A 65,497-nucleotide genomic window follows, 5' to 3' on the forward strand; every position below is an offset into this window, starting at 1 on the left:
TGGGGATATAGAAGAGAGAGTAGAGAAAAATTGAGAAAGAAAGAAAAATAGTGGATTAAAAAGCAATAGAAGAGGAATTTTTAGCAACTATCAAAGAAAAATGAGGAAATAAGAAAAAAAAAATCTGCTCAAAATTTGGAGAATAGGGGACCTTTTGTTCTAAAATACTTCAACTATTATAAAATAAGTAAAAGATTCACACTGCTTAACCTACTCAACACACAACTCAACACTTCAAACGAAAAAATAAAAATAAAAACCCACATTCTCAAAAGAACACATAAAATCTTTAATAACAATGGCAAAATAAAAGCTTTTAATGATATTTACCACTGGGGGCATACACCCAATTTAAAACTTTAATAAAAGTGATTTAATTCTTATATATATATATATATATATATATATATATATATATATATATATATATATATATATATATATATATATATATAACTTTGTTAAGGATAGTAATATAACATATAGACCGTCCATTTGGTAGAAGGCAAAGTTTTTTGGCAATGTTTTGTTTAATATGTTACTATTGTGCTTTTACTTGAAGTTTATGCTTCAAATCCCCAAAAAATGGATTTCACATGTTGATAACTCCATTCACTCCACCAAAGGGTTCTTTTTCCTTTATTCTCTTTTACATTTAAATTTTATTATCTTTTCTTTAAATCCCACCATATCATATTATTGTCAATTGAGGAGTGTGTCATCTCATTGTTATTATCACCCAACAACATTGTTTCTGTGGTTATGTCTTTTTCAGATCAAGTTTTTAGTGTTGTGTAACATGATCGTATTAGCATTAGTCCAATCCTTGGTGTATTGCCATCTTTAATATCTGTAGGACATAATTATACGGCCTCTTTTGTTTTTGGTGTTTTATCATCTTCTAAGGTTATGGAGTGTAATCATGACATTGATTGGAGAGTTATGGATTCTTGGAGATGTTTGAGAATTAGGTTTTTGGGAAGATGATATTCATGAGATTGATTAGATTTTTACTAATGACTAATTCAATTACTTTAAGGATTGTTTTAAAGATAAATTAAAGATTTTGAAAGATAGGTGTCAATCCTTTAAGGATTATTTCATTTTGCATTTTGCTCTTTCTCAACTTTTTTTTATTTTTTAACCTGAGCTACTTTCTCATGTTCCTAGTGTTTCTTCTTCATCTACAATATTTTTTTCTCTAGCATTTTAATTATTTATGACTCTTATGATTCTTATTTTTAGTAGTATTGAGTTAAGTGTTTTTTATCCTCTTCATACTAATTTAAATGTTAACCTAATGTTATGAACCAGCGCAAAAAGACAGAGATCTAGTTGCCCTAGACTATGCTACGCCACCTCTTGAGGTTCCTCACCACCCAACCACCCCCGAGCTATGACCATATGCGTGAACTTGAGATCCTTGTTTTTGTTTTGTCGGTAGAGTCTTTGATCAATTTTGGTGTTAAATTAAATAATAATAATATAAACAATAAATATATATCAGCCCTATATTATATGCTTTACATTATAGTATAAAGAAAAATTATAATTTAGGCATTTTTATGAGCATTATGTTGTTGGAAGTTTCTAAAGTCAAGTATTAATTAAGGTAGAATGGATATAATAAATTTAGAGTGACACTTTTTTTGCAAAGAATTAATGTAGATTGTCTCTTAGAAAATATAAAGAGCTTGATAAGCTAGGTCTCTAAAAGTCATCAACAAGTGACATAAGATTCTCAAACTTATTATAAAGCTTTTGGAATTTTTTGAATTTCATGAACCTTGTCAAGAGAAAATAAATTTTTCTCTGCACCTTGTGGACACTAAACATCAAGTACATCAACTACTATAGCATAGAATCCTCATCCAAAAAATCCATAAATGTTGAAATAATAGGTTCTTTAAAAATATAAAAAGAAAGTGAAGAAGGAATAAAAGCACCAAAAAGGTGTTAACATCAGCCATAGAACTCCCCATAACAACATTGAAATTATATATATAAAACTTTAAAGCCCACTAAGCAGTACAACAAACCAAATTCTTCCACTTCAATAATGAAATAACTACAATATGATCACCTTTTAATAATGTCCAAAAACCATGTAAATATGCATAAAGTTTCTCGAAACCCAAACTACTACTAAAAACTCCTCTGTTATGGAGTAGTTCATCTCCGCTAAATTTAATATACAGCTAATATATGCAATGAGATGGTATTGACCATGCACACTTAAGCGCTTTTGCATTGACATACCTCCAAGACCAATATTAAAAACATCCATATGTAAATTAAAGGTTGAGTGTAGTTAAAATATGTTAAAATTGAAAAAGTCGTTAATAACTCTTTGAGATCCATAAATGCCTACTCACAGTCCATGGACTAAATGAAAAACAACATTGACAACTTCAACAATATTTGCAATGGTGCAATACGATTAGAAAGATGATTAATGAAATAAGAGATATTGCACCTTGTTTAAGAAGTGTTGTACATAATTTATACACTTCGAAGTAAGAAACATTAAAATAGCCACAAGTGTGTCAGAATCAACTTTCAAACCTTCACAAGAAATATAGTATCTAAGATAAGTTGTATCCTTGGACTTAAATACGCACTTCAACCATTTTAGTTTTAAACTAGCCAACACCTTACGAACATTATAAACATATTCCTTTCACATTCCTTCCAAGTGGATCAAAACATTATCGATAAAGTCAATGGTCACCTTTAACATATTGCAAAGAACTTCATCCATCATCTGTTAGAAAGTTGCTAAAATATTGTTCAAACCAAACAGTATGACCAAGACCTTGTACAAACTAAATGGTATATGCAAAATAGTCTTGGGATATCTTTTTTGGCTTTTGGCACTTATCAATACTCAAAAATAAAATCTAACTTGATGAACCAATGACTTCTCTGCAGACAATCCAAAAGATCAACAATGTGAGGAAGAGGGATTGTCACTTCTTTTAATGGACAGTAATCGACACAAAAACAAATACTCCCATTAAGCCTTATCATAAGATGAGGTTCACACCCTAAGGACTTTTGAATAACACTCTTTTCCAACATTTTCTTGACGTTTACATGTAAAATTTTGATCTCTTTTGATGACCAAAGACGAATAGGAACCTTGATTGGATGAACATCCTCAATTGAAATAGAATGATGTGTTGCAATCTTGGCTCTAAACAATATGTCAAATTCAAAGAGATTAACAAACTCCTTCATGACCAAATCAACAGTTACAACACAAAGACCGTCAAAGTGATCTAAAGAGAATAGAACAAAATAAATACATAGAAAGAAATAATGGGGAGACAAAAGTGATGGAAGAAGAGGTAGAAGTAGTGGGATGAAGAAAAACAGAAATGAAAGGAATGAGAGAAATATAAATATGAGATAAAGGGGAAAAACTTTAAAGTCACATTTGGTATGAACCAATGTATAACAAGGATGAGGTTAAAAGTTTGACTTAACACCATCTGCAATGATTGCAACTCAAGCTTGAGATAGTCCACATGTACAACTAAGTCTACCTCATCCCGTGCACATACATATATATAACTATTGCTATAAAGAATGAAAATTGGCTTTGCAACTCAATGCAAATATAAACGGCAACGTGTGACAATAGGTTAAGCAATAGAAGGTAAACTCAAGCCTATATCAACTAATGCAAAGAAAATAATAAAAGACCTTTTATTATAAAAATGAGCTTGAAAAGTAAATATTATATGAACTAGTGTCGAATGAACCCTTTGATGATACTCCCAAAAGAAAAATAAAAGGGTCACTAACTTATTTATGCAAGACCTCTCCACCACTGGTGCAACTCCTCATTTCTTAAAAGCATCTTGATGTCTAAACCTTCCATTACAGCAGCACCAATAAAACGCTATTGACGCCAAGGTCTCCATCTAAGAAATGGAAGTCACTAATCCAGAAAATGCCGACAATGCAAATAAGTGTGACTAACTTCATCACATAATTAGCAGTGAACATCACAGCCACATGACATCCTCACCCTTGTCCTTGAACTCGGGCAGAAGCAGCATCAACCTCTATTGGAACATGACCATCTCCTTGTCAAGGGGCTAAAGTATGCTTGCGATTGAGACAAAATCAAAATCATAGATTTCTCTTTGTTTTAGACTAAGTGTGATTAATTAATGGGGGATTAGCAATAATCCTAGGGTTGTGACCCTTGGAGCAATTTTCCATCGTGGGGGTGGAAACCCTTTTATCAATTATGGAAATGAAATACAAGAAAGAGCTTGTTGGAAAGTAAAGAGAAAGTGGTGGTGTGATGGAGAGTAATGAAAGCACTATTGAAGAGGCCAATGCCAAGGAGGACAAACTTCTAAATGGTTATGGTGACAATTAGCACCTAAATGTGAGAAGGCTTAAGTCTCTAAGCAATAGTAGTTTCTCCATGTTTGCTCATCTTGGTGTTTATAGAGTTTTCTTCCACACTCTTACAAAAAGTGGAGCTGAAGGATGTGTAGCAAAAAGTGGAAGAGGTGATGTCTTATAATATTGTGCCAAATGAAGAGCATTATCAAAGGTTGGAGCAAATGCATGCATAAATTTTATAATATCTTGACGAAGTGTTGGCCACAACATTCTTAACCTGATTCGCTTCAATATATTTGGCTCCATACAAAGCAAGAGGCTTTGGAAACGAATGCTAAATTGCATCACTGTCTTAGATAGCCTTTGAAGAAGACAATACAATTGTTGAAAAGCATCATCACAATTGTTAGCATGTCTAAATGCATATTTGAAGGAGTCTGTAAGAATACTCCAATCTACAAAAGTGATTCCACTCAAACCATTGTACCACTATAACATCGTCCCTTGGAGACATGTGGGAAACTCATGCAAATTCCAAGCATCATCCTAAGGATGATATATGGTAATCACTATAAAGTAATCAAACCAATAGTATACATCATCCCTAAAATTTATATGGAAGAACTCTAATTGGACATGAGGATTAGTAGCAAGAGTAGGAGGAATTGTGCCATGCACCATAAATGCCACTATCAATTGAATTTAATTGTTCAATTGCAAAGGTGGTGTGCAATGGTCAATTGCAAGGGTGGTGATAGCTTATATATAGAAGCAAGTGGTCTTAATTGAAATCAATCCAATAAGTGGCAAAATCCCACTATTAATATTAGTATATGGTGGTGGGTAGAACTTAATGATTAAGTTGGTAAGGAATAAAGAGGATGATAGTGTCCTTAAATAAAATACTCTCTTGGTGCAGGAAACACCAAGAAAATTATCAATGGTCTTGGAGGAAAAAAGGTAAAGTGCACCAAGCTAAAGGAAAACAACATCTCTTATTCTAGCTCACCATAGTTCTAAGTGATTTTGTAGGCTGGGTGATATTGATTGATGGGCTTTCTATGGATAACAACATCATTATCAAATAGTGGCCACTATTGATTGATCATATAGACGACAAGCAAAGAAGGTTTCGGCTTTGTTTTGTAAGCTTTTGAGCTTCACACACACTCTTTGCAGACAATGGATGTGCATCTTCTCTTGGAAAACGTGAAAAGCTTGAAAAGCTAGGTCTCACCAGAGCTGTTTCTAAAAGGGGATTGGCAACAACGAACCTTTTAGTTTCTCATTTTCTCAAGGTAAGAATATGTTTTATTTTTCCCACATTATATTATGAATGTATAATATAGATATTGCTTTGTATTTCATGGATTGGTCTTCTTTGTTTAAAACAATCAAGCATTGAAATCTTTGTTCTTGTTTCTAGACATGTACAGTGAAGCATTATATAAAATGGCCTCATATTACTGAGATGATCATATACTTCAATAAACTAAAATAAATTAACACATTAAGTGGCAAAAATAACATTTAAGGAGCATTTCAACTTCATTATATATTGCCTACATATTGATGGTAATGGCCATCAAACAAGACCCATCAACCATTGGAATGTATGTTTTGTTTATGGATGACTTCATGTATAAAATTAGAGTTTTTTTTTTTTCAAATAATTTAAATTTTAAGAAGCTATGGGAGTTAAATAGGAACTTGCAAGAAAAATATTTAGCTCTATGGAAATTGAGAAGCTTGAAATCTTGACACTTAAACAAATTTGAAAATTTCTAATTGTTCATCTGCTCTAGAACCAAATACACGAATCAAGTGTGTCTTGGACATGCTACAATAGCACATTGTACCTGGCTCTCCAGGTTATCCACACATCACTATAGAACCACCACGAAGCACTCTCACAGATCTGCCACACAGTATATATAGTAGGATATATCCCGATGTCTTCTGGAAAAGCGCAATATTGCTACTGAAGTTGACCATAGCACCCAGATCTGGCGAAAGTTGAGCTTCAACTCCCACGAATGCATAAGGTACACAAACCTCCAACAGACCATAGCAGCATTATCCTAGGTGATGTAATCCATCTGATAGCTCACCCTCGGCACTGATCCCTAACATCCTCTTTACGTGTGTGGAAGCAAGCACAAACCACAATTGCCAGGTTGAAAAGGTTCTAGGTCTCATCTCAAAGCTCCAAAACGCTTTTTCTTCTTGGCTTTGAGCAAAGTAGCATGGAACTAACACAACCATTCTGGATCGTCAACTCTGTCCACCACTTGGGGGGATCCACCCCAGAAAAAACTGCTCAACTGCAGTGAAATTTCCAGGGCATGTCATCAGTACAGTAGCCACATATAGTAGCAGGAGCTTGCAAATGTCCCACAGCAGCATACAAAGGATCATCATGTTGCCATTCTCTCCCACAAAAATATCTTGAGTACTTGATTTCATCCCAGTCGGAAGAGAACACAATTGCGTGGTTGAAAGTGTACTACAGTCGAACAAAAGTTTGAAGACACTGTCTATATCTACAATGGTCCTTTTCAACTATAGCACACCTTCAGCTACAAAGAAGTTCACAAGAGAGAATGGCAACGCAGTGATTGGTTGCATGCCATCCTAAGACCTTTGCGAGCTTACGCTGCTATACACTTCCACTGGATTGTTGAACAGCCCCAGAGATGTCACTGCAGTCGAGCAACTGTTTGGTTTTTGGGGTGAATTCCCCCAAGCGGTGCTAGACAGAGCTGATAATCTGGATTGGTTATGTCAATTCCAGGATGCTTTGCTTGAAGCCAGGAAAGAGAAGCGTTTAAACATCACTGGAGCTTTCAAATGAGAACCAAAACGTTTCAGCCATATCTTTCATCTCAAGCCTTTGGATCTGGAGTACAAGGTGGCAGTATGTCTGTGTCCGCGTACATCAAGAAGATGCTGGGGATCGGTACGGAGACTGAAACCTTCGAACATCAAGTGGATTACATCAAGGACAACAAGCTCATCTTCGATAATACTAGTACTGTCAGCTGAAAGTTTGCATACCTTGTGCATTGCCTCTTGGCATCACGAGAGGTGAAGAAGCTCAACTTGGCAGTTGGATCCAGGTGCTGTGGTTGGCTTTGAGAGATTCAACTTTGGTAGCAATGTTGTGCTCTTCCAGAAGATCAGGGATATCATTATTCATTACCAAGAAGTCGGGATACTGCATTTCCAAGGATTCTCTAAGCTCACTAAGTTCTTGCTACAATGCTGTGGGAGTGCCTCGTGATGGTTTTCCTGTGATGGTTCAAAGAGCCAGCCATGACACACTGCTGCAGCACGTCCAAGACACGGTGGTGAAGTTTGGAAAGAGTGCAAAATTCGTTTATCTAGTTCCGGATGAGATGTTTGACGAGTACCTGATGCAGAGGATGATGTGGGGACAGTTGCAAGTGGAATGGATCCATCGCGAAGAAAAACTCCAAATCCAGCTTGCTATCCCTGTTTCTTTGTGTATCCCATCACCAGAGAGTTCCACAGAGCCAAGCCTGGATTTGCCAAGCTCTCAAAGATCATGAGAGCCTCCGCCATGCTTCCACAGCTCGAGCACATGCCCAGGCAGCGGTGCTAGAAAGATCTCCAATCCCGGCAGCGTGAATTCTCCTGCCAAGCTCGACCTCTCTCGCCGTGCTGCACGCTTCAAGGAAGGTGAACACGTTTGGACCGCTTACCTCGCTGAAGAAATCCCTCCTCACGCCATAACACGATCGATGGAATCCCAGCCCTACATTCGCAAAGGCGTTGGCGCGGCATTTCATTCGTCATAAACCCTAGCCCCTCCTTAGGCGTTTCAGATCTGTCTCAAAAACCTTGTCACTACTGTCCTCGTGAGCCTGAGGCATGGTGACAACAGCTACCGCTAGTGTGGCCACACGGCTACCCTCATTTTCTCATGCTCCTGCCCAAGGAGAGGAGGGGAGGGCTTAGGAGAAAGGAAAATAAGGCCACAATGTCTTTCTGCCTGGTCTCTCACTTTCCTCTTCTCTGGTAGCAAGAAAGGGAATTTTTAAGATCTTGGAAAAACAGTACTTCCCCAACGCCAACATTCGTGCTCGACTGCAGATGAGGTCCAGAAAGGATTGGCGGAAAGGATTGGCGTGTCCATTCGGCGTCAAGCCAGAGAACTCGGATGCATTTGCACTCGAAATCATGATGCGAAGCTCACGAGATTTTCTTCGTCGATCGGATATAAGTTTCTACCTTTTGACCATGAATTCCAGTCTGTGTCCATAGCACAAAATACAAGAAACAAAGATTTCTTTTCACATGCTATTGCATCTCGAGCAAGCCGTCACGAATGTCCCAGTGGTAAAAGATGTCCACCTTCGTAGTGTACCACAAAGCTCCTCGAGCGTCCAGACGCTTTCGATCAGTCTGTTCTCCACAGCGGTTCTTCCTGACGCCAAGCAGCAATTTTCTTCAGGCTAGTCGTTTGAAGTGCCTAAAATGCATAGTAAACCGTTCGCACTAAAATTCAAACATGATTCTAAAACATTCCAAAATTTGAGCTGCAAAACAACAATGAGGTCCATATGAAATAAGATGCACAATGCTTACCGTCATCAGCCAAACGCTTGGTATTACGTAGATATCTCACTCGGTCCAGCTGCAAAACTACAATGACTGTGTGAAATAAGATGAACAATGCTTACCATCATCAGCCAAACGCTTGGTTCCATCAGTGGCAGGACGTTTAGCAGCTCCACCTGTGCAAATACACAAAATCAAATAAACAAACGATAAACACACACACCATGGTCGGTCGCGTCGGCACCAATCGGACGCTTACTGCCGTCTGAACTATCACGGGTCTCCTCTGCAGTGAAACAAACACATGCAAAGCTAACTGAAATGAGCTGAAAAGCTTACCATCACCAAACAATGGAATTTGATGCATAATGTTGACAGGAAAGTCCGCTGGAATGCCCACGACGCTCACTTCACAAGGCCAGGTCATCTGTGTCTGTCCCCACATCAATCTCTGGGGCGGATACGTATCAAACATCTCATCTGGAACTAGATAGAGGAACTGAACTTTCCCGTTGAACTTTTCCATGGCATCCTCAACGTACTGCATTAGCGCATCGTGTCTGACGTTCCGAGTAATCTGGAGAAGTAACGCAGATCCGTCACGCAGTATTCCCACAGCATCGTAGCAAGGGTACGACGGGTAATCGGGCACGTAATATCCTAGATTGCCTGATATATCCCTGAGCTTGCGGAAGAGAGTAACGTTGCCGTTGAAATCAAACTTCAAGTTGCTGCCTCCACTGCAAGTATCTTGAGTGTGGACCAATCTTCTCGAACGAAACTCGAGCTTCTTCACCCCTGTGGACGCCAAAAGGCAATGTACGAGGTACTCAAACTTCCGGCCCACCAAAACAGCGTTGTCCATGATGAACTTGTTATCCTTGATGTAGTCCATTAGCTGTCTGAAACTCTCCATTTTTCTAGCGGCCTCCAGCGTCTTCTTTACGTGGGAAGATGCATAAACCACAGCTGCCGTTCTATATGCCGGGTCCAAAGGCCTCAGATGGAAGATGTAGCTGCTGTTGTCCCTGTCCTGTCTCAAAGCCATCACAATGTCCAGGTCTTTATGATTCCTCGCATTTCGCAAAGCAGTCTCAAACCGAGAGACGTAATCTGGATCGTCGAAGGTGTCAAACACGGCCCGGGCAGATCCACCCCAAAAGTCAAACAGTCCTTTCAGCGACGTGAAATCCCCAGGATTGTTCATCAGGCCAGCAGATGCGTACAGGAGAGCCAGTTCGCCTAGATCCCACAGAGGCATGTAAACGACTGCACAGACAGTATCCTTGATAAATTGCCTCGTGAACTTCGCTTCGTCCTTGTTGGACGAGAACATGACGACTTGGCTGAGAGTATGCTGTGGCCTCAGAAGCGGCCCATTGCAGAGGAAGACTGTGTCTTCCGTGCGCCGCGAGTCAAATGCTCCCACGACGCCTTCCACCACTTCGTTGCCTCGAAAGAAAAAGCTCAGGCCAGGACCATCGATGGTAGACTCTTCCCAAATGAGCTCCCTGTTAACAAACGCCGGATGGTTCCTCAGCTGCATGAGTAAGTAATACCCAAAGTAAGTCTTTCCCGTGCCCGGTGTTCCCGCGACGATGAAGTTGTCGACGTTGCCTCTGCGACCTTTCACTTTGCCCAAGAGAATGTTTATCGCCAGAGAAGCGAAGTCGAGATAGACTCTCCGGACAATCAGCTTATTTTTCTTTGAGTGTAGAAAGGCGGTCCCCCGCTGCAACGTGACGGTGTCAAGCTCTATCTGCACTCGCCGCTTGTAGGTCTGGGGGCCGGGAACTCTGGACACTATGACGGCAGGCGTGACGGCTTTCCTTGGCACAATACATACACATGGAGCTGTAGTTGCAGACGGGATCGACTCCCAGAAGCGTCTGACGGCCACCTCTCCCCGCGGCGCTCCATCTGGATCGCATCCAAAGCACCGCATTACCCTAAACCGTACAACCTGCCCTAAAATTCTTTCTCTTTTCTACCTTTTGTTTTCTCAGGCTTCATGAGCTGCAGGCAAAGCTATCTTCTTGCTTCTGCTGCTTCTCATAACTTTCTGGCTCAAAGTCACTTGAGGAAGATAGTTCTAAACTTAAAGCTGGGTTAAAAGGAGAATCACAATGCTGTTGTGTAGTCGTCAAATTTCAGTTGTAGTTTGTTTCATTTAAAATAATCAGGATTTTTATAGCTGGTTGATTTATTTGTCACATTTAAAAAAACGCCAGGGAGACATGCTACCCACAACAAGGCCATTATGCATGAATGGTGCTTCAGCGAAATGAACTTATCCAACACCATAAAGACCATTAATATTAGGGGTTTGCCATTTTAAAATAGAAATTGTAAAATTTTCCACTTTTCCATAACATGTAAGTTCAATCTTTCTCTTTGACTTTGTTTTAGGATCACTTCTTAAAGCAGAAAAATAAATTTAGTATGCTTGAAGATGTCTTCTATAGTATAAAGAACTTAACTTAATGTTAAACCCAAAACAAGCAAAAAATATATAATATTTTATAATATGCTTTTCAGTGGGATATTTAGTACATATACATAATAAATAAATGGACTAGATTTAATAATTAAATCAATGAATAATATGGTTTTCCTCAATCAAATAACATACATTACTTTTCCATGTGACAACAGAGGAAGAAGAATGTATTCATTATGAATGTTATTTGATCTTTCTCTTTAACTTTGTTTTTTCTTAAGGCAGAAAAATAAATTTAATATTCTTTATAGTTCCGTTATCCTATATTCTAAAGAAATTAACTCAAAACAAGCAAAAGTAACATAAAAATCATTTAAGCTTTTTGGTGGCATATATTTGATTTTTTGCCAATTCTAATGGTAGATTTAATAATCAAATCAATGGATACTATAGTTGTGCTCAATCAAACGGCTCAAAGTTAAATAGTTTTCAAAAATTTAAATAAACATAAGGTTATTCTTATTGCATATCAACGAATCTCAATCATATTTATATTTATACTTATATAGCTAAATTCTCTTTTATCTTATATGCAAGAACTAATTTATCAGTTCTTGAAGTAAATTGGAGTTTTAATTTGTTTTTCGCCATTTACATATTAAATCTTTAGAAGTCATGATAATTGTCAACATCAACAGGATAAACCTAAAACTACAAAAGGTATTTGAAGAATACTTTCTATTTTTCTTTTATAACATTTATATGATAGATTCAGACTTAAATAATAATTTTAAAGTAAATGACAGTCATGTAAGTTGCGTCCTATTGGGTGTTGAAGAGAAACACGAAACAGATGTGCCAAGCATAGGGCAGATCTTAAGTACCTAGCATGACTTCAAGAAAGGAGTTGCCTGGATTATAGAGCAAGCACTGGGTGAAAAGATGAGACCTTTGGAAATAGCAATTCTCATAGTAGGCAGCCGGGGAGATGTGCAGCCGATTGTTGCCATCGCAAGGCATATGCAGCGAGTAAGTACTAGTCGAGAAGTTCAATTCGATCTTAATATCACTGCATTTGTAAACAGAAGTACAACCATCGAATCAGAGTAGCAACACATGTGGACTTCAGGAATCTGGTGATTGAGGGCGGCCTTGACTTCTATCCCTTGGGTGGAGATCCAAAGATACTTGTCCAATGTACTTCGCTTGATGCTTAAATCCTTCTCTGACATTGATTTCATCTACACATGGCAGAGAACAACGGATGCATTCTTCCCTTGCGTTTCAGCCGCATCTCCATTTACAGGAAGCAGCTAAGAGCGATCATCAACTCAGTGCTGCCAGCGTGCACTGAGCCTAGCATTCTGAATCCCTCGTTCCGAGCACAAGCCATACTAGCAAACCCAATGGCATACGGTATTTTGTTTATATCTTTGCAGCAACTTAAGCTTTTGTAATGATGTTGCTGCAGGTCATGTGCACATTGCTGAGTATCTCAATGTTCCATTCCATTTGATATCTGCAATCCCCTGGACGTAAGTTGTAAGGCTTTCATTCTTATGTTGAAAGCTCAACCCCTTGTAACAGGCCAACCAGTGAGATTCTTCACCCATGTCTTCGTATCAAAGGACTGGATAATAAGGTAAACACTGAAAGAATTTCTTTCAGATTTGGTTTTGCTTTCTGGCTGCATACAGATGACATACAAGCTAGTGGATGTGTTTATGTGGCTGAGTTCTGGCTCCTTGTTGAACAAACTACGCAAAGACCAGCTCAAGCTCGATCCGCTTCCACTTTTGAGCAGCTTCATAGACTCCAATGTGTCCGCGACGTACACATGGAGTCCACACCTCCAAGCCTAAAGGTGGGAATGAATCTTGATTCATGAAATTGATCTGTTGTCTGTGATCAGACTGGGGCGAGAACGTGGATGTGACTGGATTTTGCTTCTTGGATCAAGCACACGATTTCAAACCACCTTTGGGGCTTCTCAGTTGGCTAGAATCCGGGCAACCTCCCATACATATCGGGTTTGGCAGCTTGGTGAGATGAAAAACTTGGAAACGTTTTCATTCTGAACTAACCTCATCAAAACCATGCTCTATTGATTAGCCTATGCAGGATCCAGAGCGCACAACAGAAATCATCATAGAAGCTCTCAAACTGACCGGCCAAAGAGGGATCATTTCCAAGGGCTGGGCTGGACTGGGTGGTGAATCAAGTACACCAAGTCATGTTCATTATATCACTAGTCGATTGAATTTCTGCATCCTCCTTGCAGCTGAATTCCCAGACCACATTTACGTGCTGGATGAAATTCCTCACGACTGGCTGTTTCCTCGCTGTTCTGGAGTCATCAACCACGGAGGCGTTGGCACAGTTGCTGCAAGCCTCAGGGCTGGGGTAACAAAATTGTGGACTCATTTTCTTCTTCTGAATTACGACCTTGGCAAATATATTGTGCAGTGTCCAACAGCAGTGGTCCATGCATGTAGTGATCAAGAGCTCTGGGGTGAAATTGTTCATTCAAATGGGGCTGGACCAGCACCGATCCACATATCTCAAATCTCCCTGCAGACAATGGTCCAGTCTATTCTCTACTTGATCAAGCCTGAAGTATTGCTCGATTTTTCTTTGCTGTTTTTCAAAATTATTGTTATAACCAGGTTTATTTTCAGGTCAAAGAGAGAGCCATTCAATTATCCGAATGGCTGCAGCAAGAGAGTGCTATCGAGGCAGCAGTGAGATCCATTCATAAGCATCTTGATAAGAGTTTCAAGACGAATGATTATTGTAAGAATGAGCCGAGTATGCCCGGGCACTGGGACAGAGTTTACTGCTGCTTTGTGTTTGCCTGCGTATTCATGAGAGAGTTACTTACAAGAAAGTTGGATAATTAAATAATTAGTGTATATTATTATATAATGCATGGAAAATGGAAAAGTATAGTACCATCTCCAACTTTCACTTCAGCTCTTCAAAATAACCCATCGATGCTTGGTGTTGGGCAGACCCTTGCAAGAAAAATCAACCAGCTATAAAATTTGACAATTTTGCAATAAAAGTTTTCATCCTTTTTTGAAGTTAATTACAACATCACACACCCAATAACAAATATCACTGCCATGACTATGTCTTTATCTTTGTCTTTGATCACACAATAGCAAATATCACAACCATGACCATGTACTCATATTTGTTTTTGAACACCAGCAACAGTAAAGGATTTCCTTCAGGCTTCTTGAATCTTTATAAGTCATGGTAATTGTCAACAATTTGTACTATACGTTTTTTACAATGTCTTTTTTACGTCCTTTTGTTCTGTAAAGATTTTCACCAGGTTGACGAGGCCCTGGAACTTTTCCACGACTGTAAGCCCGTAAAACATTCTTACCAGAGCCTCCTCAAACTGAAAAGCATTCTCCGCTACGGGATACTGCCACAGCGAAGACGAGGATGATTACTACACAGTGAAGGAAAAGTGAGGTTTTCTTACCTGAAGTGGCTTGGGAATCACTGTCTTGAAAAAGGAAAATCGATCCTCGGCGATAGATTTCACCAGACAGCAGCCTCGAAGCCCTTCAACGCCGGCAAACTTTCCAAAACCGCTGTTCTTCACACCTCCAAAAGGAAGAGACTGCAGAAGAGGCAATCCTGGTGCTTTACAAAATGGACGAAGAAAAGTTTAGAGTACCTGGCACATATAAGTTACTGCAAAATCGTTGATAGCCGCCATTCCACAGTAGATTTTCGAAGCAATAGCAACAGCTCGCTCCTTGTTGGCCGAGAAAACCGAGCATCCTAGTCCAAAGTTGGAGTCATTTGCCAAAGTGATAGCTTCCTCGTCGCTGTGGAACTTCATGATGGGAATTATTGGACCAAAGATCTAGACAGAGCTTCACATATGTAAATCACTTGGAAATGAAAAGGATAACAAAGCTGCATACCTCTTCTTGCATCAAGCGCATTGAGTGATTGACATTCAAGAGAACAGTCGGAGGATAAAACTGTCCAACGACAGAGTTCCCAAAATCTGGGAGAACCAGATCTCCACGAACTGCAATCTCGGCACCTTTAGTAACAGCGTCATTTACCAAAGCTTGCAAGCGATCAGTGTGTTCTTGTATGCACACTGCTCCCATGTCAAACAGACCCTCTAGAGGTGGCCCCTGTAAGAAGAGAGTTCGAACGATTCGAGAGTCGAGATTACAAAACCTCACTTACCATTCGGACTGTTCTCACGATTCTTACTACTTCATCCACAAACTGCTGGTAAATTTGAGCATGAATGTAAAATCTCTCGGCACCGGCACAGTTTTGGCCGCTTGACTGCAGAGCCGCTCTTGCAGCTATCTGAGCAACCTGGACAAATTCGAAAAAAACATTCGAGTTTCAACAGAAAAACTTAGCCAACAGAAAACTTGCCTGTAAAACATCTGCGTCTTCACAGACGATAAAAGGATCTTTTCCACCGAGCTCCAAAACCACAGGAGTTAATGTTTTAGCAGCTTGTTCCATCACCTGCATCGATACAACATAAATGACCAGATAGAAAACTCAAACAGCTACCATTTTCCCGACGGCTGTTGAGCCAACGAATATCAATTTGTCCACAAGACTAACAAGCGCTTTTCCAGTTTCACCGTATCTGCCAGACTTCTTCAAGATAAATGCAAGAGTATAGAAGAATTCGCGTACCCTGTGATGACATGAACAAGATCAGCGGGTGCTCCCGCGGCACGAAGAGCAGCTTTGATAATTCGAGAATAGAAAAACGCCGACCAGCTTGCATGCTCTGAGACCTTTGCAAGTTAAACGTTTAGCAGCCATCGAAGAGAAGAGATCGATCATACCTTAATAACAATAGCATTGCCAGCGAACACTGCAGAGACCATGGGATTTAAAATGTTATGAAATGGATAGTTCCATGGAACGATGGCCCCGATGACGCCAATAGGTGAGTACTCTACTCTTGCAGTCTTGTGAAGCATCATTCTTCCAGCAGATCTAAGAAAAGAAAAACGAAAATGTTAGAAGAAAAAGAAAAACAACATGAAGAGCTTTACGAGCCTGTATTCCGGCTGAAGCCATTGCTCGCCTTGGCCAACGAGCCAGCTTATCTTCTCACAAGTTGTCAAAATCTCCCCCAGCGCAGCATCAACTAGAGTTTTTCCAGAATCTCTTGCTGACACTCTGAAATGCGAAAAACAAACTCGTATAAGCACATCATTGTACGCAAGCCACTTACTCACAAATGAGCTCTTGATGATCGATGGTGTACTTGAGCAAAATTCTCAGTAGCTGTCGTCGCTTCTCAAAGCTACTCCGAGCCCATTTCTTCTGAGCTTCTCGGGCTCTGGCGACGTGATCACTAACCTGGACAACTCCAAAACCAAGAGAAGAAAAAGAAGAAGAACATGAGAAAAATGCGCAAAGAAATTTCCCAGCTCGCTCACCTCATCGAAATTCAATGCAGGTAACTGGCCGAGGTACTTCATGGTAGCCGGATCGTAACACTGCACAGTATCCTCGTCGCCACTCCTCCTTCTAGCCACCTGAAAGACATTTTTCCAGATCAAGACCTTTCCTTCTCGCTGCTTCCTAGCTCACTCCACACACATGAGAATGTAGCTTACATAGATATAGCTATCGTCGTCCCCGCCCTTGCCCAGCATCACTGCGCCAAGAAAATCCCTTGATCGATGCGAGAAAGGAATCAATCGAATCGCGCTTACCGTCGGAGGTATCAACCACGATCTCGGGCACCACGGGCGGGATGAGCAGCATGAGGAGGCGGCAGAGGTAGAAGAGGATCGCCAAGATCGCCACGGCCCACAGCACATCCATGGCGATGGAAAACGAAAAAACCTAGCCCTTCCAATCAAATCGGGAATATACCTTTGCCTCTACTCTCGAGGTTTAGGGTTTTTGGGCAGCGATGGCGGATCTCTTCCAGGGACCGGCACCGCCGTGGTGCATTGGCGCGGTGTTTCGAGCGCCACATTTGCGAGCCGGCGCCGATCGTAAGCTCGATCTAGCGATATTTCCAGCTCTGATTGATCGATCGTCTTCTACAGGCGGGCCTCTGCTGTTTGATTCCGTGGGAGAGCCTCAACAAATACTGTCGACGGGGTGTAAGCTACATCTCTTTGATCATCCGATTCCTCCCCTTGAGAAGGTTTCTCGAAAATTTCGACCCCAATGCTGGATTTTTCTCATTGTGCGCTTGTTTTGTCCGCAGCAATCACGCTACGCGGAGGAGGACGCATCGATCGGCTACACCCCCGATTCTCTCCTCCACGGGCTCGTCCAGGAGGACACAGCTGCGAAGGTTGCTATGATCCACGACAGTAACAACATTTTTGGAAACAGACTGGAGTGTATGCAAGTGTGTTCTAAGTTTCTTACTCTTGTTCTCTCATTTGATTATTCTTCTTCTTCTCCTGTGTGTGTGTGTGTGTGTGTGTGTGTGTGTGTGTGTGTGTGTGTGCAGTGTCAAGATGGAAAGCTCCAGCTCACATTTCCCGTTGGTGAGAACTTCAACAGTATAGGAAGCATACTTTGCGAGCGTGATCCCGCTGGTCGCTTGTGTCCTCTAAAAAAGCAAGAGGACGAGCCGGACAGTGAGTGGCTCGGTGGCGTGAGAATGTCAGTCTCACCAACATTGAATCATCCCATCCGCCAGGTACTTGTTACCTCTTTCTCTCGTTCTCTTCTTTACTTCGGTTTCAGTTATCAGCGATGAAGATTTCGAATTCAAGTGTAGATGAGAACATCCTAGTAGCTAGGACTCAGCATCAAGTACATGTTATGAACGTTCTAAGAGAAGTAACTTTTTTTTTTTTTTTTTTTGGGCTTCGATAGCTTGATCAGGAGTTTACAGGAAGATCGTGTATGCTTTGCTTCACGCTCAGTGACGACTTACCGCCAGGGTGTATCTCATGTAAGCTTTTCATTTTGTGTTTCATGATGGTGGATCACGATGCGGCTTCCGCAGGTGGTCTGGAGTCCTTATATCGAGGGAGAACTTGCAACTGTCCTGGAGTCTGGGGAGGTTTTCGTTTACAATGTGCACTCCACTAAACAGTCTACAAACAATCTACGAGCGAACTTTGTAGTACAGGCGCGCATGGTCGAGGCTGCAACGGCCGACGGAAGTGGCGCTGCTAAGTTTCCAAAGGCTGTGGTTGCCGAGATTTGGAATCTCAGGCGGAGCTGGTGGCGAGTCGAGTATGGTTGGCATCCGAAGCTGCTTGTCATAGCGAACGCAGAGGACATTCTTTTATCCGACTTAAGACATGGCAACGCGACTACTCTACTTGGTACTGTTGGAAACAGCAAAAATTACTGCCATCAGAGGCGCTGCGAACAGGATCGCTTCGTAGCTATAGTGCGCCCTGAGGATCGTGGTTATCATTTTGCTGCTGCAACTATGGAACATATCATGCTCTTCGACATTCGCAGGCCAAGAATGCCACTACTTCAGGTTTGTATCTTCTACTTTCTGCTAGCCTGATTCTTGATTTTTCCCTTTTTCATTCTGTAGTGGGAACACTCAATGCACGACGATTCTCCCGGATATTTGTCTATGCATCCTCTGTCATGGCTCCGGCCTGAGGAAGATAATGGCGCAGGTAATGAGTTTGCAGGTAACGTGAGTTTTGATGATTATGTCGTGCAGGAAGAGTTATTCTGGCTGCGAGCTTTCGGTCTGGTGATGTTCGAGCATTCTGCTATGGTCCTCAAGCGCCATCTACTGCAATCGTGTCAGGAGCAAGTTCCAGATTTCGTGAGATAGAGGAAGCGTACTGTGCGTGGGATCTTCCGTCTAAGATTTTCACTTCTCGTCCTCGGAAACTATCCATGACGGCACTTTATGATTCTCTTTCCACTGGAACGCAGGACAGCTATATTGAAAGCCTGTCTGGAGTTGCGGTTCTGCCTGGGGCAAAGACTGGTTTCAGCTTGTTGCAACTTACGGGTACAGGTGACATTCTGAATCAACCTTATATCGCTTCCAAGACCTTGAAGAGAGAAAAGAGCACTAAGTTGTGCGAGTATCCTGATCGTTTAATAGGTGGGTTTGAATTGTTTCATGGTTTTTCTCCTCTAACCATGATATATGCAGCTAAGAACAAGAAGAAGCTTGTTATGAAAAATTGCTCTTTCCCAGCTATGCTCAACTGTATGACTAGCTTCTGAAGCGTTGTGTTTTCTGACGCTGTTTTTCTTTGCAGACGTGAAACACGGACTGGATTGTCTTGCGGCTTTGGGGTCATCTCATGAAAGCAAACGTATACTATGGGACTGTGCTTGTACTAGTTTTGACTGGAATTGCGGTGATTTGCAGGGCTGAAGGCAACAGTGATGGACCCTGTGGAAGACTACCAGGATCGCATATACAAGGTTTTGTCGGACGTTGAAGTCTTTCTCTCGAAGTATCCTTTTTCTTTTTCCTGGCTTCTTCTTTGTGTGTCTTGACGATTTTCAAGCCATGAGATATCGTTTAAGGTACTGCTCATGGGTCTATCAAAAGATCTAGCACTACACGCAGCAAAGATGCCGTCAAACGTCACAGGATATATTGATGTTACTGATAGAACACCTTATCTTCGACCACCGCTGAAATATTTGGAAATGCAAGAAACTCCGGTTCCAGTTCCGTTGCCGGTGCTTCTGGAAATTCAGGCTAAGGAAGGCAACAGAAAGGCAACAAAAGAGAGCTTCCAAGCTGCCTGTGACGCGGTTGAAACAGTAACATCCAGCTTAAGAAAGAAACAGGAAGAACCAATTGTGTCTCTTGGTCAAGGTGAAGATGCAAGCTTCAATTTGTCCCAGCAGTTACTATTCCACTCAAAGCACTCAGATTCTGGAGCATCATCGTCATCGAGCACTGGCAGCATGAAATCCCAGATTTATGTTGGATCACAAGAACTAGTTGGAGGAGAAGCTGGGTCGTCGAAAGTTTTCGGGCGACTCAAATCAGGTTCGTCTGCTCTCAGTCGATATTCTTATTTTGATTTTCTTTCCCTGCTGACAGATGAATTTGAACCGTCAACGTTTGGGGCCTTGGAGCGCTTGCAAATGGACTTTGAGAAATGGCAGCAAAACTATGCTCCATACGTAAACTACTGTAAAGGAAAACGTCTGTAAGGCGAGCCTCGGGAAATACCGATTCAACGCTTTCTATTTACATTCTTCGTTTTGTTATTTAGTTACTATGCATCTAGTAGGCGAGCCATCAGAGCCGATTAATGCTGCTGGAAGGCAATTCAGCGTATAGAAACCGGATTGAACGTTGTCCAAGTTCAATCCTTCCACGAGTACGACTCCCTGTAAGGTAAACATATATTGCAGCATTGATAAAGCAGGCTAACTCAACTCACCTTGCTCAGGAGGGGCTTGTGCGTCGCATCCGGCTCGTTGTAAACTCCGACGGAAAGGTAGTCGAGTCCTGTATATATGCGCGTGAGAACAAAGAAGCACCAAACGGAACGTACCGATGAGCTTAAGGGATGTGTTCTGAGCTATCCATTCTGCTCCGTCTTTGGTCAGTGCGGTGAAATCCGACGTGAACTCTCGCTTCCACATGAGCCTCCTGGGATTATGGCTTACTATCAGATTCTCCTCTCAATTCATTTTTCTTGGAGAGCTAACCGTTCTGTATTCAGTGTTCTGAATAGCACGCGCTCAACTCCAGAGGGGACGACGTTCTTGACAACCTCGGCTGTTATGTTTTGATCCTTCGGTGTCTCCACCACAAGCACAAGTCCTGGTAACAAAATGCTTGGTTTAAGAAAAACTAACTGGCTGTGTACCAGTGAGGATGTCAAGCTTGAGACTGTTGGTGGTGTCGACTCCATTCAGGAAATCCTTCTGGAGAAAATGGCTTGGCGAATCAACATGTGTTCCAGTGTGCACGATGAGCTTGAGTTCCGAGACATTGACAAGGGATCCATTGACGATACTTGCGACGAGACTTACAACCTTTCCGAGTCCCTCCTTGGAATCCCACACGGGTAAATCTTGTCGAAGAGCGTGCGTTATGTCTGTTATCTGACGAGCCTCCTCAACTGCAGCTAGCTCACGAGCTCCTGTCCGGACTGTCAAAGCCATCACCATCAGATTAATCAAAAGCCCGAACAAAGCCATGCGTGAAAGCTTTCTCTTCAAGACGCTGAGTTTGAATGCTCGCTTCTCACTCTTCACTGGTAAGATCTTAACATGAAATAATAAATTCACTTTCGTGGGAATTTATGTTGTGACTTTGACGCGTTTTTTTTGCTGCCGAACGTACAGGAGAAGCGAGTACTTGGGAGAAACATTCCCGCTCCCAGCCAAAACAACGAATTCCTCCTCTTCTCTTCCACCCAAGGTACTTTGTTTTTCTATCTTTTCTTTCCGCTCGCTCTGTTTCTAGCAAGGAACGAATGTCTGGAATCGTGCCATGACATGTCACTGCGTGTTGCAGGGCCCTTTGTTTAGTCGCTAAGCGATGGAAGTTGTTCTTGACATGAAAGGGACACAGTGGCCGAAAGCAAAATGGAGGAGCAAAGCAACCAACGACACAGGCAAGAAAAGAAGATCACTCAAGTGTTCTTTGGCTTCACGGGAGAGTTTTTCGCAGATCTTGCGAGATTTGGACGCGCCAGCGATCGAGCGAGCTTGATTGATTGAGCGTAAGTTTGGTCGCTTGAATTGCTGCTTTTAAAGGAATGTAGAGCTAACTTTACTGCCGCAGATCAAACAAAGACACATTAATTCGCGCCACATGAATGTCAAAACACTATTTTTTCCTCACCAGGTGAAAAAATATTCGTTGTTTTTTTCAAACATTCTAACTGGAGGATATTCTTTTCTTAACGGAATGGTTAAGCCAGGAAAATGCGGCGTGACCTGGCGCCACGTTTTGCGACGGGGCCCACCGCGTGGGATCGGCGCCGTTGGTTGTAGATATCGGACGGCTGGGCTTGCCGGCGCTCGGGGATTGGGCCACGAGTCGAGATGGTGACCGTCGATGCGAGTGAAATGGACGGCCGACAGTTTCGTCGCCGAGGGAGGGAAGTGAAAGGCTTTAGAGGTGAGAGAGAGGCTCTTCTTCTTCTCTGTTTGGAGAGCGCGACGAAAGAGAAAGAAACCCCTGGTAGGGTTCGTGCTCGGTGTCAATTCGATCGTGGCGGCCGCCATTGCGATGCGTGAGAAAGATACGAGGTGAGCAAGGATCCTTTCCTCTCCCGCCGATGATCCGAAATCTCTCCTTGCATCGCGGAATGCAGGTCCTGGCGCCTGGTACTGCGCAAGAAAATGGTGTGATTCTCAAAGACCTCGCTGGATTTCGCTGTACGTGAGGCGAGAATTCCACTGGCAAGGCCAAAGGCGGGGCATGCGTTTCGTGCCTGGAGCGAGAGGCGCTACACACGCATTCCTGATGCTTCGACGGCGACTAGTGAGAATTTCGAGGTACAAGAAATCTGCGTTACACTACAGCGTGGTCTGAATCAATGCTCTTCTCCAAAACTGTATAGGAGTGGATTGGCCGCGAGAGCTCGTAGCAGCCATCATAGTCTCTAGCGATTCCTAGAGGTAAGCTATGCTTGGAGTTGGAGTTTCTTCTTTTACTTAGCGGCTTGCTTCCATGGCCCAGGAAGGAAGACTACTACCATGGCGAAACTCAAGTCACTCTTTGGAGCAAACGTAAAGACCACCCCGGAAGAAGGAGCAACCAAGGAGATGTCGAGTAGGAACAGGACTCCCAGTGTGGTGGCCAGGCTGATGGGTTTGGAGGCTCTTCCGGCGGAGCCAGCTACGACAGGGAAGAAGGAAAAGGCCGTGGTGTTGTTGGAAAAGCGTGTGCCGGATTCCAACACACTGGTAGATATCACAGTGTCAGGGAAGCGGCTGAATGGAGGGGTCACGAGATCTCAGAAGTCGAGGAGTTTTGATGAAGCCTTTGACGACCGGCATAAAGATGTGCGTGAGGTGCGAGCGGTACTCCAGGGGGCCGAGTGCTTGCAATCCATACAGCTCGACGAGCTCAACCGGCAGCTCCTGGCCAAGCACATGAGAGTTTTGGACGAGCTCAAGGAAGCCAAGCAGCAGATGGCGCAGGGTAAGGCTGGTGTGGAAAGGCAGCAGCAGCAGCCTCGCAAGGGACTTAGCGATTCAAGCGAGTTTTTGGACGCGGTGGAACTCTTACAGGCAAATAGGCAGTTTTTCGAGAAGTATTTTCGGAGCTCGGGAGCTTTGGAGGCCATCTCACAGAGAAACGATTCTGCTTCGTCGACACGGGAAAGTAAACGGGAAAACAAGTTGCCGACGGGAAGGATTCCTCGTTTTCTGAGCGGTCAGTCAAGTCCTCGTCCTCTGATGAAAGAGCAGTCCAAGGTGCTGAATGGTGACAGCGGCAGGCTTCTAACGAGTCGGGATGAAAAACACGAGGTGTCTAGTATAGTGGTGCTGAAACCAAGGAAGAGAACCGATCAACGAGACCGAGAATCAAAGCAGGAAGATCAACGAGAACGAGAATCGAAGCAGGAAAAGCAAACGGTCAAGGACAGGAAGGACATTGCTAAGCTGATTGCGAAGAAGATCAAGGAGAGTATATCGAAGGAAGTTGCAAAAACATTCTATTCGAAGGTGGAATCCGGGTCACCACAGCGATCACCTAGCAGAAGTTTTGATAAGTCGGACGATACACCAAGAAGCAGGCATTCGCGGAGTTTGAGCCAGCCAGAGTCCGAGTTTTCTGGTGATCTAGACGCTAGTGCAAGGAAAAATGTCACAAGAGTGACAGACTTGGATAAGAGGAAGCCTGAATCTGTGTCACCGAGATCAAAGCGTCTTTCTAGAAATTCTGGATCCAGGGATGACACCAACTCTACAAAGAATGCTAGTGCGAAGGCTCAGAAACCAGTGACGGAAAGGAAATCCAAGTCAAGTTCTCCGAGAAACACTGCCAGACACAGGGAATTGAACTCTCTAGATGCAAGCCCGAGAAATCCTAGTCCGAGATCTACCGTTTCTTTGGACGAGTCCCCCAGGCCCCCGAGACAGAAAAGTAACAACGCAGTTAAGCCTCCAAAACCACACGACTCGAGGGAAATTGCCAACGGAAAATGCGACAGAGCAACAGCTGAGAGGAAATCAAAGCTAAAGTCTTCAAAACCGAAGCCCGATGGAGGAGATGACACCAAGAACTTGGCTGACGTCTGGCTTGAACCACAAAAAGGACACTGTCACCTTGTTAAACATCAATTAGTTGCTGAGATCGCGGACGAGGACTGCATAACTATAACACCAACAAAAAACGAACCGGTGAGCAATCTCCTTCTCTCGCCAGTCTTGTGTCTTACTCCTGTCTTTTCAGGATTCTTCAAGCGTAACTTCCAAGCACGGATTGAAAAGTTTTGCGGATAGCACCAGCCCAGTGTCTGTCCTGGATCTACTTGATGAGGACGAGCATGATCATGACGTCGCCCACCAGGAGGACAGATCGATGTCCAAGCCTGCCACTAGTGAGCTACTCTAATAATTTTTTTTCTTTGCTTTAGTGAACACGTTGCCACGGACTAACTTATCTTCGTGTGACAGGTTCCCAAACGTCGCAAGCTCTGCAAAGAATTGTCCAGGCAGAGCCACAGCACGAAGAGTGTAAACCTCCGCCATCACAGGAACTTTCTTGTTCTCCTGGCCGACAACACGACTTGATCTACGTGAGAAAGCTGGCGGCCGCGGCGACAGCGTCCAGCAGGATCCAAGAACTCGGCACCAAGCTCGACTCCACTGTCTTCGAGAAACTGGAAGACGAATACAGTCGAGATCAAAGCAGCCAAGACAGCGCCATCGATGCAATGAAGATCCACTCGCGCGCCATCAACAGGTGGCTCATCTTCGACTTCGCCAACGAGATTTTGTCCGCGCAGCCAATGATCCCAAAGCTCAGTGACAGTGGCAGGAGACGAGAAGAAAAGCTGCTACACGAAGTTTGGAGCTCCATGTCCGAGCATCACAGCTTACAGCGATCCGGGGAGCAGAGTCTCGAGTCGATGATCAATGGCGAGCTCCAAAAGGAGAGGAGAAAAGATTGGGTGGAAGCCGAGAGTGGATTCGCAAACGTCTGCCAACAGATAGAAAATTCTTTCTTCAACGAGCTCATTGAAGACGCCATCGCTGATCTCGTCTAACGCATTCTTTTCTTCCTTTTGTGTTTTATACGTAGATTGTACTGTATAAATATTTTGTACTGTATACAATGTGTGTATAAAAAAACAGAATCTAAAGCCCTAGCCGCCGCCACTCCGAAAAGTCTGGAGCACGTGGCTGCACTTTTAGGGCAAACGGGCTTGTCCGGTGAGCAAACGCGTCTAGATTCTTGCCACGTGAGCTGGCGACCGGCTGCTCCCGGTGACCGCTCCAAGAAGTGGAGCAAAACAGAGGAGCGTCCTCGTCGAGGCGCCGGTCGTGTGGAGTGGAAAAAAATTTGGCGAGGTGGGCATTAGATTTGATTTCTGTTGGATTAGGGTTTATGGGAAATCTCGTGCGCGATTTTTTCTGTGGCGTTTTTCTGCTTGTTTCTGGTCAAGACGATGGTCCAGGAATGCAAACTCCTGACGCGTTTTTTTTTTTTTTTTTGCTTCTTCGCGGGGTAGGGATTTGTTCTTGGTTTGGCGTCGCAGGAGCAGCAGCGAGCGCTGGAATGAAAATGTGCGCTCTTAAATTCGAGGCAAGCGGTTTTTTTCTTCGTTTTTGTGCGTCTTTTGTGTGTGTGTGATTCTTACAGGCGAAAGAAATTTGTTTTTGTTCAGGTATTGGCAAGATATAAGCGAGCTCGCGCAGCAAAACTCACGCTTCCACATTACGAATGCCTCACTCCGATGTTCATGCCAGTTGGAACTCAAGGTCGAGAACATCTTTGGTTTTCTCTTCTTATAAAACTTGGTTTTTTTTTTTTTTTCTTACTTTTTTTTTTCTTGGGGGTGCCAGGCTCGATAAAGGGTCTCACTAGCGGTCAGCTGGAAGAGCTTGGCTGCCAAATTGTTTTGGGAAACACTTATCATCTCGCTTTGAGACCTGGAGCGGAATTGCTGGATGCTGTGGGAGGCCTTCACGAGTTTATGAACTGGCAACGGGGCTTGCTCACGGATTCCGGTGGCTTTCAAATGGTGAGTCCAGCGTTTTTATTTTTCTGCTCGAAAAACGTTTTTGTGAATTTTTTTTCTTGCGAAATAGGTATCACTTCTACACTTGGCAGACATCACTGAAGAGGGAGTGACGTTTCAGGTATTTCTTTACATGTTTTTTGGATGGATTCTAACGAAAGAAGGTGAAAATGGTTGCAGTCGCCTGTGGATGGCAAGCAAATGCTCCTCACACCCGAAGAGTCTATAAGGATACAGGTTTGGATTCTCGTTTTTTCTTCTCTTTCATGGATGATTCATTTTCACGACTGGAAAAATTCTACGTAGAACAAGATTGGAGCCGATGTGATCATGGCTCTCGACGACGTTGTCAAGACAACTATAACGGGCCCTCGCGTCGAGGAAGCGATGTATCGGACTCTCCGGTGGATCGATCGCTGCATATCTGGTATCTCCTCGATCAGTTTATCGAGATTGAATAAAACTTACATGATTCTTGTCGCGAGATTACAGCGCATTCAAGGCCAAGGGATCAAAATCTATTCGGAATAGTACAAGGAGGTCTCGATCCACATCTCAGGCAAGAAAAAAAGCAAAGTTTTTCCAAGTGTGGCTCTTTCTTTTGGGTTTTGTCTTTCTATTTTCAGGGATATATGCGTAAAAGGCATGGTGGAGCGAAATTTGCCAGGGTACAGTCCTTGAATTCCATCAAAAACTCTGGTTTGTTTTGTTCTCTCTTGACGCCGTGCACAGATATGCCATTGGTGGGCTCGCAGGTGGAGAAGAAAAGGACTCGTTTTGGAGAGTTGTAGCGCAGTGCACTGCGGGTCTTCCAGATGACAAGCCTCGCTACGTAATGGTATTCTCTACTGTTTTTTTCTTCGAAACAATAAAGCGAGGATGGATAGTTTTCTAAAGTTTCTTCCTTGGATTGGTTTTCAGGGTGTTGGATTTCCACTCGACATTGTTGTGTGTAGTGCTCTTGGAGCGGACATGTACGATTGCGTCTACCCAACGAGAACTGCTCGTTTCGGCACTGCTCTAGTCCCCGAGGTTGGAATTTTGTTCTCTTCGTTTCTTCGCCGTGTTCTAACAGGAGCTTCAACAACTCTTGGCAGGGTGTTTTAAAGCTCAAACACGCTTCAATGGCGACGGACACTCGACCGATCGACGCTTCTTGCTCCTGCATGGTACGCAAAGAAACAAAGAAAGATTCATGCATTCTTTTGTGAGTTTGCTTTGTCAAGGTTTGCAAGAACTACACACGAGCGTACATTCACACTCTGGTGACGAAAGAAGCCATGGGATCCCAGCTGGTTTCCTATCACAATGTTTTTTACATGATGCGGGTAAGATCATGGTGAAACTCTTTCTGGGGTTTTATACTTTGCTACTGGCAGCTTAGCAATGATCTCCATACCTCCATTCTCGAGGGTCGATTTCCAGAGTAAGTGGTCTCTTAAACTTCTAGCGTCATGGTTGTTTTCTCCAATGCTCGCAGGTTTGTACAAGATTTCTTGCAAAAACAGGTAGAGCTTTCTAGTTTCACGTTGATTGAGATACGTGATTAAAGTTTTGATGTTTAGTATCCAAAAGGAGATGTTCCGGAATGGGTGTGTAATGCCATGGACGTCGCGGGCGTGGACATTTCTATGTGTGTCAAATCGTGAAAACTTAAAAAAAACTTAACCTTTTGAAATTAGAAACGAGTAAACCAAAGTTTTGTTTAAGAACGGTTAAATATTAATAAATACATTCAAGTTTGCTATTAATAAAGTAAACCGATATTTTAGTAGATTTATATACGAACAAAATAAACTTATTTTCTACTTTAGGTCACTAATTTTAAGCTTTTGGTTTTTTCGATCAAAATGTATCTTAACATACCAGAGCTAGCAATGCCGCAACATATACGAGCCAAGACAATAGCTTAGGGCTTGATGATCCACTAAACGCCAATGGTGGAGGAGGGGGAGGCGATGCCTCGGTAGGGCGAGGTGGAAAGGATACCTCCGGCAATGACACTGGCAATGGCGATGATGATGGCAGTGGTAATGGTGTGGTAGGGGGTGGCAATGGTGATTGTGGAAGGGATACCTCAATAGGAGCGGGCGATGGTGATGATGATGGTAATGGTGGAAAGGATGCCTCAGTAGGGGCTGGTGATGGTGATGGCGATGGCAATGGTGATGACGATGGTGGTACCTGGGTAGGGGGCGGCAATGGTGCTACCAGCGGTGATGGTGATGGCGCGGCAGCGTGCTCCTGGCAACTGTCATGGGCGTGCTCCAAAGGAATCAGCACATTGTCAATCTCATACACCACCACCGAAGCCTTGCGATCGAAGACGACGCTGGAAATCTCGGCGTAGTTCTGCCCGCTGGCGATCAAGTCCCCATTGATCTCCATGAGCTGGTAGGCGCTGGAGTCCTTGCCCGAGGCCACAGTGGACACCGGAAACTCCATCTCGCTGAGAGCGCTGTACGAGTGGTACCTTGGAAGGATGTGGTACCTGACGATCTTGGAGAGCTCATCCCCCGTGAGGTCTGGAGCGAAAGAGAAGGCACCGTCGTTTGGAACAAAGATGGTCACCTCGTCAAGCTCCCGGAGGTGAGCCAGTAGATCGATAGACGAGAGGAACTTCGTGAATCTTTTCGCAGCGGCCAATTCTCCCACTGCTCTCACAAAATCTTCATCTGCAGCCGGAGACCTTGCTCTCGTTCCCGATGAGAAGATTGCAAGAACAAGAGCCAGAACGAGGAAAATCCTCGCGGCAGCCATCGCCATCTTTCTTCCAAGCTTTAACAAACAATATAAATTAAGGTGATGGAAGCTCTTTTATGGCATTCATGGCCCATTTTAGTTTTTTTTCTGCAGGAGGGGCTATACATGGTCGGCCAGATTATCAAAATAAATCAAGAGGTATAATTCATATAAACTATAGAAATCAAATTCGGTTTAAACAACTTCTAGCATGAACTTGGAAACCATGGCCAAAACCAACGAGATCAGCCATGAATCACTCAATCCAGCAGCAGCAGTAGCAGCGGAGTTTTGGTTGGTATCCGTGGAAGCAGCACCAGGTCCCGACGCTGGCGGCAAGTTCCCGATATCAACAACAGGAGCCGGACTGGACGATCCGGATCCAGATCCAACAGTCGGAGGAGCAGAAGTGGTGCCAACTTGAGGAGAAGAGGCTTGTTGTGGAGCAAGAACAGGGACGATTGGAGAAGCCACCGGAGGAACAAACGGTGCTAGAGCCGGTGCAAGCGAAGGTGACGAAGACGGAGCGCGAGCGCTACCGTTGTTCTGATCGGCGGCAACGACGAAGATCTCCTTGGGAAGCAGCACCCGATTGACTGAGTAAGCAGCAGTCGGGGGCTGATCGTAGATGGTGGAGACGACGTCAGCGGTGTCAACTCCAGTCGACAGGCTCACGCCGCCAGAGTTTCCTCCCGATGGAGCGACTTGGATCAGAAACTTCTGGTTGTCGCCGTTGGACGCCACCGTCTGGACGAGGCTGTTCTGTCGCTGGAGAGATCCGGAGCTCGTGTAGGCCGGGAGGGTGTGATAAGCCATCAAGCTCGAGGCCTGGGACGGCGAGAGAGCGGCCATGGTTCCATTCGGCAGCCCCTGGAAGGCCTCGTCAGTGGGAACGAAGAGCGAGAAAGCTGGCAGAGTCGCGAGCGCAGCCGTGAAGCCGGTGCTCTGCATGAGATTGAGAAAGGTGGTGAACTTCCCGGATCGCTGCAGCGTGTTGGTGAGGTTGAGGATGCTGGAGGCTGCCGCTTGGGGGCGACCGAGATCTTCCGGGACGAGAGCTTGGTCGATCTGCATGTAGCTGATGTTGTAAGGGAACTGGGTGATGTTGGTCCTCACGGTGGCGAGCGAGGTGGCGGCGAAAGGAAGCCCGGCGTGGATCTGACCATCGCTGGAAACCGAGACGTTGACGAATCCATTCTGCCCGGCTGCTCGTCCGGTGGTCTGGTACAAGCTCGTCACCAGCATCCCCAGCTCGTTGGTCATGGACTTGATCTGGGGGACGTCGAGGTACTGGAGGAGGCAGTGGTAGCGAAGAACATCCGCGACGACTGGGAGAGGGAGGGGAGTGCTGGAGGGGGACGATCGATTGAGGACGGCGTCCATGGCCGAGTTGTGGGGGACGAGGAGAGTTAAGGAGGAGCGCTGGTTGATCTCGGAGATGACACCAGTGTCGGTGAGGAGCTTGCTAAAGGTGGAGAAATCGGGGCGGTTCTGGAGGACGGAGGTGGGGTTCGTGGTGGCGGTGAGCTGCGCGGTGGAGTGAGCTGCGAGAGTCGAGGCGAGGATGGCAAGGAGAAGGATCGCCGCTGGCTTGCTGCCGCTCCGCCGCTCCATCGCCACCAAGTAGATCCCCTGGAAGAACAGGGAGAACGAAGGTGAGAAGAGATGGTCGATGATGATCGATGTGGGCGAGAAGAGAAGAAAAGCTGGAGGAGATTGGTCGAGGTGGGCGAGAAGAAGGAAAGACTAGATTTGAGCGAAAGCTGGACGAGAGAAAACGTGAAGTGATCGATGTGGGCGACTTACTTTGATCGATCGAGTGTCGCCCAAATGCTTCTTTGCTCCAAAATGTTTCCTCTCGTCGATGGATCGACTTGATCGAGGGAGAGATGGGAACATATGTGGCGAACTTATACAACACTTGACCGCTTGATTCCAGCAGACAATCACGGAGATGAAAAAGCGCGGTAAAATTTCTCGCGAGAGTCGGTGTGGGAAAATATTGGTCAATGAATTTTTCAAATTTGAATTTACGGCGAGAGAAATTTGAATTTTAGGTCAGGCAAACAGGGGTTAGGGTTTATGGCGAACGAGGCAATGCCGCGCCAAGGAGCGAGCGATCCACGCCTTCGCGAATTTAGGCTGGAATTCCTCCACGATTCCATCGCAGTGGCGGCATCGATCGTGTTCCGGCGCGAGGAGGAGGGATTTCTTCAGCGAGGTAGGCGGTCCAAACGTTTTCACCTTCCTCGCGGCATTCAAGGCGTGCAGCGCGGCGAGAGAGGTCGGGCTTGGCCGGAGAATTCAGGATGACGCTGCCGGGATTGGAGGTCTTTCTAGCAATTTGGTGGCCACCGCTGCCGTGGACATGTACTCGAGCTGTGGAAGCATGGGGGCAGGATCTTTGAGAGCTTGGCAAATCCAGACGTGGCGCTGTGGAACTCTCTGGTGATGGGATACGCGAGAAACAGGGATAGCAAGCTGGCTTTGGAGTTTTTCTTCACGATGGACCGCGAAGCAAATGCTCGGAGCTATGTAACGGCTTGCTCGGGCATGGCTGGCGAAGAACAGGGACAGGAGATCGATGGGAAAGAGATCAGAGTTCTGAGCCTGGAAAAAGGGATGGAAATTCACTCGCGATATCGACTTGGCTCTCGATCTCTTCTACTGGATCCATCGAAGCTGCGAGCTGCTGATAAACCCGAGAGTCTACGTGACCGCGCTCACGGCGTGCTCTCGCAAGGCTATGAAAGAAAGGTGGGAGGACTTGTGAACATCGAGAGCCTTGAGAAAAGCATGGAAATTCACTGCTTGGCGAAGAACCACTGTGATCAGCTAGATCTCTTCGTGGGAAACACACTCATCTAAACGTATTCCAAGTGCTCGTCAATGCTGGACGCTCCGCGAGCTTTCGACAGAATCAAGGACCGCGACGCTGTGTCTTGGACGAGCCTCATCCTGGGATACACAGACAGCAACGAAGCCGAGCTAGCTCTGGAGATCTTCTCGGCTATGGCGGCTCAAGGCTTTTGGAAGCTCCACTCTGGGACTTTTGTGGCGGTCTTGACGGCTTGCTCGAGCTTGGAGAGGGTCCAGGAATTCCACTCTCGGTTTCTGGAGGCTGGTTGCTACGACAATACTGGGGCTGTCGTCGAGAACAGCTTGATCGACGCTTACTCGAGATGTGGAAGAACAGTGGAGGTTTGATTCGATCGAGAACCCGACTGTGGTCTCGTCTCATGCTGGGATACGAGGAGAATGGTGAATCCCAGCTCGCTCTCGACTTGTTCCAGACGATGATCCGGCAGAGGCTGTGCTCTCCTAACGCCAAAACTCTCGTCGCCGCGCTCACGGCCTGCGCAAGACTCGGGGCAGCCGAGGAGACCTCCGGAGAGAAGGCTGCGTTGCTTCAAACAGGCGTGTCCATTCAGCGTGAAGCCGAGAGACACTTCTACGACTCGGACGCGTCTGTGACGCGAGCTCTCGAGAGCAAAGTGTGGTGAAGCTCGCGAGATTTTCCTGGGCGATGGTGGTGATGGAAGTCATTTGTAAGTTTTGATCAAATGTGGTGAAGCTTTCCTAGTCGTGATGGAAGTCAGAGATAATTCTGAATGTTTTGACCGATTTCTACGATCGCTTTGGTGAGAATCAAAACTCTTTTTGGGTTTGATGTTTAAGAACGCATGCTCTTTGGCTTGACAACCTGCATGGCCCGGAGCGCCACAACATGGCGAATTAAACACTCGGCAATTTTCCAAGGGGGGGCCAACATGCCAAAGTTCCATTACATAGATCTCTTCTTCTAGCAAACTCTAGAGCCTTCAACCTCCGCGTCCTGGCACTGCCGTACATGTACGGCGCCAGGATCCACAATATGCTAGCTTGAATTATTGGTACGGATATTTCATTTTCCTCACTTGTCTCTTATATCTTGCTGGGTGGCTGAAATGTTATTGATAAAACCATCCCAACCTTCAATAGTACACCAGTTGGAGGCCTAGGACCACTGGGATAGTTACACGCCCCTCTATAAAAGAGAGCTCTCATCTTGCCCAAGCCATGGCAAAGCTTGGAGCTCTCGCAGTTTTCTCCTCCTCCCTCTTCTTCTTCGTCTTCTTCTTCTTTGCTCTTTCCTTGGCTCGTGAACTCCCTCGAGTTCCTACGCATCTCTGCAACAACGGCACTGGTTTGATCAATGCATCCTCTCTCTTTCGGTTCTGATCTTGTGTAAAATTGCTTTGGATGATTTACCAACAGGAGAACCTCATTCGAAGCTCAAGGGTGAGAGCAATTACTTTTCACTGAGAATCTACTACACCAAGGGGCCCTTGACGCTCGAAGTCAAAAACTCGTGGCTCAATTATGGGAAATGGATCCGTTCCACGAAGGATTTCACGGAGACTAAATCTCCCGATGGTCTCAAAATGAAGGCGTGGGGCGAGTACCACATCTATGCCTCTGGCAGGAGCTGGTCTCCCTCTGGTACGGATGGCTCCTTTGATATTTACGCGAGCGATGGCCCGAAGGTAGTGTATGTCTACTGGGACGTTTCTTATGGTGGAGCGGCGCAATATAAGCAAGTGACTCATGATAGCCGGTTCAAGGTGACGTCCACAAGGATTGGAGAATCTGCTTTGGACGTGACTATGGTCATACGATACAATGCCACTGAGGCCACTGAGGCCACTGGAGAAGCTATTGCTTGAAAGTTTATGTTTATATAATGGCAAACTAAATAATTTAAACTAGCAACTCTCATCCCAATTGCTACCGCCACAAAACTATGTTACGTTCTCAGAGTCATGGAGACTTGCGCGGGATGTGGTGGAAGACCTCGAGTGCTTGATCCAGACGCCCATAGCCAGAGAAGATTTTGATCCGGGATGGAATCAAAAACCTGACGCTGGAACTTTCAGAGAGAAGAGGAAGAGAACTTTCTCTAGCTCAATCCCTCCATACCTTGTCCCCTCGAAAGACGTGTGGTGCTTCAACCTTAGCGCAGCCCGGATGCTTATTCGGCAACTTCTGCAACCTCGACAACAGTCGCTGATCACAGGAAGAAGAACTTTGCTCGAGCTTGGCGACGTATGCCGGGTATTCCTACAAGAAAAACACACAGAGCTTTGAGTTTCCAGGGCTCTAGAAAGTGTAGCAAGGGGAGAAACTCTTACTCCTATCCAAAGCAGCTTCTGCAGGAAGATCAAGCTTGGCCTGGCCGTAAACATCCAGCAGCTCATGAAGCCTGTGAGAAGGTCGTGGAAAAACTTGCAATGAAATAATTGATTAGAAACGCTTACCCTGGCAATCGACAGTATTCACCATTGTAGATTCCGGGTATAGTCGGACAGGGAACACGAAAGGGAGTTCCAAACCTGAGAAAAACAAGCAAACAATATGAAAAAGAAACAAAAGAAGGAAAGAGACTGGAAAATTTTCACTCTGGGATCTTCTTGCTTCGCCTGGCACCGGGCATGATACACTGCTCCACGGGCTCGGTGTGGTCAGGAAGAATCGGCCAGACCCGATAGTTTGCCCTGTAAGGCGAAGCACAGACTTGGAGCTCGTAAGTGATGAGCAGGCGAGTTCTCGTCCCGTGCCAAAGCCTGGTAGAAGCGCTGGCTCCCCGTCACAAACACAACGCTGGTGCTAAAGCACGGCCCGTCGGGAAAATGTGGTGAGGCAAGACGCGTGCATGACCACCACCATCGCGTCCAGCAGCTCCTCCTCGCCCAGCTCCTCTTCTTCTCTGAATCCAAGAGCGCGAAGAAAGTGTGGAGCCTTGCGACTTATGGCATCGCATCCACACATTGCTTCCCAGATTCCCCATCCCAGCATCTCGTCCTGCCTGCCCAATTTGTGATTGCTGAGGCAGTAGAGGGCAGCCGACGACTTCTTCTTGTCCGCCCAGGTGCACAACTCCGGCGTCTGCGGATGATTGAGGAGGTCTTGGGCCAGGCGATCGCACACATAGAGCGCCCCCTGCGCTTTCTTCCCCTCCATGATCATCCATGCGCCCCATATCGCAGGAGCCCTAATTTCTTAGATGTTAAATAGGATCTACTTTATTAACTTCGTTGCATAATATAATTTAAACACGAGAAGATTCCCTCCAAAGGTTTAGTCGAGCACCACTTGTCTCCGGCTCAATGCACATCAATCTTTCACGAAAAAGAATAGAAGGAGTGACGAATCGAGCCCTGGAGGAAGAGGTATTCCGAGATTTCCCCGATTTTGATCTTTGTGACGATTTTCCCTTGGATCGGGAAGAACTCGACCCGATCTAGCGATAAAGAAGAATGCGGCATCGGAAATCCCCGGCGAAGTCGCCGCCTTTCAGACAAGGGTAAGCGATTGATTCTTCTTAACTACCATAGCCAATCTTCCCCACTGCAGCTGGTTCTTTCGGAGCGCATGCACCTTGCTGCGCACCAATCTTTCGTCGCTAGAATGGGAGAAAGCACGACAGCACTGGAAGAAGAGGTATTTACAGATTTCCCTTTCTCCGATTAGCTCTTTGTGACGATTGTCCCTCCGGAAGGCCCGATCCAGAGATAAAGACGACATTGGGAATCCCCAGAGCAACGCTGACGTTGTTCCAGCTCTTTCCGATGCCCGGGGTGAGTTTTGGTCGACTTTCTTTGATAGATGCGATCCTTTCCGGGAACTCTTAGCTCCAGGTGATGTCTATTTTGGTTCTGCAAGGCTATAACAACTGGACCACTTCTTTTCAGATACTTCTTTTGCTAGATGCGATTCTTCCTGGGACGAAATGGAAGCCTTATATCCTGGAGATGTTGTAAGTCGTCTCATTTTTACTTTCCAGCAGCCATTTCTTTGGCTTCATGCTGCATACAGATAAGTGGCATTCTGAACCTTGCTCTTGGGACGATCGACATTTGTCGATGTATCCAACAAAAGGAGCAGCTGCTTACGCCACCAGAGCCTCACTATGCATACAATATGGGAGATCTGTCTGTGCAGGTGACGAGGACCAAAACATGATTGAGTCTCGTTTGCAGCTCAAATGCGACTACGTTTTGGGCTATGCCAATTCCATCCGAATGGATACGACAAACTTTCCGAAGAGGTATATGTGCATTGCAATCTTCGTTGGCATTCCGCACTCCGGTTAACAAACTCTTTCACAGGTATGAAGATGCAACGATTGTGGAGGAGCAAGTCGCTGAGCTCAACTCTCAAACGAGAAATCCTCTTGTCTAGCTTATCAAACGTGTTCTTCGACAGCCTTATGGAAATGCTTTGCTAGCGGAAGTGGGAGGAGTAGCCCGCCAATCTCTCACTAAACTGGCCACTTCCATGGCAACTTATATGCTATTCAAGATGTATCTTATGGAACGGAGAGAAGGCCTGAAGGTTTGTCTCTTTTCTCTTTCTTTCTTGCTTTCCTTTTTGTACTGTGTTCAGTGAATGAACTTTGCAGGTGGTTTTGAAAGGTGATAACAATGCCTTCAGTGATCCTCAACTAACAGAATAAATATTTCTCCAAGATATAAATAGTATTTTGAACACTGGAGAGGTATGGACTAGCCGTAAGCAGTCTCCGAATGCCCTCAAGCTTTTATGGTTTGCTTTCAGGTGCCAAACTTTTACCCCGCAAGGGTCGTGCTAAAAAGGCAGGAGTAGCAGGCACACAGGTGGAACTTTACATGTTGGAGCAATACAAGAGAAATCTGCACACGGTCATTCTATTTTGTTCAGCATTTCGCGCAAGCAGCAACGGCATTTTCATGTCACTCCGACTTCAGTTTTGGAGCTTTTGGAGGTATGTTTCTGCGCTCATGTACGTAATGCCAATCCATTCTATTACTGTCACGCAGATGGGACCTAAAAAGTTGCTGGGTGCTCAACACCAAGTGAAAGTAATGAAAAAGGAATGTGAAGCTCTTCAGACCGTCTTAAAAACTTGCGAAGAAACGGAATCAGAGCTTACTGTGGTAAGTATCCATCGCTGGTGATACTTGCACTTGGAGTAATAATGTGCTGCTGCGTGTACGCTATGCCAATACTGGGTGTTGGATACTCTTGCATCCAAAACTTGAGCAGCTGTGACACTTGCTTATTGGGAAAGACTGCTGGATGCCTGGCTAAAGATGTGCAAGGAAAAGAACATCCCTTCTGCTCCGACCTTCGAGCTTCCCACAGTTCTGGGCAGTCCTGTGGGAAGTAGTGACTGGGTGATACCGAACGATGGCTTTCTATAGACCATGGCATCATTATCAAACAGTGGCCACTTGTTGATTGATTATCAATGCTTGCTTTAGTGACAATATTATTGAGTACAATGAACCTTTCCAGTTTTTTAAAGTTTTTTTGTTTCAGATAAGCATGCATTTCATTTTTTCATGGCTTTTGAATATCTTGTGTTACATTCTAAAGCAAGATATTGATATTGCTTTGTATTTCATGTAATATATCAATATCTTGTCAATATTATATTTATATACCAATATCAATTTCATTAAAATGAAATAAAAGTTAATTTAATTGAAATGAAATCAATAAAATTTCAAAGTCATAATAAAATGAAATTGATCATTAAAGTTTCATTGAATCAATTTCATTTTCTTTCATTTTATTGATTTTCATTTTAATTTCAATTCAATTCAAATGAAATTCAATAAAAATCAATGATCAATTTGAAATATTTATCTTTTCATGGCTCTTAAATATATTGTATTATATTTCAAAATAAGATATTGATATTACTCTATATTTTATGCAATATATCAATATCTTACCAATGTCACATTGATAGATCAATGTTAATTTCATTGAATCAATTTAATCATTTTCATTGAAATGATATGAAAGTTAATTTGATTAAAATGAAAGCAATAAGATTTCAAAGTCACAATGAAATGAAATTCATCATTGAAATTTCAATGAATCAATGATATTTCATTGAATTTTATATAATGTTTATTAGAAAAATGTATATTTTAATTTCTTTAGTAATTATCTACATGTGTTATTTTCACTTCAATTTTTCTTTTAGACACTAGAGCCTAGACTAGATTATTACTCGCTTTCCTATGATAAACATGGAAATTGTTAATTTGATTCATCTCAAATTAATCAAGGACAAAATTATATAAAACATTAAGGAGTTGTTTGATATATGTGTTGATCTCAATAGTTTCATCACATAGTCTTTACATTAATGGGATTTATGAAAGACATCAATCGAAATGAGACTCTACTAGGAATACAACAACCTTTAGAAATGCAATTAAAATATATTTTTTTTACCAACAATTGCATGTAAATAATTACTAAAGGAATTAAAATTTACACTTTCTAACAAACAAATTTAAATTTCAACAAGCTATGCAAAAGAAATGTCACAAATATGTTTAACTTTATAAAAGTTGAGAAGTTTAAAATCTTGACACCAAAGGACTTTGGTTTCCCTTGGTATTCACTTGGATAAATGTGATGAAAAGTAATAATTATGAAACTTAAATTAAATGGCCTATTTAAATTGTTCATAGTGAACCATCAAAACATTTCATCCCTAAGCCAAATGTTCTCCACTGCATTTTGGACGTGCTGCAACAGTGCATTGTGCCTGGGTCTCTAGGTACATCACCATAGAACCATCATGAGCCACTCCCACGGCATCGGAGCAAGAACTCCGCGAGTCTGGACAATCCTTGGTCACGTAGTACCCTGCAGTGATATCTCCAACCTTCTGGAAGTTGCCATCACAGCACTGGGATCCAATCGCTTGGAATGAAAATCGAGGTTCTTCACCTCTCATGACACCAGGAGGCTATACACGAGGTACGCAAACTTCTGGCACACTGTAACAGCGTTGTCTGAGATGAGGTTGTTATCCTTGCTAATATTTATACAGCTCAGCCTTGGCACTGATCGCCAGCGTCCTCTTTACATGCACAGACGCACAAACCACAGCTGCCACCTTGTACTCTGGCTCAAAAGGCTCAAGATGGAAGATATGGCTGAAGCGTTTCAGGTATTGTCTTAAATATCCACGCACTTCTCCTTCCGGCCTCGAGCAAAGCAGCCTGGTACTGGCACAATCAGTCCGGATCATTGGTACACTCGCCATGGGATCGAGCCGCCCATCGCCCAGGAATCCCTCGTACACCGATCCAAATCCCCCAGCTCCAAGCTTCCGGGAGAATCCCTTGGTCGCGGACACGAGCACCGAGTAGGAGAATCGCTGGGGCAGCCCGCGGACGCTCCAGAGCACCGCGTTGAGATCGCTGTCGGCCTGGTTCTTGCGGCGATTCCTCCACACCAGGACGGCCAGCACCGCTGCCAGGACGATCGCGGCGGCGGCGATGCCCGCCACGAGCTGGACGATCCTGTTCTTGGATAGTTTGGGACTTTGGGATGACATTTGGCACAATCAGTCCGTCCACTGCCGGATCCTCCGCCATGCTCCCGATCAGCGCATCGCCCACGAAGAAGCACTCGCGCGATCGATCGTTGTAGAAGAGCGCCATGCACTGGCAATTGGAGAGGCAATCGGTGGAGCACTCCTGGAGCGAGGATCGCTTGCTGGGCGCCACGAATCCGGTGGAGAAGTAGCGGATCCCGGTAGCGTTGAGGAAGTGGTGATTGTAGATCTCGTTCTCGCAGACCATCGGCTGGGGGATACCTGTGCTTGGGGCCGAGCAAGCACCGCCGCTGCTAGCATTCCCGCCAAAGCTCTCGTTCCCCTTGCTGTGGATCTCCACGCATCGGCATTTCCCTCCGGCCTCGCAGATCCCATAGGGGCCGCAAGCCAGCGGCAGCTTGCACGGATCATCGCCCGCGAATCGCGAGTCGGGTAGCCAGTCCGAGGAGGATCGATCCAGGCCATAGACGACAAGGTCGCCGTTTGGATCCAGCCTAACAAACGGAAGAACGAGAGGAGGATCGCTTCTCCTGGAAGCCAAGATCTCGAGAGATTTCCCGGCGCCGCAAGAATCGTGGCCGAGAATGAGATTGTTCCCGGAGAAGCCAAGAGCCGCCGGGCATGACGATGATGATCCTTCCAGCCTCCAGAGATTGTATGGCTGGGATCGCAACGAGAGCGTGAGGGTTTCTTGTGAGACCGCCGCCGCGAAGAACCCCTGCGAGAACTGCGTCGCCGCGCTGCCATTCCTGGCCGAGCTCGTGAGGCGCATCCCGGATTTGAGCGCTTGCCCGGGCAGCATCGTGTCGCCGGGGGAATCGAAACTCTGCCATATCCTAGCGCCGCTCTCGTCGAAGAAGGCGATTCCTCGAGCTCGATCCCTGCGATGCCGGTCACAACTCGCCATGGGATCATCGCGTTGCCACTCTCTGAAGGCTTACATTTTATTTAATAATACCTTTTAAGTGTGAATGCAAGCATTTTAAAACACGTTATTACGAAAAGTAAACTAGCATTACTCTTATGAATAGCATTATTTATGCCCTTGCATTAGCAATGTATTCCAGATAGACCAGCCTTTAAAAGCTGACACAAACAGTTACTTTTTTTGTTGACTTTTACTTGACTAGGTTGACTTTACATGTGCATATGTATGACAGATGGAGAGCAAGGTTGGAGAAGACATAGGAATGCGTTTTGGGCAGTCACAAGGAAGGTAGTTTTGGGCAAGCAATATATTTAAAGACATATACGTAGAGGGGTCATAGATTTCCAGATGCTAATTATCTATTCGATGTAAAAAGCACACTTCTTCCAGGTACTTTACATCCCGTAACGTTTTGCTGTGTATTGCTGTTTATTGTCCAATCCTGTTTGGGATTTATAAAAACATGTTCGCATGAATGACAAAGGCATTTGTGGTGGGCGAGAAGAAGAGATTGATCGACGTGGGCGAAGCTGGAAGAGAAAGCGTGAAGTGATCGATGTGGGCGACTTACTTTGATCGATCGAGTGTCGCCCAAATGCGTCTTTGCTCCAAAATCTTTCCTCTCGTCGATGGATCGACTTGATCGAGGGAGAGATGGGAACATATGTGGGCGACTTACTTTGATCGATCGAGTGTCGCCCAAATGCGTCTTTGCTCCAAAATCTTTCCTCTCGTCGATGGATCGACTTGATCGAGGGAGAGATGGGAACATATGTGGCGAACTTATACAACACTTGACCGCCGCGGTAAAATTTCTCGCATTGGTCAATAATTCTGAAGTTTAGGTCAGGCAAACAGGGGTTAGGGTTTATGGCGAATGAGGCAATGCCGCGCCAAGGAGCGAGCGATCCACGCCTTCGCGAATGTAGGCTGGGATTCCTCCACGATTCCATCGCAGTGGTGTCATCGATCGTGTTCTGGCGCGAGGAGGAGGGATTTCTTCAGCGAGGTAGGCGGTCCAAACGTTTTCACCTTCCTCGTGGCATTCAAGGCGTGCAGCATGGCGAGAGAGCTCGAGCTTGGCAGAAGAATTCACGACGACGCTGCCGGGATTGGAGATCTTTCTAGCAATTTCGTGGCCACCGCTGCCGTGGACATGTACTCGAGCTGTGGAAGCATGGCGGAGGCTCGCAGGATCTTTGAGAGCTTGGCAAATCCAGACGTGGCGCTGTGGAACTCTCTGGTGATGGGATACGCGAGAAACAGGGATAGCAGGCTGGCTTTGGAGTTTTTCTTCGCGATGGACCGCGAAGCAAATGCTCGGAGCTATGTAGCGGGGCTCACGGCTTGCTCGGGCATGGCGGGCGAAGAACAGGGACAGGAGATCGATAGGAAAGAGATCAAAGTTATGAGCCTGGAAAAGGGGATGGAAATTCACTCGCGAGCAGTGAAAGGTGGTCACTTGGGAGAGATTTTCGTGCAGAACTCGCTGGTGGACATGTATGGAAAGTGTGGAAGCGTTCTGGACGCAAGAACAGTGTTTGACAGGATGATGCATCACGACGTGATCTCGTGGAATTCTCTAATGGTCGGATCTGTGGAAAGTGGTGAGATCGACTTGGCTCTCGATCTCTTCGACTGGATCCATCGAAGCTGCGAGCTGCTGATAAACCCGAGAGTCTACGTGACTGCTCTCACGGCGTGCTCTCGCAAGGCTATGAAAGAAGAGCGGAAGGTGGGAGGACTTGTGAAGATCGAGAGCCTTGAGAGAAGCATGGAAGTTCACTGCTTGGCGTCCGGGAAGAACAGCTGTGATCAGCTAGATCTCTTCGTGGGAAACACACTCGTCGAAGCGTATTCCAAGTGCTCGTCCATGCTAGACGCTCGGCGAGCTTTCGACAGGATGAAAGACCACGATGCTGTGTCTTGGACGAGCCTCATTCTGGGATACACAGACAACAACGAAGCCGAGCTAGCTCTGGAGATCTTCTCGGCTATGGCGGCTCAAGGCGTTTGCAAGCTCCACTCTGGGACTTTCGTGGCGGCCTTGACGGCTTGCTCGAGCTTGGAGAGGGTCCAGGAATTCCACTCTCGGTTTCTGGAGGCTGGTTGCTACGACAACGCTGGGGCTGTCGTCGAGAACAGCTTGATCGACGCTTACTCGAGATGTGGAAGAACAGTGGAGGCAAAGTCTGTGTTTGATTCGATCGAGAGCCCGACTGTGGTCTCGTGGAACGCTCTCATGCTGGGATACGAGGAGAATGGTGAATCCCAGCTCGCTCTCGACTTGTTCCAGATGATGATCCGGCAGAGGCTGTGCTCTCCTAACGCCAAAACTCTCGTCGCCGCGCTCACGGCCTGTGCAAGACTCGGGGCAGCCGAGGAGAGCTCCAGAGAGAAGGCTGCGTTGCTTCAAACAGGCGTGTCCATTCAGCGTGAAGCCGAGAGACTCTTCTACGACTCGGACGTGTCTGTGACGCGAGCTCTCGAGATCATGTATGCAAAGTGTGGTGAAGCTCGCGAGATTTTCCTGGGCGATGATGGTGATGGAAGTCACAGATAATTTTGTAAGTTTTGATCATTTTCTTCGATCTCTTCTGAAAAAATTGGTTTCTCTTCTTGTGAGTAGTTTAAGAGCGCATGCTCTTTGGCTTGACGGCTTCCATGGCCCGGAGCGCCACCTCCGCGTCCTCCTTGTTCCTGGCACTGCCGTACATGCTTGACAATAGCATGTACGGCGCCGAGTTCTCGGGATCCATCACAAACGCCCTCTCTGCCGCCCTGGCCGCGCGCTTGAAATCCCCAAAGACTTTACACCCGCCGACGAGCGAGATCCACGCCACCACATCCGCGCTCGCCGGCATTGTCTCGATGAGCTCCTCGCAAATCTCCAGCCACCCCCCGCGCGCCAGCAAATCCACCACGCACCCAAACAGGCTGACCTCCGGCACGATCCCGAAGTCCCGCTGGAGCGACACGAAGTAACCGATGCCGTCTTCCAGCCGACCAGCGTGGCTGCATGCCGACAGCAGGCTCAAGAAGCTGATCCCGTCGGGGACATTTCCTTCCAGAAGCATGACGTGGAAGAGTTCTATGGCCGCCACGTTGCAGCCGGCCTGGGTATGTGCCGACAGGATCGCGTTCCACGCCACGACGTTGGGACGGGACATTCCGGCGAACACGTCAGCAGCCCGCCGGAGGTTGCCGCATTTAGCGTACATGTTGAGCATGCCGGTACGGACAGCCGGGTCGGACGCTAGGTCCGTACACTTGATGCTTTCGTGGACAAGGATCCCATCGTTGAGTGCTGAGGCGTTGAGACACGCGTCAAGGATCGCGATGATGGTGATGACGTTGGGGCGTACCCCGTCCAAGTCCATCTCACGGAAGAGGCCTAGGGCTTGCGTTAGCTGCCCGTTCTGGGCATATGCCGACAGCATGGCGTTCCACGTGGCTGCCACGCGGACAGGCAGCGCGTCGAATATGCCCCGCGCATCCCGCAACCGGCCGTGATGCCCGTACGCCGTGATCGCCGCCGTCCATCCCACCATGTTGTTGGACGGCATCCGCGGCAGGAGGGCCTCCACCTCCTCCAAGCTCCCGCATTTGCCGTAGAAATTGACGAGCGAGGTCACGACAATGGCCTCGCGCTCCAATCCAACCGCTGCGAGGGATTCGTGGATCGATCGGCCCTCCCAGAGATCCCCCAGCGAGGAGCATGCGCTGATCACACCCGCGGCAGTGACACGATCCGGGAGGAAGCCCTCGAGATCCATCGCCCGGAAGAACCCTAGCGCGAGCTTGGCGTGGCCATTCTGGGCGCTGGCGGATACCATTGCGTTCCAGGAGATCGTGTTCTTCTCGGGCATCTGGTGGAAGAGATCGCAGCACTCGCCCAGATGCCCCAACCGGGCATAGCCTGTGACGATCGAATTCCAGCTGACGATGTCGCGCTCGCGCATCCGATCGAAGAGATCCCTGGCCTCGCGGATTCGATCGCCCTGGACGAACGCTTGGAGCATCGCATTCCAGGAGACGATGTTCTTGCGCGGGATGTGGTGGAAGATTTCCACTGCTAGATCGAGATGCCCGTTTTGGGCATAGCCAGAGAAGAGGATGTTCCACGAGTAGAGATTTTGATCCGGGATGGAATCAAAGACCTCGCGCGCCGATTGTAGATCGCCGCACTGCGCGTACATCTGGACGAGGAGATTGAGAAGAAATCGATTGCGCGAATGGGAGATCGAGGAGGAGATTTTGGAGTGGATTCGTTTGCCCTCTTCCAGCGCCCGCGCGAAACCGCTGTCGCGAAGGAGCGCCGCGTAGATAGCCTGGCTCTCGGCGATCTGCCCCTGCTCGAGGAGATTGAGCGTCGACTGGACCCCTTTGCGGCATTCTTCCCGGATCCCGGCGTCCTTGTTGAATGCCTTCTTCGCAGAGTGGCCCTTGACGAAGAATGCGGGAGGAATCGCATCGGTGTGGAGGAAAGACCGCTGGATCCAGCGCCTTCTCTTCATTCCATTCCATTTTCTTGCAAGAACCTAATCCTTGTTTTTAGGGCTCTTGGTAGCGCGCCAAAACTTTTTTATATAATGCTGAAATCGGAAGGGTGGTCGAGCATGCCAACGAGGTATGCCGGGTATTCCTATGAAAACACCAAAGCTTAGTTTCCAGAGCTCTAGAAAGTTTAGGAAAGTAGCCCCAAGCTTGGCCTGGTTGTAAACATCTAGCAGCTCGTGAAGCCTTGGAAACACTTGAACATAAATGCTTGCAATGGAAATCGACTGCATTATATATTTTGCTGATGGTTGGATAGGGAACATGAAAGAAACTGAAATAGCAAAAAACTCATGAAAATTTTACTCTGGAATCTTCTTACTCGTTTGGCACCAGGTATGATACAGATACCTGTATAGGCCAGACCCAATCGTTTGTGCTGTAAGGCGAAGCACAGACGTGGAGCTTGTAGTGATGAGCAGGCTCATCTCCCTCCAAGAGCTTTCGTCCCATGCCAGAGCCTGACGAACACAACGCTGGTGCTAAAGCATGGTCCGTGGGGAAGAGTGGTGAGGTAAGACTCGTTCATGAACACTTCCATCGTATCCAGCAGCTCCTCGTCGCCCAGCTCCTCTTCCCCAAATCCAAGAGTGCAAAGAAAGAGTGGAGCCTTGCGAGTTAGGGGATCACATCCACACATTGCTTCCCAAACTTCCCATCCCATCATCTTGTTGTGTCTGCCCAATTTGTGATTTCTGAGGCAGTATAGGGTGGGCGATGATTTCTTCCTGTCTGCCCAGGGGCAGGCAATTGCAAGGTTTTTTCTTTATTGTTTTGTGCCTAGGCATTGGATTTGAACCCCAAACCAACTGGTAATGAAATAATAATAATACTTTATATATTATTATATATAAAATTAAACTTTAGTTGTGAGTGCTTGGATCAATTAGCCCAAAAACCCTAGCTTATATACAGAAGCGAATGGTCTGGATTGAAACCAATCGGACGGCTACCAAAATCCCACTACGCTAATACTAGTATACGGCATTGTAGCCATACACGTGGCCTTTACATCATCAGAATAATGGAAAACCATCAGGGTTCTCTCGTAGACGGGCCGGGATTTGGAGGAATGTCAGGAGTGTCAAAGTCAACCTACCAAAATTGACCCAAGAACTATCAAACAAGAGAAATGAAACTTTTGAGTTTATAGAAATATATATTACTTTATTGATTTGCAAGATTTAGTAAAAGATTTGCAAAAACTATTCTTTATTATGATTCTCATACTCTGTGACAAGCTTATGAGTATGTGTAAGATTACCAAGAGGCTCTCATGTTGATTCACAAGATGGATAATGTTAGGCACCTACATGGTCAACGTCGGTCAAAGGGAGGCTCAAGGCACGTTAGGGTAAGGGACTTAACCTACCCTAGGGCTCATAGTGGAGCGGCGGTGCAGTGGAGCTTTTGAGGTAGCTTGGGGGTGGTTGGGTGGTGAGGAACCTCAAGAGGTGGCGTAGCATAGTCTAGGGCAACTAGATCTTTGTCTTTTTGCGCCGGATCATAACATTGGTATCAGAGGATTGGTTGCGATGGCCGACAAAGCTGAACGCTAGAATCCTATTGTCGATGGTGGTGCCGACGATGGTGCTGACGAAGCTGCAGAGATTTGGACCATTCAAGATGTGGTTCATGAGCTACGAGCTCTTAATCGAAATCAGCAAGAGATGCAAGACGAGATGCATGGCATGATGGATACCATGCGTGGGCGTGTTGAGGCACTCGAGGCTGGACGGGGTAGCGCTCCAAGTAAGCCTTCTTTGGTAGATCGACTCAAGATTCCAACCTTTTCTGGTGATGGTGGTGTGGACGAGTGTCTCGCTTGGCTAGCCAATGTGAAGAAGTTCTTGGCTGCTAAAGGAATTCCAGATGCAGAGGCTTTAGTGGCTATTCCGATGGTTTTGCGTGATGCGGGTCTTCGATGGTGGAATTGGCTTGAGGAGTCCCGTGTTGCGGATAAGAAACCACCAGTGTCTACCATGGATGAGTTTGAGGCTGCTTTCCGTTTACGTTTTGCCCCTCATTACGACATGGAGAATGCTCGTACAGAACTTCGCCATTTCCAGCAAGGGAAAATGACGCTCGGGGATTATATCGAGAAGCTTACTCGTTTGATTAGTCGTGTTCCAATGAAGGATCCAGATCAGAACAAGTCCTACTTCATTGATGGCCTACATAGTGAGAGCATGCGGCAACACTTGCGTCATTCTCAGCCTACAAAGAGTTTGGAGGAGCTCTTTGATGCGGCTCGTCGACTTGACAATGACAAGCACAAGTCTTGCAAGCGTTCGCGGAGTCCTTTTGTCGAGAATCATTGTGATGATCACCGTGGACACAAGGATGGGAACAAGCATCACAAGTTGAAATCGGTGGTGACTACTTCAGATGCAAAGGGGTCCAAGAAGCAGAAGTTCTTTGTGAAGAATTATAAACAGGGTTGTCATCATTGCGGCGAACTTGGACACTACAAGGTTGATTGTCTGCAGTTGAAGAACAAGCAGCAGGACAAGAAGAATGGCCAATCATCTTCTCACGGTAAGTCAGATACTAAAAAGTTGCAAGCTTTACAGCGTGAGGATGACGAGAACGACCATTTCGGTCGAAGGAAGAGACTTTTGATCGTCAACTCAACTGTATGTGGAACAAGATGGAGCTCGAGGATACACGTGAATCAGCTTTAATGCTGGAGGGCGTGTTCCGTGGCGATCCAGTGCGGATTTTACTGGATAGTGGGAGTGATGACAACTTTGTTTTGGCAAAGTTTGTTGCGGAGCATCGCCTGAACACACGTGGAGTTCTTCCATACACAGTAGAAGGTGCAGCTACCTCTGCTCAGCATTTCGATGCTTGTGTCAAGGGGCTGGAAGTGTTGGTTGGCAAAACCACACTTGTGGAGGCTTTTTATCTCGCGGATATCCATTGTGTGGATCTCATTCTTGGGATGCCATGGTTGGTGAAGGTGGATCCAGAGATAAAGTGGAGCATTAAGCATATCTTGCTGGAGTATGGTGGCGTTACAGATGTGTGGTTTGGTGAGGGTGTTCAACCACCAGTTGTTATGCTCTCTGCTTGAAGCGGGCTTGTCGTAATGGAAAAACACTTTCAAGTTACTTGCTGTTTGTTCGTGACTTGGGGGACCAAGGCATGTGTGGGGGAGAAGCAGCAGTACGGGATGTACTTGATGAGTTTTCTGATATTTTTCCATCTAAACTTCCTCATGGATTGCCTCCATTATGAGGTGTGGAGCATGGGATTACATTGGAGCCGGGGACGCGGCCAATTTACCGAAGTCTATTTCGGTTAAGTTATGCGGAGGAGCAAGAAGTTCAACGACAAGTCAAGGAGTTACTTGAGTTTGGATTTATTCAGCCAAGTAAGTCTCTGTTTGGTGCTCCGGTCTTGTTTGTGAAAAAAAAGGATGGTTCAATGCAAATGTGTATTGACTACCACGCTTTGAACAAGAAGACAGTGAAGGATAAGATGCCGATGCCACGTGTGGATGATATCCTAGACAAGCTTGGTGAAGCACGAGTGTTTACTAAGATTGATCTGAGGAGTGGATATCATCAGATTGCAATGGATGATACATCTATCTCCAAGACGGCATTCAATACAAGCTTTGGACATTTTGAGTTTACAGTTATGCCGTTTAGTTTGACGAATGCACCGGCCACATTTACTCAGTTGATGACGGAGGTATTTGGGCATTATCTTCATGAGTTTGTGGAGATTTTCTTGGACAATATTCTTGTTTTTAGCAAGAATTTGGAGGAGCATAGGTGCATTTGCGCAAGGTTCTTTTGTTACTTCGAAACAGCAAACTTTATGTGAAGAAGAGCAAATATGAATTTGCAAAGTCGGAGGTGGAATATTTAGGCCATATTGTGTCATCTAAGGGTGTCAAGACGGATCCAAGATAGGTGGCTGTAGTGGAAAACTGGCCTACACTAACTACAGTGGCCGAGTTGCGCAGTTTTCTTGGTATGGCTAGTTACTACCGACGTTTCCAGCATAAGTTTACAGAGGTGGCTATTCCTTTGACACGGATGTTACGCAAGAATGTGCCATTCGAGTGGAAGATGCCACAAGAGGAGAGTTTTGTGGCGCTGAAACGATTGTTGAGTGAGGCTCCAGTGCTTCGCATTGCTGATCCATCGAAACCTTACGAGGTGACATGCGATGCGAGTGGTTATGCACTGGGAGGAGTTTTCATGCAAGAGGGACAGCCTATTGCATATGAGAGTCGAACTTTGAATTCTGCGGAGCAATGCTATTCCACATATGAGCAAGAGTTACTCTCTATTGTTCATACTTTGCAGATGTGGCGGCACTATCTTTATGGTGCAGTGTTCGTGGTGTTGACAGATCACAAACCACTTGTGTATCTCTTCACACAGAAGGAGTTGAACACTAGGCAAGCTCGTTGGATGGTCAAACTCATGGAGTTTGGGGAGTTTCCTATTGAGCATCGTCCGGGAAAATCAAATGTGGTGGCGGATGCTTTATCTTGTGTTCGTCATGTGACAACGTTACGAACACGATTTTGTCATCATTTGAGTAAGGTGGTCAGCTAGTTTGGGTAGTTGGTTGAGCATGCTCAGGATGCTGAGGTGGCCTCTTTGCGAGCCCAAATGGAAGCCCCTTTCTCATTGGTGGATGGGATTCTCTACTACAATGGCCGTGTATATTTGCCACAGGTGGATGTGTTAATTACTCAAGTTTTATTCCACTATCATGATTGTCCAAAGGCCGGTCATTTTGGGGGGAAGAAGACATATGAGTTGATTAAGCGCAACTTTTATTGGAGGAATATGAAGGCTGATATCCTCAAGTATTGTAAATCATGCGAGCTTTGTCAGCGGGTTAAGGTGCCACGGGAGAAGCCGGGGGGACTTTTGCAACCTTTACCTATTCTTCAGAGCCGTTGGTGTAGTATCTCTATGGACTTTATCACTTGTTTGCCACGAACACAGAAGCAAAAGGAGCAAGTATGGGTCATAGTGGATCGGTTGACGAAGTATGTGCGGTTGTTGGCTCTTCGGAAGACTGTCACTGCCGCAGACTTGGCTGCTGTTTATTTGGAGAAGGTTTTTCCTGATTTTGGTTTGCCGGAGGACATCATTAGTGATCGAGATTCAAAGTTCACCAGTGGATTTTGGAAAAGCTTTGCAAAGGCTATGCAAGTGACTTTGAAACTTTCGAGTGGAGATCATCCTCAGACAGATGGGCAAATTGAGCTTGTGAATCAGGTGGTGGAGGATATGCTACGTTATAGCATTGGTCAAAGGCAAGGACAGAGGGATCTATATCTTCCGTTGGTGCAATTTGCTTACAACAATAGCCAACACAGTGGAACCAAGCTAAGTCCTTACTTTGCCATGTTTGGAAGGCATCCTCGAACAACGGTGGAGTTGGGATTGCATTTGAGTAAGGACATTCAAGATAAGCTTGATTCCGAGGCAACTGATCTGGCCACAGAACTTGATGAGATTCTGGTGGTGTGCAAACGGAATTTGCAAGTAGCTCAGGATAGAGTGGAGAAGTTTGCCAATGAGCATCGCCAATTCCGGGAATATAAGGTGGGTGATCTTGTCTTTGTGCGAGTGATCTTTCCATCAAGTGAGCGGCAGAACACCTTGGTGCCTTTACGGACAGGGAAGAGTGATAAACTTTCCCATCGATATGCTGGTCCATATGAAGTGCTAGAGCGCATTGGTAAAGCGGCTTATCGGGTGCGGCTGCCAGCTGGGGTGAAAATTCATCCGGTATTTTATGTCAGCCAGTTGAAAGGTGTACTATCTTGGAGTGATGGGCCCAATGCCTTCTTGATGTACGGCTGTGGAAGATGGACTAGGAGCTTGAGCAGGATTCCCCAGAAAGGGTGATCACCAGTACAACTCATCCTTGGGACAAAGACTTTGTTGGGGGGGAAGAATTGTTAAGTGCCAGCTTTGACTACATGGTCAACGTCGGTCAAAGGGAGGCTCAAGGGTATATTAAGGCACGTTAGGGTAAGGGACTTAACCTACCCTAGGGCTCACAGTGGAGCGGCAGCGCAGTGGAGCTTTTGAGGTAGCTCGGGGGTGGTTGGGTGGTGAGGAACCTCAAGAGGTGGCGTAGCATAGTTTAGGGCAAGTAGATCTTTGTCTTTTTGTACCGGATCATAACAGATAACCTTTCCATTTGACTAAATATTCTTTGGTATAACCATTGTGTTTCTGGTGACATGATAAGATGTTTTCAACTTTGTATTTAGATTCACCACCCCACAACTTCTGGTGGCAGAAAAATCTCCTCTTGACATGCAATATTTATAATGTAAGGAGCCAATAAATTGGTATGAAATACATTATGAATATTTGATATTTCCGTAGGAAGATCCAACTAATAGGATACATCACCAATTCATTTTAAAACTATATTTTGGTATCAACTTCCAAGACAAAGATCCCTTAATATATAAGTTTCTAGAAAATAACCAAACCAGATAATCCTCAACTTGAGCATTCACACGTTCAATCTACCCATCGGTTTGAGGATGATAAGCTATACTAAACTTCAACTTGGTGTTGAACAACTAAGATTGTGCCCCAAAACTTCCCCATCAATCTCAAATCTCTATTTGAGATCATCTCTTCGAGAAGACCACAAACCCACACTACTTCATGGAAAACAACTTTGCTACTTACTTCATATTTACTATTTCCATAGTTGGAATGAAGTGTGCAATCTTCAACAACCAATCCACAACCACCATCAAAGTATCATAACCCTTAGAGTTTAGCAAGCAAGTGATAAAGTTAAGTATCACACTCTAAAATGGCCATGCCGGTGCTGGAATGCATTAAAACTTCCCAGCCTGCTTCTTAGTTTTGCGCTTACATTGCTATGTAAGAATAGGCATAATCTATTACCTTCTATACTAGACCAAAAAAAACCCTTTTTCAATGAAGTAAGAGTTTTTCATTTTCCACCATGTCCCGCTGCCGAAACATCATGATGTTCCTGTAGAAATAGTTGTCACAGATCCTTGGAAAGAAGATACAATCTTTCTTGCTTATAGAAAATAAGCCTATCTTGAACTAAGAAGTGAAGCTTTACATTGGCATGATTAGCAACTTTCACTGCTTCGCTACTAAGTTTTACTTCACCAACTTTGCATGGTGCAAGATTGCCTTCTCCAATGGATCACTTCCATATAAAGCTTGAACATCTTCCAACTAGTCTGAATTGATTGCCGACATTTCTCAGAACTAAGCCTGACAACTCAATGCATCTGGAACAATATTGTTTTTACCAGGTTTATAGATGATTTCAATATCAAATCTAACAAGCTTTTCTTGCTAACGTGTCTACTTCGGCATAAACTTTGGCTATGTAGCAAAGTAGCTCAATGTGTTATTATCCATATAAACCTTGGTATGTCCACCCAAATAGTGTCTCTAGTGTTCCAATGCCAACACTATAGCAAATGTCTCTTTCTTGTACATTGGCTATTTTCATTAGGTCTCATCCAATTTCTTGAAATAAAATGCAACAGGACAACTGTATTGTCTTAGTGTAACACCAACTGCATTATCATAATATTGTTGCAACATGGCACCTATAGCATAACCAGATGCATCACAATGCACTTCGAAGTGTTTATCAAGATTTGGGATCTTGAGAATAAGAACCATAGTCAAGATCTCCTTTAACCATACAAAAACACACTGACAAGTTAGATGCTTTATTTTGTTAAAGTGGGACTTATTCAGTAAAGTGGGATATTAATTAGCATGTGTCCACATGCCATTTCTTAGTACTTAATTAATATTTATTAATATTTCTATCAGTTTTTTAATTTATTTTTTTATATTTCACAATATTATAACACAAAATCATATGAAAAGTTTTTAATTTATAAATTATAAAGTTAAAACTTCAATTTTTTATTGTTGTTATAAAAATGGCATGTGGCCACACACCATAAGTGGGATAATGAAAAGTCCCACTTTAACGAAATAAAGCATTTAGTGTTTAATAAAATAGTATACTACTCTTTGTTAACTCAGTCAATGAAAGAGCAATTCTTGCAAAATTGTGAAAAAACTTGCAATAGTATCCCGTCAAACGAAGAAAGGAATGAAAAACTAATATAATGGTTGGGACTTCCTAGGACTTCATCATTTTCACCTTCTTTTGATCCATTTCAATTACACCACCACCAACTATATATCCAAGAAAGTTCATGTGAAATTGTACAAAAGCACATATACTTTCTTTAGCATATAGTTTGTGTTCATGCAACTTCTAAAACACCAGTTCCAATTGTTTCAAATGATCCTCCAAGGTTTCATTAAAGACTAGAACATTGTCAATATATAGGATAACAAATGCATCCAAATAATCTCTGAATATTCTATCCATTATTGCGTTGAATGTTGTTAGAGCATTATATAACCCAAACGGCATGACAAGGAACTCATAGGATCTGTATTGAGTCTTAAAGGCTATCTTTTCCACATCTTAATCTGCCACCTGTATCTGATGATATCCGAACTGCAAATCAAATTGCATAAAGAGTTTAAGCCAAAGTACTTTTTACATACAGTCCCTTTGATATACTTGTTGAAGAAATCTATACCAAACACCATTTGAAAATCTGGTATCTTCAACATTTCTAAGTCCAAAACTGTATGGGCAATATCTGTTTTTAATCCTAACAACTCTACTAAGTCTTTAGATGTCACGCTATACATAGCTCCCATGTCAATCATTACTTGGATTTAGTGTCCGTGGACAAAGCCTACTAAATACATCAATGGATCAGTGTTTGCATTGACTGCAAGAAAAATTTAAGGAAAGTAACAAAAGAAATTCACCTCTTCTTCCTCATAGTCTGCATTGACCAACTCGTCAACCCCTTCAGCTTCACCACCACTATCTTCCCTCATGACATTAACACAAAATTTTGTCTTATGCTTGTTAGGACATTCTGAGGACTTATGTCCTACCTCTCCACAATGGAAACAATGACCCACACTACCTATTCTGCTAGGAGCAGGTTTCATAAATTGTTGTTATTTGTATCCACCAAGAAGAGGAACAAAGGACCTAGGACTAAAAGAAGCTACTAGTGGTTGCTAACCACCACCTATATTAACTATTGTTTATGAGCCTCTAGGGTGGAATTTTTCTTCCACCCTTTATTTTCAATCACCTTGTTTATTCCCAAAGTTCTTATTCTTGTCTAAGGTACCAGCATACTGCTGCTAATATTGTTCTATGAAGGAGTGATTGAAAAAAACTTGGTATGTTCCCTCCTTAAGCTTTATTTCATTAAAGTGGGAATTGTCATTATCCCACTTGTAAAATAAGGTTTCCAAACCTTTATATAGTATATAAATATAACAAAATTCAACTGCATTGAGGCACATGCCATTTTATTTTAAACAAGGAAATGTCTACTCAATCACTTCTCCTCCCCCTGCCACTGCTTCACCTCTCTCTTCTCCTTGTCATCGTCATCCAATTTCTTTCCATCCTTTTAATATTGGCTCAGTTGCTCCGAGTCTAGGTGGAGCCCAAGTCCCCATTCAATCTTTACTTTCCCCTTATTAATAAAACAACTTCGTAGACTTCCAATAACATGCTATAACACTTCTAGTATAATGCAAATCCTCTCAAAGAATTGTCTTTTAATATTAATACAATGGCATGGAACCCCATGCCATAATAAGTTACATTTTTAAATAAATATATGCCATCTTAGACTGTTATTTTTTGCCTCCAACGCCTATACAATAATCTTGGAATTTCATCACTCTCCACACTATCAGGATTTAAACCCAATAGTAATGCCATCTCTTCTCTAATACGTCCACGCTCATGTTCAGTGGTCGAAAAACCCATCTGGTTGAGCAGATTATGGAGATGTGGATAGTGCTTGGCTAGACAATATACATGCCATAAATGATGACTGGTGTCTTTCCGATCAAATGGCTTCTGATATACTGTTCCATCTGCCATTTGGTTGATTTCTGCAGCCACCTCCTGGACTGGCTGGTTCTCTATCACCATCGCTCCAAGCCGTTTTGCAAGGTGCCCCAGAACATACGGTTTCTTCTCCCTAGTTTCCATACTGCAAGAGATGGGGTGCACTGCATATGTGTGTGTGTTCGCTGCAGTTTTAATCGGCGAGTCATCGATAATGAGGATTTCACTTGACCTAGCAGTCCGGTTCATCACTACAGCCTCTGGCTTGACGAAGATGGGCTTACTACCCCTCACATGGACCATAGTCAAGCAATCCTCCTGCGTTAGGAGAAAGTCAAATGGTAATATTACTCGCGTCTGATCGTGCATCATCTGTAGCAACGTTAATGCATTGTGGCGCATCATGGATGTCCAAACTCCCAATTGCAAATTGAACCCGCCCCTCTGTTTTAAGTGTTGCATGGTCATTATTAGATCCCGCAGTTTCTCCCGTGTGATTAATGTGAATCTGTCTCTTTTGACCAACTTGCGACCGCAGGCTTTGGAGGGTGCAGTGACATTCGAGGACGAGCCACGCTCATGGGAGAAAAGGACACTGTTCAGATCAAAAACGATACAGTACCTTTACCGTGACTCTGAAATGAAATGCGTCAGCATAAAAAATGGTACAAGTCAATTTTACCATCTACAATATTAGCGAATGGTGCTCCCGATGGTCGTTGAGAGGGTTTTGGTCGAGGAAACGTGAAGGGCGGAAATACTCTCCTCTGCAATGTGGGGTCAATCGCATCCGATGGCGTGTGGGCACATGCCATTTCAGCTGTAGACTCTGGTACAACTGGCTCAACAGTGGCATGGGGTGGTTCCGATGGCGTGTGATCACACGCCATTTCAGCTGGTGCCTCCATTGGCAAAGTGGACATGACCGAACAGGCAGTAGGGGCGGTGTAGGGAGGTTCCAACGGCGCGTAGTCAGACGATTGGGCACACGTTGAGTCCGTTGGAAATGAGGATACGACCGGCTTGGCGGCTGGGGCGGCCTAATGCGGGTCCAATGGCGCCTGGTCACCGTCAGTTGGATACGTGGACAAGATTGACTCAGTGGTATGGGCAGCATCAAGTGGAGTGTGGTCAGCTTGCTTGGCGTTGATATGGATAGTAGCCTCCACCAGCTCTGATGACTCTTGCAGCCAAGTAGAGTCCACTGGCGGATCCATATGCATGTCCAAATATCTCCCTTTGATTGAGATGGTATCCTCCCGTGCTACTAAAAACAAACTCATTAGCACATTGAATCGACTATACTGTATTTACCATCAACTGCTATTGAGGAACTAGGACCGATATCACTTGGGCGCACTACTAATTCTAAAGGATTGGACATACGTTTCAACCCTTGCTTGGCACTATCCTTCCTCGACACTAAAGGCTAGAGTTTGTAAATTCAACTGAATAATCTCTACTTACCATTTGCTCTACGACCTACATGGACAATGTTAGAAATGGTAAAAGGTTAGGAATGGATGTACTATTATTTACCTGATGGTTTGTCTTGTATGACCTTCCTCCGCTGCTCTTTGGCCACCTCATGCTGGCCATCATCGTCATCATCGTCGTCGTCGTTATTGTGATCGTCACCATTGTGAGGACCATCCAAGTCCTCTTCGTCCTCCTCTTCTTCGTCCTCCTCTTCTTTGTCCTCCTCTTCGTCCTTCTGCTCTTCCTGCTCATTATCTTTCTCTGGCTCCTCATCTCCCTCCTGCATTTCTTCCATAGGCTGCTCAGGCTGGATGGCTTGTTCTTCGAGGACCATCTTGGGAAAATCATCTGGCTGAGTCTCCATCTCAAAATACAAGACATCCATAGCCTGTTTTAGTGCATGACCTAGGACCGTATCCTCACCCGACTGTCTTAACATGGTTTCTACACGTTCTTGAACCCTTCGAAGACGACGAGATGAGAAAAACGTGGCCCTGACTTGAAAAGCATCCCTCATCCATTGTACCTCTCTATTGAGATTGGGGAAGGGGAGTCCGCCATAGGAATCTGAGTCAGGAGGTGGTGACTGCCTGCTTTCACTCAGCCCTTGATCTGCAATGAATGGCATGAGCACATACGCCATAACCACGAGGCATTACCTATCATCTTTTCGTTGCCCTTCTTCCTTTTCGAATCAAACGCCTCTGATCCTGACGACTGTCCAACGTGCTTTCGCTTTTTATGACCACTGTCAGTTTGAGCTTGGCTGGTGCTTGCCTATTTTGCCTTTGAAGAAGTGTCTCCTGCAAGGAATGGCATGAGACCACACGCCATTGCAAATATAATTTGTACCTCCTTTTTTTTTATTGCTTGTCTGTTTGTCCTTTTTCGATGCGCCACCAGTGCGCTTTTCAGTCCTCGTGTCTGAATATTCATAACGATCTATAATCAAAATGGCGTGAGGCCTCACGTGACCTTACCTTGTGCAGGTTATGAGCTCGGCCCAACATGGGTATCTTCAACAGTAGCTGTTAACGCCGTTTCAGCATCTGGGGGTGGCCACGCTCCTGCATACAGAGCTTGTGAGATAACATTTAAACTTAAAGTGCGTACTCACCAGGTTCGCAGAGAAGTTACTGTTTTTCTTTGGCAATTGTAATTATATGCTCCATTGAAGTCACCTCTTCAATGGAGTTTGTCACCGCAACACACGGGACACCCTTGAGTAGTGCGGCTCGAAAGAATAGTCCGCCGCAGTTGTACTCGACAACGCATTTGCCCTTGGAGTCGGAAGCAGGTGACCCACCCGCTATTGCGTTGAAGACCCAGCTGAGCATTTCCCATGCTGCACCTGGAGCTTTCTTTGGATTCGAAAGCTCCATAGCTGTCTTCAGTTCCTCAGGCACGGGTAAATTGACCTCCCTCAGATCAATTCGATCGGCCTTGTCGAATGAAGCTGGGAAGTCACTCCAGTCCCACTCTGCTGCAGGACCAATAACAAGGGCGAGTGTGAAGATGCGGACATTCGTCGGTATCTTCTTCTTAACCATTATCCCATGGATCTCCCGCATCTCCTTGCCTTTCAACCGAGCCTTCACCTCGTTCAAGGCCTTCCAGAACTTGTGATAGGATTCGGAGTCGTAGATCATATAGTGGACTGAAGATTCCACCTCCGCAAGTCCCACCATTAAGTCAATGATGGAGCTGACTTCGTCTGCATGAGTGATCTCCTCGTTTGTGAAGTCCATCACACAAAAGATGTTCTTGACCTGCTCTGATATATGTTAGGATCCTATCCCTTACACCCTAAACCAACTGGCTAAAGGGGTGATCACTTGATTGTAGGGCCCTTTCCTTATCCTATTATCCTGACCTGGTGCCTAACAATCCTCCCCCTCGTCAAGGAATGATCGTCTGTGATCATACTTAGGCCACCATCCGGTCACCATGGTCCTTCTCATAGGGTCTACCAAACCTTGGTTCTCCCTCTAGATCCACCATGTTGAATATTCCTTCAGAATATTCCTGCCCCACTCGTCAGCCACGAGAATCGAACTGGGCTCCGATACCAATGTTAGGATCCTATCCCTTACAATCCTCCCCCTACACTACCTCAAAAGCTCCACTGCGCCGCCGCTCCACTGTGAGCCCTAGGGTAGGTTAAGTCCCTTACCCTAACATGCCTTAATATACCCTTGAGCCTCCCTTTGACCGACGTTGACCACGTAGTCAAAGCTGGCGCCTAACAATTCTTTCCCCCCAACAAAGTCCTTGTCCCAAGGACGAGTTGTACCGGTGATCACCCTTTCTGGGGAATCTTGCTCAAGCTCCTGGTCCATCTTCCACAGCCGTATACATCAAGGAGGCATTGGGCCCGTCACTCCGAGATAGTACACCTTTCAACTGGCTGACATAAAATACCGGATGAATTTTCACCCCAACTGGCAGCCGCACTCGATAAGCCGCTTTACCAATGCGCTCCAGCACTTCATATGGACCAGCATATCGATGGGAAAGTTTATCACTCTTCCCTGTCCGTAAAGGCACCAAGGTGTTCCGCCGCTCACTTGACGGAAAGATCACTCGCACAAAGACGAGATCACCCACCTTATATTCCCGGAATTGGCGATGCTCATTAGCAAACTTCTCCACTCTATCCTGAGCTGCTTGCAAATTCCGTTTGCACACCACCAGAATCTCATCAAGTTCTGTGGCCAGATCAGTTGCCTCGGAATCAAGCTTTTGTTGAACGTCCTTACTCAAATGCAATCCCAACTCCACCGCTGTTCGAGGATGCCTTCCAAACATGGCAAAGTAAGGACTTAGCTTGGTTCCACTGTGTTGGCTATTGTTGTAAGCAAATTGCACCAACGGAAGATATAGATCCCATTGTCCTTGCCTTTGACCAATGCTACAACGTAGCATATCCTCCACCACCTGATTCACACGCTCAGTTTGCCCATCCGTCTGAGGATGATCTCCACTCGAGAGTTTCAAAGTCACTTGCATAGCCTTTGCAAAGATTTTCCAAAATCCACTGGTGAACTTTGAATCTCGATCACTAATGATGTCCTCCGGCAAACCAAAATCAGGAAAAACCTTCTCCAAGTAAACCGCCGCCAAGTCTGAGGCAGTGACAGTCTTCCGAAGAGCCAACAACCGCACATACTTCGTCAACCGATCCACTATGACCCATACTTGCTCCTTTTGCCTCTGTGTTCGTGGCAAACAAGTGATGAAGTCCATAGAGATACTACACCAACGGCTCTGAGGAATAGGTAAAGGTTGCAAAAGTCCCCGTGGCACCTTAACCCACTGACAAAGCTCACATGATTTACAATACTTGAGGATATCAGCCTTGTAGTGTCCAAGTTCACCGCAATGATGACAACCCTGTCTATAATTCTTCACAAAGAACTTCTGCTTCTTGGACCCCTTTGCATCTGAAGTAGTCACCACCGACTTCAACTTGTGATGCTTGTTCCCATCTTTGTGTCCACGGCGATCATCACGACGATTCTCGACAGAAGGACTCCGCGAACGCTTGCGAGACTTGTGCTTGTCATTGTCAAGTCGACGAGCCGCATCAAAGAGCTCCTCCAAACTCTTTGTAGGTTGAGAATGACGCAAGTGTTGCCGCATGCTCTCACTATGTAGGCCATCAATGAAGTAGGACTTGTTCTGATCTGGATCCTTTGTTGGAACACGACTAATCGAGCGAGTAAGCTTCTCAATATAATCCCCGAGCGTCATTTTCCCTTGCTGGAAATGGCGAAGTTCTGTACGAGCATTCTCCACGTCGTAATGAGGGGCAAAACGTAAACGGAAAGCAGCCTCAAACTCATCCATGGTAGACACTGGTGGTTTCTTATCCGCAACACGGGACTCCTCAAGCCAATTCCACCATCGAAGACCCGCATCACGCAAAACCATCGGAATAGCCACTAAAGCCTCTGCATCTGGAGTTCCTCTAGCAGCCAAAAACTTCTTCACATTGGCTAGCCAAGCAAGACACTCGTCCACACCACCATCACCGGAAAAGGTTGGAATCTTGAGTCGATCTACCAAAGAAGGCTTACTTGGAGCGCTACCCCGTCCAGCCTCAAGTGCCTCAACACGCCCACGCATGGTATCCATCATGCCATGCATCTCGTCTTGCATCTTTTGCTGATTTTTATTAAGGGCTCGCAGCTCATGAACCACATCTTGAATGGTCCAAATCTCCGCAGCTTCGTCGGCACCATCGTCGGCAATAGGATTCCAGCGTTCAGCTTGGTCGGCCATCGCAACCAATCCTCTGATACCAATGTTATGATCCGGCGCAAAAAGTCAAAGATCTCGTTGCCCTAGACTATGCTACGCCACCTCTTGAGGTTCCTATCCTCTGATACCAATGTTAGGATCCTATCCCTTACACCCTAAACCAACTGGCTAAAGGGGTGATCACTTGATTGTAGGGCCCTTTCCTTATCCTATTATCCTGACCTGGTGCCTAACAATCTCCACGGGAAACGATGCTCCTCCACCTTTGATCCTCATCCGAATTCACGTATACCCGGTAAGGTTCTCGATAGGCCTCTGCTGCGGGGTCGAGCTGTTTCTGAAGCCGGCGGTCGACATCACTCTTAATGAAATTTGGATACTGATCCAACTTCTCAGCTTTACTTTTCGTGGCATCCCGCAGCAGATCGATGAACTTGGGGGCCCCTTCACGTACTCGTCGATGTCTTCATTTGACAAATCCAACGCTTCCATCATCTCTTGCGTGGTGTCGATGCTCACCCTCTCCACGGCCACTTGCTTGAAGATCCAATCCTTCAATAGCACACGAGCTCTCAGAGTCGTGCACAAGTCCTCGTATGTCACAATATGGCCGGGAGTCATTTTGGTCTTGTTGAAGACTACCTCACCACGTAGAAGAGCATTAGCCACTGTCAAAAGGTCGTCATCGCCTAGAGACCGCGAGAAACGCAAGGCATTGAGCTTCAAATCATTGGGCTTCCGGCCGTCCTCCACACCCATTGAGTTTAGTAACTCCCCGTCATGGTACCTCCTCAGCACATCTACCCATTTGTCAAAAACAACTTTTGTCGCGAGTAGAATGTTATGGATGCTGAGTGTGTCATTGACCCCCAGTGTTTTCGAGAGAAGACTCGAGAATTCCTGCAATGGAAATGGCGTGAGGCCACATGCTATGCCACATGCAACGAGGCTTACCTGCCAGGTGCTAGTTGCTAGTGCACGTCCTTGTCCTGGTTTTTGTGGCTTCTTCAGTTGAACCCAGAGCTTCCGTGTTCGTGCCAATGTCTCGTGCAGACCCGATTTGTAGCACGTTTCTTGCTTGACATTCTGCGCGTGGGAGATGTATATGATAGATCGGAGGGGCGAGTTGCCTTTTATCAAGCGGACAACTCTTGTCTTGAAGACTTTCTTCACCTCCTTGCCCACCATAATATCCACAACTATCTCTTGCATCGCCAAGCTAGAATGCTGCCCGGAGACGGCATAGAACCGGATGTTCTGATCGTCCAACACCTTCCTATTGATCAAGTCTGGAAACCTCGTCTCACCCTTCATTGTTCGGTAGTAGGGGATCACGTCTGCGATGTCGGGTGTTACTAGACTTGCCAACATCTTCTGCTTCAGTTTCTCCACCCACTCATCAGATACTAGCCTGTGGTTGTATTTGCTTTGGATGTCGATACGGCTCACGTCGATTGTATATACTTTGTTGGAATAGTAACAAGTACTATTATCTGCGATGATTTTTGCTGCCTCTTCTTGCTCTTTCTGCTCTTTGCGGCTCTTCTTTTTGGTGGGTGTAGTGTTCGAACCCGAGGCAATGGCATCACCGAGTAGCTTCTTTTTTGGAGGAGAGTCAAACGTTGGCTTGAGCTTGACCACCCTTTTCTGCTTCGGGGTAGTTTTGAGATCGACCCCCTTCCCCTTCGCTTTGCGAACTGGAGGCACTCTCAACGGCTCAATGTTGGAATATAGTTTTTGAACATCGCCGTAGGTGAGGTCCGTGGATTCCATGTGATCTTCATAGACCCGCAGCGTCTTTGAAATTGTGGGCCTCCTGGACAACCTCTCCCTAGCTCCCTCTAGGAATTCCTCATAGCCGCTACCCCCCTCCGGGAAGCTGCTAGGATGTGCAAGGTGGATCTTGAAGGCAGACGCTGTCTCTACCACAAGTGCCAGTCCATATTCTTGCATGGAACTGTATGGAGTGTCTGTCACTTGGATGAGGATCCCCATGCATTCTTTTCTCCCACCATCTGTGTTGTACAGCCTCAGATCCTCGCCTTCCATCCCGAAAGTCCAACTGGTGACCTCCTCCCCCTTCTCTGCAGCCACATTGACAGTGGCTGGAAGAAGAACGCAATTCCTCGCATGTTAAGAAATGCACAACAATTAGAGCTGACAGATGAAAAGCTAGCAGCTGGAAATAACGTGAGGCCACACGCCATTCACCACTGCATCAGATGTCTTGAGGCTGTATCCTAAGATGGCGTGAGGCTACACGCCATCTGTAACCAGACTGCACTCGAGAGCCCAATCGGTGCATGCCAATGTTGCTACTAAATGGCATGTGGCCTCATGCCATTTTCTACTTGGCCTAAAAGACTTACCATTTGAAGCCGAATGGAGGCATGACAACCGGACTCGCTGGCGAATGTGCACTGTGTGTGCAGCGGATTGTAGCAGCAAGGCTACTCTGCCACTTACAGTTGGAGAGTGGCGCTGAAATCTCTCGGGACGCCAAGTGGGCTGCGTGTGGGTGGCGGAGTGGGCGGCGGAGTTGGCGGCGAAGTTACAAACTGGGTGTGTCTTGAAGTGGACGCTGATGCACACGAGCGCGATGCGAGCGCGAGTGTGATGCAAGCGCGAGTGGACACCGATGCACACGAGAAACCTGTAGAGAAGGTAGATGAGCGCGAATGTGAGCGTGATCACGAGTGGGAGCGCGATGCGTGCGCGAGTGTGCGAGCGTGAGTACGAAGCAAAATGCAAAACCTAACCTCACACGCGCGAAATGTCACGACGGTTGGTAATCCCGCCACATCATCATTCCTCGGACTTGGGCACCACCATTAATTTCTGGATCGCCGCGCGTATGCATGCACGTGAAATCCAAAAGAAATCCGCAACGTCATCATTCCTCGGACTGCATGCACACGAAATCCAAAAGAAAGATCATGATTGGGATATCATTTAATACCCTCGCTATATTTATACCATGCATGATTGGATATTCCAAAGCATCTTGTATTTCCAAAAATGCCAGATGTTCAGCTAAATAAATTGTCAGAGGATTTGATGTGATGTTCAAGCGTGTAAGCTCATGCAATTTTGATCCCAAAAAATGCACCAAAAAATGCTCAATGTCATCTGGCGTTATCTCTTGAATGGCGTGGGGCCGCATGCCATTTTCAAGGGCACATAGGAGTATATTCCTAGAATATTCTAACACGCGCGAGATTGTTTTGAGTTTTCTGGAGATCCAACCGTTAGATCGCAACTAGATTTTACAGAATGGTATACAATGTCCTTCTTGATGACCCTGCAAAGAAGCATCTCGATCGGACACCACATGAGACCACACGAGCCTTACAATGTTTCAGAGGCATTTGCCATAGATCCGACAGTTATTTTGCTCCAAGATTCTACAGTTTGGTGTGCATTGACCTTTCCATCAACACTGCAAAGGGATATCACAATCAGATGTGGGATCACAAGAAACCAACTTCACTAACTCTGGTTTCACCAAGATCTACGTAAAGAGTTATGAAATGAAAGGACCCTCTCTATTGAAATGTGTTTATGGTCCTAGGGGCATTGTGACATATCAAAGGATTTTGCATCAAGTTCTGTATTTGCATGTTTATCAAGCTACTGAATTGCTAAACCCTAAACCCTAAACCCTAAACATGTGGCAAATGCTGCGTGAAGAAAGATGCCCTTTCTGGGCAAATGCTGTAAGAGGCAAATGTCGAGCAGATGTATCTCAGGCTAGCGAAGGGGACAAACGAAAGCTAGCTATAAACATGACGGGATGCAAATAGATTACTAGGCTGGTCCTGCGAAAATCAAAAACCATAATTGAAAATATTGAAAATGCAAAAAGAAAGGTTTATAATATTTTTGAATTTTAAGCAACCAAAGGAATGTAAGTAGGGCATGTGTTTGTAAGTTTAAAAATGCCTCAACCACTTAAATTCCCAAGTAAATAAAGCTGTTTCTATTTTTGGTACAGGTAAACTTTATAGCGTGTGGGCTCATGCAATTTTGAACCCAAAAATGCACCAAAAAATGCTTGACTAGCATTATTCTTTGAATGGCGTATGGCTTTATATTGCCATAAATGGACGTACACACACAGCATAATTATTCCTTTACACGGCGAATAATCTTGGCGCGGATCGCTGACACGGCATGGCAAAGTTCGAATCACTGACATGGCACAGCTGGATCGAGGCAAGGACATGATGTGACAAAGTTCAACCTCCGACACAAAGTCTAGAAGCTACTCAGTTTGAAATTTGTCAGAGGAATCATAAGATCTGGTTTGTCAGAGGATTTGATGTGACGTTCAAGCGTGTGTTATTTTTGAATTCTCGAACTCATTCCTAGGTCTATCATTTTTGTGCGCTGTGTTCTTGGTTCCGCTGAGCGCAGTGAGCGCTGCTTGTGTAAGCGGCGTTGTGAGCTGTGGTTTATGCGTCTACAAGCGGTTGTGGCATTGCGAGCGCCATTGCAAGCGGCAGTTTATGCGAGTGGCAGTTTGTGCGAGCGGCGCTATGAGTAGTTGCGGTGTTGTGAGCGGCACTACGAGTAGTTGCGGTGTTGCGAGCGGCACTGTCTTTGGTGTGGCT

General features: G+C 45.4%; 13 protein-coding genes and 1 long non-coding RNA gene across 22 annotated transcripts; 7 read left to right on the top strand and 7 right to left on the bottom strand.

Annotated features, from left to right (window-relative positions):
- Positions 1-7,539: 7,539 nt before the first annotated feature.
- Positions 7,540-10,915, bottom strand: LOC9661516. 4 transcript variants are annotated; one of them, XR_002991171.1, is made up of 5 exons: positions 9,173-10,915; positions 9,072-9,125; positions 8,977-9,025; positions 7,779-8,815; positions 7,540-7,688 (listed from the first exon to the last, which is right to left on the bottom strand). XR_002991171.1 is itself a non-coding variant. In XM_024666031.1 (5 exons), the coding sequence occupies exons 1-4, from the start codon at positions 10,892-10,894 to the stop codon at positions 9,000-9,002; spliced, it is 1,749 nt and encodes a 582-aa protein (XP_024521799.1). In that variant the 5' UTR covers positions 10,895-10,915; the 3' UTR covers positions 8,867-8,927; positions 8,977-8,999. The 4 variants fall into 4 exon arrangements, 2 of the variants coding, with proteins under 2 accessions (XP_024521799.1, XP_024521798.1); XR_002991170.1 differs by having other exon boundaries at positions 7,540-7,691; XM_024666031.1 differs by lacking the exons at positions 7,540-7,688; positions 7,779-8,815 and adding an exon at positions 8,867-8,927 and having other exon boundaries at positions 9,173-9,235; positions 9,289-10,915.
- Positions 10,916-12,649: 1,734 nt separating this feature from the next.
- LOC9661535 (sterol 3-beta-glucosyltransferase UGT80A2) lies at positions 12,650-14,311 on the top strand. Of its 3 annotated transcripts, XM_024666018.1 has the most exons (9): positions 12,650-12,805; positions 12,861-12,924; positions 12,977-13,031; positions 13,087-13,253; positions 13,302-13,432; positions 13,502-13,610; positions 13,671-13,792; positions 13,856-14,005; positions 14,068-14,311. In XM_024666018.1, exons 4-9 carry the CDS (start codon positions 13,208-13,210, stop codon positions 14,287-14,289), a joined length of 780 nt encoding a protein of 259 aa, XP_024521786.1. In that variant the 5' UTR covers positions 12,650-12,805; positions 12,861-12,924; positions 12,977-13,031; positions 13,087-13,207; the 3' UTR covers positions 14,290-14,311. The 3 variants fall into 3 exon arrangements, with proteins under 3 accessions (XP_024521786.1, XP_024521784.1, XP_024521785.1); XM_024666016.1 differs by having other exon boundaries at positions 13,671-14,005; XM_024666017.1 differs by having other exon boundaries at positions 13,511-13,610; positions 13,671-14,005.
- Positions 14,312-14,615: 304 nt separating this feature from the next.
- LOC9661517 (aldehyde dehydrogenase 22A1) lies at positions 14,616-17,278 on the bottom strand. 2 transcript variants are annotated; one of them, XM_024666000.1, is made up of 14 exons: positions 17,125-17,278; positions 17,026-17,066; positions 16,846-16,944; positions 16,638-16,765; positions 16,460-16,582; positions 16,243-16,396; positions 16,088-16,191; positions 15,959-16,037; positions 15,815-15,910; positions 15,621-15,751; positions 15,337-15,559; positions 15,084-15,275; positions 14,886-15,026; positions 14,616-14,825 (listed from the first exon to the last, which is right to left on the bottom strand). In XM_024666000.1, the coding sequence occupies exons 1-14, from the start codon at positions 17,234-17,236 to the stop codon at positions 14,682-14,684; spliced, it is 1,767 nt and encodes a 588-aa protein (XP_024521768.1). In that variant the 5' UTR covers positions 17,237-17,278; the 3' UTR covers positions 14,616-14,681. The 2 variants fall into 2 exon arrangements, with proteins under 2 accessions (XP_024521768.1, XP_024521767.1); XM_024665999.1 differs by having other exon boundaries at positions 15,337-15,558; positions 15,614-15,751.
- A 4-nt stretch (positions 17,279-17,282) lies between these two features.
- On the top strand, positions 17,283-20,584 carry LOC9661536. The gene is made up of 14 exons (XM_002992286.2): positions 17,283-17,412; positions 17,467-17,567; positions 17,631-17,777; positions 17,883-18,074; positions 18,122-18,217; positions 18,273-18,332; positions 18,387-18,875; positions 18,936-19,023; positions 19,071-19,466; positions 19,518-19,574; positions 19,627-19,683; positions 19,740-19,827; positions 19,882-20,375; positions 20,430-20,584. Exons 1-14 carry the CDS (start codon positions 17,328-17,330, stop codon positions 20,540-20,542), a joined length of 2,463 nt encoding a protein of 820 aa, XP_002992332.1. The 5' UTR covers positions 17,283-17,327; the 3' UTR covers positions 20,543-20,584.
- LOC9661518 (kynurenine formamidase) lies at positions 20,583-21,541 on the bottom strand. Its single transcript, XM_002992306.2, has 5 exons — positions 21,208-21,541; positions 21,047-21,161; positions 20,890-20,987; positions 20,776-20,843; positions 20,583-20,722 (listed from the first exon to the last, which is right to left on the bottom strand). The coding sequence occupies exons 1-5, from the start codon at positions 21,539-21,541 to the stop codon at positions 20,597-20,599; spliced, it is 741 nt and encodes a 246-aa protein (XP_002992352.2). The 3' UTR covers positions 20,583-20,596.
- Positions 21,294-25,668, top strand: LOC9661537 (DNA ligase 1). 2 transcript variants are annotated; one of them, XM_024665998.1, is made up of 11 exons: positions 21,294-21,408; positions 21,469-21,600; positions 21,689-21,764; positions 21,861-22,068; positions 22,131-22,193; positions 22,270-22,600; positions 22,666-22,849; positions 22,915-22,972; positions 23,034-24,703; positions 24,756-24,903; positions 24,980-25,668. In XM_024665998.1, exons 9-11 carry the CDS (start codon positions 23,051-23,053, stop codon positions 25,570-25,572), a joined length of 2,394 nt encoding a protein of 797 aa, XP_024521766.1. In that variant the 5' UTR covers positions 21,294-21,408; positions 21,469-21,600; positions 21,689-21,764; positions 21,861-22,068; positions 22,131-22,193; positions 22,270-22,600; positions 22,666-22,849; positions 22,915-22,972; positions 23,034-23,050; the 3' UTR covers positions 25,573-25,668. The 2 variants fall into 2 exon arrangements, with proteins under 2 accessions (XP_024521766.1, XP_002992333.1); XM_002992287.2 differs by having other exon boundaries at positions 22,131-22,600; positions 23,038-24,703.
- A 319-nt stretch (positions 25,669-25,987) lies between these two features.
- On the top strand, positions 25,988-28,228 carry LOC9661519 (queuine tRNA-ribosyltransferase catalytic subunit 1). Its single transcript, XM_024666035.1, has 15 exons — positions 25,988-26,111; positions 26,194-26,287; positions 26,372-26,550; positions 26,618-26,668; positions 26,728-26,784; positions 26,854-26,974; positions 27,040-27,106; positions 27,174-27,215; positions 27,280-27,385; positions 27,469-27,579; positions 27,645-27,716; positions 27,774-27,875; positions 27,927-27,973; positions 28,028-28,055; positions 28,113-28,228. The coding sequence occupies exons 1-15, from the start codon at positions 26,085-26,087 to the stop codon at positions 28,194-28,196; spliced, it is 1,188 nt and encodes a 395-aa protein (XP_024521803.1). The 5' UTR covers positions 25,988-26,084; the 3' UTR covers positions 28,197-28,228.
- A 176-nt stretch (positions 28,229-28,404) lies between these two features.
- On the bottom strand, positions 28,405-29,344 carry LOC112343106 (fasciclin-like arabinogalactan protein 8). Its single transcript, XM_024666027.1, has one exon. The coding sequence runs from the start codon at positions 29,311-29,313 to the stop codon at positions 28,405-28,407; it is 909 nt and encodes a 302-aa protein (XP_024521795.1). The 5' UTR covers positions 29,314-29,344.
- A 63-nt stretch (positions 29,345-29,407) lies between these two features.
- On the bottom strand, positions 29,408-31,288 carry LOC112343109 (fasciclin-like arabinogalactan protein 8). The gene is made up of 2 exons (XM_024666034.1): positions 31,096-31,288; positions 29,408-30,921 (listed from the first exon to the last, which is right to left on the bottom strand). The coding sequence occupies exons 1-2, from the start codon at positions 31,186-31,188 to the stop codon at positions 29,485-29,487; spliced, it is 1,530 nt and encodes a 509-aa protein (XP_024521802.1). The 5' UTR covers positions 31,189-31,288; the 3' UTR covers positions 29,408-29,484.
- A 100-nt stretch (positions 31,289-31,388) lies between these two features.
- Positions 31,389-42,811, top strand: LOC112343099. Its single transcript, XM_024665997.1, has 2 exons — positions 31,389-32,490; positions 42,790-42,811. Exon 1 carries the CDS (start codon positions 31,741-31,743, stop codon positions 32,155-32,157), a length of 417 nt encoding a protein of 138 aa, XP_024521765.1. The 5' UTR covers positions 31,389-31,740; the 3' UTR covers positions 32,158-32,490; positions 42,790-42,811.
- On the top strand, positions 33,334-34,053 carry LOC9661538. The gene is made up of 2 exons (XM_002992289.2): positions 33,334-33,475; positions 33,547-34,053. The coding sequence occupies exons 1-2, from the start codon at positions 33,349-33,351 to the stop codon at positions 33,993-33,995; spliced, it is 576 nt and encodes a 191-aa protein (XP_002992335.1). The 5' UTR covers positions 33,334-33,348; the 3' UTR covers positions 33,996-34,053.
- LOC112343100 lies at positions 33,988-35,309 on the bottom strand. Of its 2 annotated transcripts, XR_002991167.1 has the most exons (4): positions 34,728-35,309; positions 34,587-34,661; positions 34,461-34,531; positions 33,988-34,389 (listed from the first exon to the last, which is right to left on the bottom strand). It is a non-coding gene; the product is annotated as an uncharacterized LOC112343100 (long non-coding RNA). The 2 variants fall into 2 exon arrangements; XR_002991166.1 differs by having other exon boundaries at positions 34,587-35,309.
- LOC112343107 (pentatricopeptide repeat-containing protein At1g11290, chloroplastic-like) lies at positions 41,482-43,167 on the top strand. Its single transcript, XM_024666028.1, has one exon. It carries the CDS (start codon positions 41,482-41,484, stop codon positions 43,165-43,167), a length of 1,686 nt encoding a protein of 561 aa, XP_024521796.1.
- A 67-nt stretch (positions 43,168-43,234) lies between these two features.
- Positions 43,235-44,803, bottom strand: LOC112343108 (pentatricopeptide repeat-containing protein At2g13600-like). Its single transcript, XM_024666029.1, has one exon. The coding sequence runs from the start codon at positions 44,801-44,803 to the stop codon at positions 43,235-43,237; it is 1,569 nt and encodes a 522-aa protein (XP_024521797.1).
- Between the last annotated feature and the right edge of the window lie 20,694 nt (positions 44,804-65,497).

Source organism: Selaginella moellendorffii, unplaced genomic scaffold (genome assembly GCF_000143415.4).
Source record: "Selaginella moellendorffii unplaced genomic scaffold, v1.0 SELMOscaffold_133, whole genome shotgun sequence".
NCBI lineage: Eukaryota > Viridiplantae > Streptophyta > Lycopodiopsida > Selaginellales > Selaginellaceae > Selaginella > Selaginella moellendorffii.

Bases quoted from the DNA above. Each gene is read 5' to 3' on its own strand.
- LOC9661516 (XM_024666030.1), bottom strand. From the start codon at position 10,894: ATGCGGTGCTTTGGATGCGATCCAGATGGAGCGCCGCGGGGAGAGGTG. The intron at 9,126-9,172 runs GTGTGTGTGTTT...GTATTTGCACAG, and splicing joins TGCCGACGCGACCGACCATG to GTGGAGCTGCTAAACGTCCT. The intron at 9,026-9,071 runs GTAAGCATTGTT...GTAGTTTTGCAG, and splicing joins CAAGCGTTTGGCTGATGATG to CTGGACCGAGTGAGATATCT.
- LOC9661535 (XM_024666016.1), top strand. From the start codon at position 13,208: ATGTGTCCGCGACGTACACATGGAGTCCACACCTCCAAGCCTAAAG. The intron at 13,254-13,301 runs GTGGGAATGAAT...GTCTGTGATCAG, and splicing joins CCACACCTCCAAGCCTAAAG to ACTGGGGCGAGAACGTGGAT. The intron at 13,611-13,670 runs GTACACCAAGTC...TCCTCCTTGCAG, and splicing joins TGGACTGGGTGGTGAATCAA to CTGAATTCCCAGACCACATT.
- LOC9661517 (XM_024665999.1), bottom strand. From the start codon at position 17,236: ATGGATGTGCTGTGGGCCGTGGCGATCTTGGCGATCCTCTTCTACCTC. The intron at 16,397-16,459 runs GCTCGTAAAGCT...TTCTTTTCTTAG, and splicing joins TGGCTTCAGCCGGAATACAG to ATCTGCTGGAAGAATGATGC. The intron at 16,038-16,087 runs GTACGCGAATTC...GAAGTCTGGCAG, and splicing joins CTTGTTCATGTCATCACAGG to ATACGGTGAAACTGGAAAAG.
- LOC9661536 (XM_002992286.2), top strand. From the start codon at position 17,328: ATGGCGGATCTCTTCCAGGGACCGGCACCGCCGTGGTGCATTGGCGCG. The intron at 17,413-17,466 runs GTAAGCTCGATC...CGTCTTCTACAG, and splicing joins TTTGCGAGCCGGCGCCGATC to GCGGGCCTCTGCTGTTTGAT. The intron at 19,467-19,517 runs GTGGGTTTGAAT...TGATATATGCAG, and splicing joins GTATCCTGATCGTTTAATAG to CTAAGAACAAGAAGAAGCTT.
- LOC9661518 (XM_002992306.2), bottom strand. From the start codon at position 21,541: ATGGCTTTGTTCGGGCTTTTGATTAATCTGATGGTGATGGCTTTGACA. The intron at 21,162-21,207 runs GTACACAGCCAG...TTTTGTTACCAG, and splicing joins CAAGCTTGACATCCTCACTG to GACTTGTGCTTGTGGTGGAG. The intron at 20,988-21,046 runs GTTAGCTCTCCA...CCATAATCCCAG, and splicing joins AGAACACTGAATACAGAACG to GAGGCTCATGTGGAAGCGAG.
- LOC9661537 (XM_002992287.2), top strand. From the start codon at position 23,051: ATGGCGAAACTCAAGTCACTCTTTGGAGCAAACGTAAAGACCACCCCG. The intron at 24,704-24,755 runs GTGAGCAATCTC...CTGTCTTTTCAG, and splicing joins CACCAACAAAAAACGAACCG to GATTCTTCAAGCGTAACTTC. The intron at 24,904-24,979 runs GTGAGCTACTCT...TTCGTGTGACAG, and splicing joins GATGTCCAAGCCTGCCACTA to GTTCCCAAACGTCGCAAGCT.
- LOC9661519 (XM_024666035.1), top strand. From the start codon at position 26,085: ATGAAAATGTGCGCTCTTAAATTCGAG. The intron at 26,112-26,193 runs GCAAGCGGTTTT...GTTTTTGTTCAG, and splicing joins TGTGCGCTCTTAAATTCGAG to GTATTGGCAAGATATAAGCG. The intron at 27,717-27,773 runs GTACGCAAAGAA...TGCTTTGTCAAG, and splicing joins ACGCTTCTTGCTCCTGCATG to GTTTGCAAGAACTACACACG.
- LOC112343106 (XM_024666027.1), bottom strand. From the start codon at position 29,313: ATGGCGATGGCTGCCGCGAGGATTTTCCTCGTTCTGGCTCTTGTTCTT.
- LOC112343109 (XM_024666034.1), bottom strand. From the start codon at position 31,188: ATGTTCCCATCTCTCCCTCGATCAAGTCGATCCATCGACGAGAGGAAA. The intron at 30,922-31,095 runs GTAAGTCGCCCA...CTGTTCTTCCAG, and splicing joins GCGACACTCGATCGATCAAA to GGGATCTACTTGGTGGCGAT.
- LOC112343099 (XM_024665997.1), top strand. From the start codon at position 31,741: ATGGGATACGCGAGAAACAGGGATAGCAAGCTGGCTTTGGAGTTTTTC.
- LOC9661538 (XM_002992289.2), top strand. From the start codon at position 33,349: ATGGCAAAGCTTGGAGCTCTCGCAGTTTTCTCCTCCTCCCTCTTCTTC. The intron at 33,476-33,546 runs GTTTGATCAATG...ATTTACCAACAG, and splicing joins TCTCTGCAACAACGGCACTG to GAGAACCTCATTCGAAGCTC.
- LOC112343107 (XM_024666028.1), top strand. From the start codon at position 41,482: ATGAGGCAATGCCGCGCCAAGGAGCGAGCGATCCACGCCTTCGCGAAT.
- LOC112343108 (XM_024666029.1), bottom strand. From the start codon at position 44,803: ATGTACGCGCAGTGCGGCGATCTACAATCGGCGCGCGAGGTCTTTGAT.